The following is a 72089-nucleotide window of genomic DNA, read 5'->3' on the forward strand; positions in this document are numbered from 1 at the left end:
CGTCTGGTAGTACACTTTTTAGAAGTGGCGAGACTACTAATTGCCCAGCGATGGAAAACTGACTTACCCCCAGCTATCTCAGAGTTAGTAAATTTCTTAGATCTCACTGAAAGGTTTGAATTTTTTGACGCCAGAAATAGAAATTCTTTGGGCAACCACCATAAAAAGTGGTCCCCTTGGAAACACTTCAACGAAGGGTAGACAAAGTAATAATTATATCATGCTCAACGTACTGTTCAGTCTAACTATAATTTAAGAATGTCTGCTTCCCTGCTCTTTTCCCCCTTTTTTCCCTTTTCCTTCTCTCTTTCCCCCTCTTAGTCTTACTTTTCTCTTTCCTTTCCTTTTTTTTTTTTTCTTTTCTTTCATTTATCTTTTTAAGATTTTGTTAAGTGTCCCTTATGTGTCCCTTATGTGACACAGGGAACAACTAATGTAAAATTCATGGCCTAAGCTGAAAGTTATGAAACTAATAACATGTATTAAGGCCAATTTGTGTGTTATATGCTGTTTCGATAATATTTTATTATGAAAATAAAAATTTGTTAATAATAAAAAAAAAGACTGAGGGAGGATTCTCTCCGGAGGAAATCAGGGAGGGCATTCCCAATGTAAGGGGCAGCAGGGCAAAAAGGGTTAAGGAGGGAAACAGCAGTAGTAGTGGGAGGTGCGACCAAACGATTGCTCTGCGAGGAACGAAGGAGTCGGCCAGGAACATACGGAGACACAGGGGAAGAGATGTAGTAAGGAGCAGAGGAATGGAGGGCTTTGAAGGTTAGGAGAAGAAGTTTGTAAGATATTCTGTGTTTAATAGGGAGCCATGATAAGGACTTTAACAGGGGAAGGGCCTGAACTCTCCTGGATGAGAGGAGGAGAATTGTGGCAGCAGTGTTTAATATAGACTGTAGGGGGGAAAGATGGGAGTTAGGGAGGCCAGTAGGTTACAGTAGCCCAGTCGGGATAGGATGAGAGCATGCATGAGCAGCCTAGTTATTGCAGTAGAGAGAAAGGGACGGATTTTGGCAATATTGCGTAAGAAAAAGTGACGGGTTTTGGCGGTGGAGTTAATGTGGTTAGAAAAGGAGAGACTGGAGTCAAAGATCCCCCCCAAACAATGCGCTGAATTGACAGGGTTGATGAGGGGGCCATCAATAGAGATAGAAAAGGGGGGGTAGGACCAGGCTTAGGCGGAAAGATCATTAGTTCAGTTTTCGTTAGGTTCAGTTTGAGGTGGCGTTGGTTCATCCAATTGGAGATAGCCAGGAGGCAGTTGATACCAAAGCTTGAATGAATTCCAAAATGATCGTAGTGTTTGCGAAAAATACAACTTTTTCACGAAAACCACAAAAAAGTCATGGAATTTTAACAAAAATATTGTGAACATAACAAAAAGTTCTATAAATTAGAAAAATTATTATTTTTTTTCTGAAATTTTTTTTTTTGTGATTTTATGAATGGACCCCTAAGTATATAACCAAGTGGTCTGTTTGTTCATTGCATGTTTGACCTACATAAACCATTCTTCAAAAACCCTATAAAGAACTGTATTATAATTTTAATTGAAAAACAGGTTCTTTTTTCAATTGTTGCAAGTTATAAAAAGTTTCTAAATCATCGTAGGGTATTTCAATAATGAACTTTTTTAAATGTCCTAAAAAATAATTATAGAAATTGAAATGAGTAAATATAAACTCTTAAATGACTCTACGGGCCAATTATTTTCAATGACACTGGAGGCACCAGAGATGTCTCTGAAGATTTGCCACTTATGTATATCCCTATCTCTGGGTGATAAAAAGAGATCCGTTTGGCACTTGTACTGGATACAGCATTCTGGGGGCCATCTGCAAAGAGCAGTATAATATAACAAGACGATCTCTCCAAATTGCCCATGTTACTAGGTCGGTACTATGTTAATGAACATTGGTGGTAGGACTTGGTTACTTGTAGGACTTTTTTTTATTTTTTTTTTTTATAATTCTTTATTTAACATTTTGCATTTATGGGGAGAGGGTACAGAAAGGAAAAAGGGAGGGGAACAAAGCAAATGTACATCTTATCAGCATTTAACTGTATAATTGTCAAACAGCTGCTGTCAACAAGTTATTGCTAGTGATGGGCATGGAAAAATTCACTGTGCGTCCAAAAATTTTGCGGGTGACAAAATAATAGCTGCGGGCGAAAATAATAGCCGTGCGACAAAATAATAGCCGTGTGACAAGATAATAGCCGCGGGCGACAAAATAATAGCTGTGCAATGAAATAATAGCTGCGGACGACAATTTTTTTTGACGCGCGACATTTTTGCCATTTCGCGAATTGCTAGTTATTGCTAGTGGTGAGCGAATCTGTCCAGTTTCGCTTCGCCGAAAAATTTGCGAATCTTTCAAAAGATTCACGAAACGGCGAAAATGTTGTGCGTCAAAAAAAATTGTCGCCCGCGGCTATTATTTTGTCACACAGCTATTATTTCGTCACCAGCGGCTATTATTTTGTCGCCCGCGGCTATTATTTTGTCGCACAGCTATTATTTCGTCACCAGCGGTTATTATTTCGTCGTCCGCGGCTATTATTTTGTTGCCCGCGGCTATTATTTTGTTGCACAGCTATTATTTTGTCGCCCCGCAGCGATTATTTTGTCGCGCGGCTATTATTTCGTCGCCCCGCGGTTATTATTTCGTCGCCCCGCGGCTATTATTTTGTCGCTCGCGACAATTTTTCCGCGGCCAATTTTTTCATCCATTTTGCGAAACAATACGCCAATGGTGAAACACAGAAATTCGCCGCAAATCCATGCCTGGCAAAACACTTCGCCCATCACTAGTTATTGCTAGTTTGCCACTTATGTAGTGGATAACTTATAACCCATGGACATTATTTCAGTGTGCTAACATGAATGGCAGGATCTAGCATGGGAGTTATAAAGAATTTGTATAATTTAGCCATGGTGTCCAGACGTTCCAATAATGCGAACATTTATTGTGAATCATACAAGTTATTTCTTCCATTTGTGTTTGTGTTAGTTAACCATTCTGTGAAGGTGGGGGACATCTGTAGATTTCCACTTTCTGGGTATCAGCGACTTTGCTGATTGTAATAGATGGAGAGTGAGGGGGTCTGATACTGTAACGTTTTTACCTGGGTATACATTAAGTAATATCGGGGCAGGGTTATCGATAGAAAAGTTAAATTCTGTAATTTGGTTTATTGCCCTTAACACATCAGACCAGAATTTCTGTAAACCTGGGCACTTGAGCCAAATATGTGAGTTGGGTACCTGTATGGCTATTGCATCTCCAGCAGGACTTGGTTGTTTTTTTTGCAGTTATGGCAATATATGTGAATATATGTTCATAATTTTCTCTGTAAACTGTTATTTTTCATTATAGAACCTCATTAGATAAAATCCAAGAACAATGAATCTAAATGATCTGAATGCCATGCCAATGTGTACACAGATTTGCTTTGGGTCTGATTTGACATTGAGCAGCTAATAGAACCTTCCTAATGGGCTCACTTTCCTCCCTCTCCTATATATTAAGTCTTTTTGTTGCACCTTATAAGCCAGTTTTGCTGAGCTGCTTTGAAGGCAATTCCCACATTATGGATGATCAATAGGAGATATGAAAATATTATTGTCAAGCAAAATAGAGACAAAGACTTAAACTGAGCTAATACACACGTTTGATGGACTTGTTTTTCTCCCGGGAAACAAATATGCAGAACCACTCAATGGTCACTGAAATTTTCCTCTTGGGTTTTCAGCATCTTCACAATTTCAAGAACCTGATTATTTCTTTGATTCTTTTGATTTACTTACCGATCATATTTGAAAATGCCTTTGTAATAACATTGATAAGAATCAACCAAGATCTTCAGTCTCCCATGTTCTTCTTTTTCCAACAACTCTCCTTCTCCGATCTCCTGCTGTCTGTGGTTATTGTGCCCACCCTGCTCAGAACTGTAATGGATGAAGGAACCAAAATACCCCTTATTGGCTGTATTGTACAACTTTATTTCTTTTGTGCCACTGAAACTTTACAGAGTTTGCTTCTAACTGTGATGTCCTATGACAGATATCTGGCCATCTGCAATCCCCTGCGTTATTCTTCACTAATGAGCCACAGAGTCTGTGTTAAACTAATTGCCATATCATGGCTGCTTGCCCTTAGTGTTACATCAGTTGTTGTCTTTTCTGTAGCTACACAAGAGTTCTGCAACCAAAATACCATCAACCATTTCTTCTGTGATTTATTTCCTCTCCTGGAACTTTCCTGCTCAGACACCTCCTTGGCATGGATATTGGCTATCACATTATCTTTCCTTTTGACTGTTTTCCCTTTTATATTTATCATTGGATCCTATATCTGTATTGCCCATGAAATCCTAAAGATAGTGTCCAATACTGGGAGACAAAAAGCCTTCTCCACCTGCAGCTCCCACTTGGCCGTGGTCTCCATATTTTATGGGACTCTCATTGTTACTTATGTGGTTCCCACAAGAAACCAGTCACAGAACATTAGCAAACATCTTTCCCTTTCATACACTGTAGTGACTCCTTTTATTAACCCACTGATTTATAGCTTGAAAAGTACAGACATAAAAAATGCCCTTAAAAATATTATGCAATGAAACCATTTACAAAGTTCAAACCATAGTTTACATTTGTTCTTTGCATAAATTGTCAAAAAAACATGATGTTGTAGGGCAGTGATCCCCAACCAGTGGCTCAGGGGCAACATGTTGCTCCCCAACCCCTTGGATGTTGCTCTCAGTGCCCCCAAACCAGGGAGTTATTTTTGAATTCCTGACTTGGGGGCAAGTTTTGGTTGAATAAAAACAAGATTTACTACCAAGTAAAGCCCCTGTAAGCTGATAGTGTGCATAGAGGCTGCCTAATAGCCAACCTTAGCCCTTATTTGGCTCCTCCATGAACTTTTATGATGCTTGTGTTGATCTCCAAATCTTTTTACATTTGACTGTGGCTCATGAAGTAAGAAAGGTTCGGGACCACTGTTGTAGGAGATATGAGAACCCTTCCCCCTGTTCTGCTTGTGACATCATTTAGCCCGGTTACAGGCAGAGGAATAATCAGATTGGCTGGGAGCCCCAGTGCACTTCTGAAAAAGAGAAAAGGTGGATTCAGGTCTTTGGAGCCAAAACCAAGGGTGGGGCCAGCAGGTTATAAGAGGGCTCCAGATCCAGCCAGAACCAATGTGATAGAGATTGTACAGGAGATCAGACAGGCTGCATATTCAACCTGTGTGGAGCTCTGCCAGTAGGAAAGGCCTAGAGCCCCAGCTGTACAGAGGGACCCCATCCTGTTCCCTGCCCAGCTGCTAGATATCCAGGAGGTGCCGGCACCACTGTGGACAGTGTCTGCTCTAAAGATCTTCCTGTGAACCCCAGTGTGTCTGCCTCTGAGATCCCCGGTGAGTAACCCACCAAAGGGAGGATATTGGCAAGGCTACAAGTGTGGTTTATGCTACTGTGCTAGGGCAGGTAGTGCTACCTGGGTTATAAGAGCTCTTGGGAAGGGACATTCTGCATTTAACTGATCAATTCGCAAAATTCTGTAAATTTTTGTTGTGGCAAATATTTGCGTCAGTTCCCGCGAAAAAATTTGTTGCGAATCCATACCTGACGAAAAATTTCACTTGTCACTAATGGCAAAGTTTAGCATTAGTGTTTTTCGTTGTCTTCAAGCTTAAGAAATTTTTTAAAAATTGTGGTTTAGAGAAAAGAGTAAAATCGACAATTTTTTGTGTTAAAAAAATGTGAATTATGAATAGTGATGGGCAGAATGTTTCGCCAGGCATGGATTCGCGATGAATTTCCACGTTTCGCCTTTGGTGGATTGTTTCGCGAAACGGATGAAAAAATTCGCCGCAGAAAAATTCACTGCACGTCCAAAAATTGTCGCCGGCGTCAAAAAAGAATAGTCGCGGGAGTCAAAAGAATAGTTGCGCGACTAAATAATAGCCGTGGGCGACAAAAGAATAGCCGTGCGACTAAATAATAGCAGCGCGACAAAATAATAGCCGGGTGATTAAATAAAAGCCGCGGGTGATGAAATAAAAGCCGCGGGCGAAAAAATAATAACCGTGTGACAAAATAATAGCTGCGGGCGACAAAATAATAGCCGCGGGCGACAAAACAATAGTCGCGGGCGACAAAACAATAGTCGCGGGCGACAAAATAATAGCCGCACAACAAAATAATAGCCGCACGACAAAATAATAGCTGCGGACAACAAAAGAATAGTCGCGGGCGACGAAATAATAGCCGCACGACAAAATAATAGCTGCAGGCAACAAAAGAATAGTCGCGGGCGACGAAATAATAGCCGCACGACAAAATAATAGCTGCGGGCAACAAAAGAATAGTCGCGGGCGACGAAATAATAGCCGCACGACAAAATAATAGCCGCACGACAAAATAATAGCCGCGGGCGACAAAACAATAGTCGCAGGCGACGAAATAATAGCCGCACAACAAAATAATAGCTGCGGGCAACAAAAGAATAGTCGCGGGCGACAAATTTTTTTGTCGCAAGACATTTTCGCCGTTTCGCGAATTTTTTGCCATTTTGCGGATCTTTTGAATGATTCGCAAATTTTTCGGCGAAACGGAACTGATTCCTTTAGTTAATGGGCCCCTGTATGTATTTATACGTATGCACCTTGCGTGTATATCTTTTATTATATATCTTTCACTAGTATAAGCAGTTCTGTACATTTTATATAGTACATGAATAATACAGACAAGGGAAACAAATAAAATAAAAGTACACAAGAACATCATTAATTACGTACCAAGAATAAAGAAGTCCCTTGTCCATAGAGATTACAATCTAAAACTGGCAGAAACAATATCATATCTACAGTATAAATGTACCAGTATATTTTATTTCTGGGTTTTTAGCTGAGAACATGAAAATAAATATTGACCATCTGGCACTATTCAACCTCATTGTTTCCCACCCTTAATCCAACCCCAGCTGTTTTTATTGTCCATGTATTATCAGTTGAGGCAAGTTCCATTTCCGTGCAATTGGATTTCACGCATTCTTTAGAATTCCAAGGCAAGCCGCTGTTAAGAATTTCTATATATTATAACGGCCGTTAGCTGTACAGGTTTCCATGTATTCCCCAAGGAGGTGTAAACCGATATCTGCCCCGCCCACTGAATACCGACTGGAATTACATAGCACTTTGTCTCTGTATGTGATGCTTATTGTATATTTATATTTCTTTATTCATTTATATCCATTTTATCATTTAACTGTTTGCATGACCAGTGCATTGTAATATGTCATTCCAGTTACAATTAGTAGCATGTGAATAATAGGCTGTATAGCACTTTACCCAAGTCAAGCAATGGTTAATTGACTGAAAAACAAAAAAAAAGACAGGTTTAAGTGTTCTCTTATAAAGTTATCTTGCCACATCAGACTTAATGTTTTCTTTCATTACTCAAAGACAAAACCATTTCCGAAATTCTATGCTCGTGCTTCATGTTCGAAAAAAAGGCCTTCACATTTGACCTTAAAGTGAAGCCCATTATCTATCTAGTGGATATTGTTATTTACATCAAATCACATTGAAACATTAAACAAAAATATCAAACAGTAAATGGGATAAATAGCGTACATGTAGGAAAATATACAGTACAACTTCTATAACAGTCATAGCCAGTCCATGGCATAGGTAATGATGGAGAAGGTCCTTCTTTGTGAGGGTCCTGATGAAGGGTTGGCTAGAGGGTGGTGCTTGAGAGAAGCATAAGCTACATGAGTTAGTCAGCAGTAAATGTGAGAGTTTGGGGGGGGTATGGAGATGGAGAGCTGGTGCTAGGGTCAAAGACTTAGCACTGAGGACTTGGGGCTTAGCAGATCCTCAACCTTGACAGTTCTTTTTCATAGTTCCATTCCTTTTCCCAGTTTGGTTACATGTTTCTGCACTCTCTTCAGCTCATTATGGACTGGGGCCCAAAACTGCCCCCCATACTCAAGGTCAGGCTAATGCTTTCTGCATAAGGGATATGTTGAGAGTTACATATCAGCAGCATCCAGCCTTTTCATCTACATATAGTGATGGCCTATCACAGATAAAGCTTCTCAGTGTAAGTGTTCTACTGGTTACGGCTGTAGTAAAATAATGGAATAATAGAACCATCCCTTCTGCATAGTACATACTATGTACAGCCAAGGATATACCCTACATGCAGGAGAGCCCATGTGGTTGTCGGTATATAAGTAAGAGTATTGGGGTCTGATTCTACAACAATAGCCACCAGCTGTCTGTTAGACCCATTAACCAAACAAACCACATCTTCTTCAGCTTATTAACAATACACCTTGATGTTATGGAGGATTCTGATGCTTATAAAGGGCGTTCAAAAAAAGGGATACCCCAAGAATTCTATGATCATTCTTTGAAACAAAAAACCATCTTATTAGTATTAAGATTTAATGCTGCATCAAAATCAAAAATCGGTTGGCCAGCCTACCTTCATTGATATAATTCTAAATCACAATTCATAAAATTCTATATAACCACAATTTGATATTGTGTGCAAATTCCACTTTTTTGATGCTCACTAGGTGGAATGAGCATCACAGTAGTCTTCAGGCTCTGGACTGTGTCTTCAATCGTACCTGCATTAATGCATTAAGCCACTAGGGGCTTTTTGAGCTGATGCTGGTTAGTTTCCTTAAACGGCTTCCAAAATCTTAAGGTGCCCATACACCACAATGTCGCCAAGCAAGCGGATCTTCTCCAGATATCCCCCACCAACGGGTGGGGGATATTGGGAGAATCCAGGGTAATTCTGTCGCTTGGCCCTGGGGCCAAACAATCGAATTATCACGACGGGTATAGGCAAAGTCGGTTCGGGGACCGACTCAACAAGCCGATGCGGTCCCTGACCCGACTAGATTTTTTAACTTGCCCAATCAATATCTGGCCGATTTCAGGCCAGATGTCGGTCGGGCAGGCCCTTCAGTAGTGCTGATACACTGGCCAATTAGCTGCCGAAACGGTCTAAGGGACCGATATCGGCAGCTAAAATCTGCCCGTGTATGGGGACCTTTACTCATCTGCAAACGTTACTACCTCTATCTCATGTGCTACATGTCACCTCAATTGATCAATTGAGGGACTATTTAATCTTGCCTCATCTTTGAAGCTCCTCAGCCTGATCCAGCTGACTTGAGTGCCTTTGAGCAGCTTTTTCTAAACATATCTTTTCATCTGCTGGCTGGGTATCTGAGGAGCACCAACCCTTGGCTTTGGGCCATCAGCCTCTGACTTTAAGCCCCATGCTGCTTTTTTTGCGGGGGGGGCTCTTCAAAGGAACCCAGACCAGTAATTTACTATCTGGAAGCCTGAGCCATTTTGGTGAAGGCCACAAACACATCCCGCCTGGCTTTTGTGCGGGTAAATAATTCTGTGATAATGGATTTTGAGAAAGAGAAAAGAAAGAGGAATGGAATATATTGTGAAAAGGCTTTTATTTGGATTATTCCAGCTGAGATTTCGTTAGATTTCGTTAGATTAAAAATTCTGATCGCCACCATGAACTTTTAAAAGTTGTCAAACAATGACTATGAAGACATTAAATCACTGGTGGTGAAAATATATAACCCCAGTGTAACCCAAAGTGATATTACCAGGTGGCTCTCATGAGCAAGAACCTGGTTACTTTAAAAATAAGGCATTTTACCACCATCTTATTTTAACACTGGAAAAGTATAATGGAGACTTGTCCTTTGATGGTAGTGGAAGTCAGGTGAAAGTCAGGTAAAGACTCATTTTGATTGGCTTTGGTATAGGTTGTCACACAACGTATGACGTATGAGCCGCTAGCACAATCAGGGAAATACCACACGTGCCACAGGGGTTGTTTCACAGGGGTTTATTACAACCAAACGTAGATAAACAGGGAAAGGGCAATACGCATGGAAGATCCACAAGTCCCAATCACATCAAATCCTCCTTCAGGAAGTCTTCAGGGCAACCCCCCTCTGCACAGTCTCCAGGGAACAAAGGCAGAGTCTCCCAGCCCAACCCCCAATACACAAAGGTGTCCCACCCAGACAGCCACAATTACCTGTGTAGCCTCCCCAGGCAGTTCCAATGGGAATAAACAAAGTTCCTTTTTGGGTAGTTGCACAGAAAATGCACTACCTTGGTTCCAGGGCAAACAGTCCTTCCACAGGGGTTAGGGTAATCCAGTTGGAGGGAATCTTCCTGCCTCAGATAGGGTGGATCCCAAGGAACCGCAGGGGAGGGTGTCCTGCCGTAGTGAGGTTACACCCAGATGAACAAAAAGCGCCTTCTCCACCCACAACCTCTGGTTTTTCTACCCTGCTGCTGGTACCTCCCCTCTTTTCCACACCCCCTAGGATTGATTGGTTAGGAGGCTGACCCTGCTTCTGCTTAACCCAACCCTAGCATCTCCAATTGGCAGGGTCCCCTGCTGCATCATTAGGGGAGGGGTTTAACCTAGGAGGCTCTTGCCCAGCTCCTCTGGAGGGGACTTCTGGGAGCTTCTTTGTTTAAAACCCTTTTGGCGGGAAAACAGAACAATGGGCTGCCACCATCTTGGCTAGAACATGCACTGGCTAAACATGGGGCCAGTATAAGGGTTTTTGGTCACATAGGTCCTACCTCCTGGTTGGGAGGGCCAATACTGCCTATGCATACTGACATGGAAGGGAGTAGGCTTTGAACTGCATTGATTGGCACTTATTCTAAACAGTTCCAAGTGGATTTGATTAAAAAACAAAATAAATGGGGCAAATATAAAAGTCTTATATATCTGAAAAAAACTAGGGCAGCCCACGCTACAAAGTCATCTTTAGCTGACTACTCAAGGAAACTTCAGATCAACTATGTTACATACAAGGAAGACCAAATAGTTTAGTACTAACCAACAATTAGGGGGCCATTCATTAAACCACAATTTATTTATTTTTTTAACTTATAGAACTTTTCGTAATGTCCGCGATAATTTTGTTGAAATTCCACAACTGTTTCTTGGTTTTCGTTAACTTCCACAAAAAAAGTCGTATTTTTCGCAAAGACTACTACCATTTTGGATCTTTTGGCCAGGTTGGATCTGTAGAGTGGCATTGAGTCCTATGGGAGGCTTCCAAAATCCTACAGGTTTCAAAGCCAGAAAGGTTTTCGCACAGTTTTCAAATGTTCGGATCTAAAAATTTTGTGACTTTTGGAACGCAACAACAATATTTCTGGTTATTATGTTTAAAATGCATATACAGGTATGGGATCTGTTATCTGGAAATCAATTTTCCACAAAGGTCTAAATTACAGGAAGGCCATCTCCCATAGGCTCCATTTTAATGAAATAATTTAGATTTTTTTTTAAATAATTTCCTTTTTCCTCTGTAATAATAAAACAGTACCTGTACTTGATCCCAACTAAGATATAATTACCCCTTATTGGGGGCAGAACAGCCCTATTGGGTTTATTTAATGGTTAAATGATTCCCTTTTCTCTGTAATAATAAAACAGTACCTGTACTTGATCCCAACTAAGATATAATTACCCCTTATTGGGGGCAGAACAGCCCTATTGGGTTTATTTAATGGTTAAATGATTCCCTTTTCTCTGTAATAATAAAACAGTACCTGTACTTGATCCCAACTAAGATATAATTACCCCTTATTGGGGGCAGAACAGCCCTATTGGGTTTATTTCATGGTTAAATGATTCCCTTTTCTCTGTAATAATAAAACAGTACCTGTACTTGATCCCAACTAAGATATAATTACCCCTTATTGGGGGCAGAACAGCCCTATTGGGTTTATTTAATGGTTAAATGATTCCCTTTTCTCTGTAATAATAAAACAGTACCTGTACTTGATCCCAACTAAGATATAATTACCCCTTATTGGGGGCAGAACAGCCCTATTGAGTTTATTTAATGGTTAAATGATTCCCTTTTCTCTGTAATAATAAAACAGTACCTGTACTTGATCCCAACTAAGATATAATTACCCCTTATTGGGGGCAGAACAGCCCTATTGGGTTTATTTAATGGTTAAATGATTCCCTTTTCTCTGTAATAATAAAACAGTACCTGTACTTGATCCCAACTAAGATATAATTACCCCTTATTGGGGCAGAACAGCCCTATTGGGTTTATTTCATGGTTAAATGATTCCCTTTTCTCTGTAATAATAAAACAGTACCTGTACTTGATCCCAACTAAGATATAATTACCCCTTATTGGGGCAGAACAGCCCTATTCGGTTTATTTAATGGTTAAATGATTCCCTTTTCTCTGTAATAATAAAACAGTACCTGTACTTGATCCCAACTAAGATATAATTACCCCTTATTGGGGCAGAACAGCCCTATTCGGTTTATTTAATGGTTAAATGATTCCCTTTTCTCTGTAATAATAAAACAGTACCTGTACTTGATCCCAACTAAGATATAATTACCCCTTATTGGGGCAGAACAGCCCTATTGGGTTTATTTCATGGTTAAATGATTCCCTTTTCTCTGTAATAATAAAACAGTACCTGTACTTGATCCCAACTAAGATATAATTACCCCTTATTGGGGCAGAACAGCCCTATTGGGTTTATTTAATGGTTAAATGATTCCCTTTTCTCTGTAATAATAAAACAGTACCTGTACTTGATCCCAACTCAGATATAATTACCCCTTATTGGGGCAGAACAGTCCTATTGGGTTTATTTCATGGTTAAATGATTCCCTTTTCTCTGTAATAATAAAACAGTACCTGTACTTGATCCCAACTAAGATATAATTACCCCTTATTGGGGGCAGAACAGCCCTATTGGGTTTCTTTCATGGTTAAATGATTCCCTTTTCTCTGTAATAATAAAACAGTACCCGTACTTGATCCCAACTAACATATAATTACCCTTCAACTCACAATAATGATGGGTGCCAGTGAACTTAAACAGGAACTTATTTATTTACAATTCCACATAGACAATGGTGCAAGTATCTTGTATATTACAGGTCAGAACCAGTGAAACAGACTGAACACAAGGTCAGGGAGAAGCCGAGTCCTACACAGAAGTTTACAGAAGCAACAAGGGGATATTCAGACTCTTAGTTAAAGAGGCAGGCCAAAGTCATACACAGAAAACTTGATAAGATTAACACCAACTTCTACACAGAATTCTCACACGAACACCAAGAAAACCTGTTTGCTCAGGCAACTAGACTGAGGGGGGCAGGGTCAATAAAATGCTTCTGCCTTCCTGTGATTGGCAGATTGGATTACAAGAGTGAACCGCAATCAGTGCTGAAAAAAAGCATATAATGTAGGGACCCATATGTCCTATAAGTTAAATGGCCCCTATGGCTTTAAATCCCTACAGGGGAGATCTGGTGAAAGATCTTTTTGCACCAGTCTATGAAAACAGTTATTTCTAGTAGTTCCTTCGCTGGAGTCAGTCGATTCGTGAGAACTAAGCATGAACAAAAGGCTTTCTCAGATCCAAGAAAGCCTAAGGAGCTTGGCCTCTTTGTGCCACTCTTACGGCTAGTAGACTTGCTTGCTTTGGCCATTTTATGCGACTTTGAGACTGCTTGAGCACTCTTTCAGCGGCAAGGGCACAGGCTGAACAAATACATGGAGTTATAATGTTAGCGACGAGGATGGGATTCGAACCCACGCGTGCAGAGCACAATGGATTAGCAGTCCATCGCCTTAACCACTCGGCCACCTCGTCTTGGTTTGAGAAACTGGAGAGAAAGCTCTCTCTGCTCAGGGGATAGACAGGGTGCCAGCCGTTGCATTTGTTATGTTGCCCACCCTATTTCTTCTTCATTAATGGGTACATCCAATGGTCTATGTTGACATACAGTGCCCAGAAATAGCGGACCTTGCTTTCATACTTATACTTCCTATGACTAGTTTATTAAACTACTTGAACCAGGAGGGGGAAGGGTTTGATGTATGTTTGCCTTTTGTATGGGAGGGACCTGCTTTTCCGGCCTGAGGATGAAATTTGCATGGGAAGGGCACTGGGGTTTTTAGGGGGCTGTCTCATACCTGGTGGAGGATGTAGGGCCAGTCACTTAAAAAAAGGCACTACTGAGATTTGAACTCAGGATATCCTGTTTACAAGAGAGGCGCTTTAACCAGCTAAGCCACAGCGCCCCTGCGGTGCGTGTTTTGGACGGTTGGGGAAAATTGGTGCTCGTAATATGATATATTATGTTCGGTGGACGCCGGCACAGGCCTGTGCCGCGAATAACTGTGATAGCCGAGTGGTTAAGACATTGAACTTGAAGTCCAATGGAATTATCCTACACAGAATCAAATCCTGTTCACAGTGTGGAGCTTTACAAAGCCCGACTGTTTAGATAACGAGACAACTGTACATGCCTGCTACTAAGGCAGTGGTTCTAAACCTGTGGGTTGGGACCCCTTTCACAGGGGTTGCCTAAGACCATCGGAAAACCCATATTTCCCATGGCCTAAGGAATAATTTTATGGTTGGGGGTCACCACAACATGAGGAACTGTATTAAAGGGGCGCGGCATTAGGAAGGTTGAGAACCACTGTACTAAGGTGTCCCAGCTGGTTTTGGCATGCAAGGCATGAGGGGGAGGTGCTAGCCATTTCTGCCATGGATGTTTGTTTAATTGATGTGCAAAGCTTTGCAAAATAAAATATTTAGATATGATAAGCAAGGTTATTTATTAGGTGGCTGACAAAATCCCACCCATAATGCCATTACCCAAACACCTGTCACGAGCGAGCTGGGTCCCAACAACTTTCTTTGGAAAATGCCGTGGGGCCCTTACTAATTTCCTGCCGGTATGGAGACCTTTCCCCCCTCTATGAAATAAATCTGAGCTCTTCTCCTTCAGGCTGTGTTTTTTCCCCCAGTGGGGAGGAGTGCTTCAGGTGGGTGGGAGCATTTTTGGGCCACTTGCGGACAAACAGCAAGTAAGCCGGTAAGTAGCAAATGGAAGATTATTTGTTTACAAAATGTTGTCATTGTCACCTTGAGCTCAAAAAAAGCAGCAACTCGTCCCAAGACCCCTTCTAATTTCTATGCTACGTAACCACGTACATGCCTACAATAAACCCACGCTGTATCCCCGGGGTGCTGGATATGATTTTTCCCAGATTGGGTTGTGCAATTTCAACCATATTGGGGGTATTGCCCGACCACTTGGGAACATATGGGATAGCGGGGGTGCATTTTGACAGACCCTCGAGCGCTCCTTTTGGATGGTGGTGGGTCAGTCCAAAGTGCCAACGTAATCTGCCAGTGCAGGCATTGCCATTTTAATCAACTGTTCTTTGAATTCCAGCACCTTCTGTTGTTAGGAGTCATGGGAGAGTTTTTGCATGAATCCTTGTGGAACTTCAGTGTGATGTTGTGGAAACCTTAAAACGCCTCGGGCTCATCTGGGATTTGAACACAGAACCTCTCGAACCCAAAGCGAGAATCATACCACTAGACCAACAAGCCAGATGTTGCACTTTTGGGGATGAACCAGCCCTGAGATGCACGGCCCAGCAACATGATTGAAATCGCTAGCCTGCACCATGTACACCTCACTGAATATTCCTGTTGGAAACCCGAGTCTTGTCTTCTTTCCATTGTGTCTTTTATCCCTTTCCCCCACCGGAATGGTACTTCTGCATGTTACCCTGGTGATGGATGCATCTGCTCCTTGTGGGAAAAACTTTTTAGAACCTTCCTTTTGCAGGAATACATTTTTTTTGTAAACTTTTGTTTTTATTGATTTTTTACACATTGTCAGGCTTAATGGTCTTGTAACCTTTCAGAAATAAAGTAAATGAAAAAGAAAAACAGTAAAGAAAATCAAATATAACAATTTGCACTCTAGGTCTCTATATACAGTAGATAGAGATCATTCTATGCTAACAACTTCAGCTTCTCCTTCTCTTGTCTATTGCTTTCTGATAGTTTAGATAAGGGGGGGTCCTACCCATAGCCTTATGATCAAGAGAGATATAGTTCTGTTTCATTTTCCAGTTGGTATTTGAGGACCTCGTTGGTGTGTATATATTCGATTTTATCTAGGACTTTCTCGCTAGAAAACATAAAGACCTTTTTATCTGTGAAATGACTTATTTGTAGTAGTCGTTTAGTAGGAGTAAGTCCTCTTGTGAGAACTCGCAATGGCCAAAGAGCTTCTTTGGGTGCACAGACCGTGCCCTCTTTGTGCCAGCCTTGCTGATGGAAGACTGGTATGCATCGTCCCCTAGATTTTCCATGCTATGTCATTGAATGTGGCTTTGAGAAAGCTTGCTTACGTATCATTCACTGTTTTAGCAATAAGAGCACAGGCTGCTCAAATACATGGGGTTATAATGTTAGCGACGAGGATGGGATTCGAACCCACGCGTGCAGAGCACAATGGATTAGCAGTCCATCGCCTTAACCACTCGGCCACCTCGTCACCTGCTGAGGACCTGAGATGCCAGGGTCAGCAAAATGATAGAAATCACCTGCACTGTGTACCAGCCTCTGAATATGCCCATTTCAAACCTGAGTCTTGTCTTCTATCCATTGGATAGAATAAATCACAAACTGACAAAAAAATTATTAAATCGGATTAAAAAAAAAATCAGAACATAGAAGTCAATGGGGGCTGTCCTGGGCAAATTGTAACATTCTTTCTTTGCTCCGTGGTTTTAGAGTTTTGTTTCTTTTTTCATTCGTAAGCCCAAGAACCATCTTGGGGAAATGATTCTTTTGTGGAAATTGTGGGTTAAGAGGATTCATATTGTGGGTTTCTCCTTCGTACTTTTTTTGATAAATTACTTTGATTTCATGGTTTTAGAGAAAATGATTTTATTTGTGGTTCCAAAAAATGTTTTAATTCCACTAAAATGAGACTGCTGTTAGTAGAGCGTCAGTACAGCTTTGTTGCCCTAAAGGCTATTTCTACATTGTGGATCTAGATTTCCAAGTTGTGTTTAAGAAGTCAGAATGTAGAAATAGATCAAAACTTCAATACATACTGGCTCTCTCAGGATAAAAAGAAATGAGTAACCACTCAACGGTCAATGAGATTTTCCTTTTGGGATTTCAGCACCGGACAATTTCAAGATCCCAACTTTTTCTTTGATTCTTTTGATTCACATACTGACCGTATCTGAGAATGCCCTTGTCATAGCATTGGTAACAGTCAGCCGAGGTCTTCAGTCTCCCATGTTCTTCTTTCTCCGACAACTCTCCTTCTCTGATCTCCTGCTGTCTGTAACTATTGTGCCCACCCTGCTCAGTACTGTAATGAATGGAGGAGCTAAAATACCCCTTATTGGCTGTTTTGTACAACTTTATATATTTGGGATTTCTGAAGTTTTACAGTGTTTCCTTCTAACTGTGATGTCCTATGACCGATATCTGGCCATCTGCAATCCCCTGCGTTATTCTTAAATAATGAACCACAAACTTTGTTTTAAATTAATTGCCATGTCATGGCTGCTTTCCCCTAGCTTTATACCATTTACTCTGATTACTCTAGCTACACAATAGTTCTGCAACCAAAATACCATCAACCATTTCTTCTGTGATTTCTTTCCTCTTCTAGAACTTTCCTGCTCAGACACCTCCTTGGCACGGATATTGACAATAACAGTATATGTTCCTGCAGTTCTTTTCCCCTTCATGTTTGTCATAGGATCCTATATCTGTATTGCCCATGAAATCCTAAAGATAGTGTCCAGTATTGGGAGACAAAAAGCCTTCTCCACCTGCAGCTCCCACTTGGCCGTGGTCTCCATATTTTATGGGACTCTCATTGGTATTTATGTGGTTCCCACAAGAAACCAGTCACAGACCATTAGCAAACTCCTTTCCCTTTTATACACTGTAGTGACTCCTTTTATTAACCCAATGATTTACAGCTTAAAGAGTACAGATATGAAAAATGCTCTTAAAAATATTATACATTGAAAAACTTCTACTCATTGTTACTATGTATTTATTGATTAATAAATGTTTGATAAAACAAAATGGCATTAGTAATTAGAATTGTTGTTTCATCAATATATATTAATGCATATATCCATGTTTCAGAGTCCATACTATTCTTTCAGACTAGCCATAAACATCTTATCAGTCTCCAGGGTTCTGACCTTCTCTGTTTTATTATTACAGAGAAAAGGGAATCATTTAACCATTAAATAAACCCAATAGGGCTGTTCTGCCCCCAATAAGGGGTAATTATATCTTAGTTGGGATCAAGTACAGGTACTGTTTTATTATTACAGAGAAAAGGGAATCATTTAACCATTAAATAAACCCAATAGGGCTGTTCTGCCCCAATAAGGGGTAATTATATCTTAGTTGGGATCAAGTACAGGTACTGTTTTATTATTACAGAGAAAAGGGAATCATTTAACCATTAAATAAACCCAATAGGGCTGTTCTGCCCCCAATAAGGGGTAATTATATCTTAGTTGGGATCAAGTACAGGTACTGTTTTATTATTACAGAGAAAAGGGAATCATTTAACCATGAAATAAACCCAATAGGGCTGTTCTGCCCCCAATAAGGGGTAATTATATCTTAGTTGGGATCAAGTACAGGTACTGTTTTATTATTACAGAGAAAAGGGAATCATTTAACCATGAAATAAACCCAATAGGGCTGTTCTGCCCCAATAAGGGGTAATTATATCTTAGTTGGGATCAAGTACAGGTACTGTTTTATTATTACAGAGAAAAGGGAATCATTTAACCATGAAATAAACCCAATAGGGCTGTTCTGCCCCCAATAAGGGGTAATTATATCTTAGTTGGGATCAAGTACAGGTACTGTTTTATTATTACAGAGAAAAGGGTAATCATTTTTAAAAATTAGAATAATTTGCTTTTATGGAGTCTATGGGAGATGGCCTTCCTGTAATTCAGAACTTTTTGGACAAAAAGGCTTTTCAATTAAGGGATCCCATACCTGTAATAATTAAACAGTACCTGTACTTGATCCCAACTAAGATATCTTTTTACATTTATTAAATGTTTGAATTATTTTTTTGTGGAATTATGGGGATCCAAATTGCAAAAAACCTGGAAAACCTGGAAAACTCCAGTTCCTGGCCATTCTGGGGGGATTTTGTGTGCCCAGTCTTAGGGAGAAGTTATCCAATGGCAGAGAAGATATATATTAGTAAGGTTGGGCACTGATGTTAGGGATCATGCCTTGCTCATAGTCAGCATTTCATTTCATCCCACAGGGTTTCAGTTGGTTTGAGCTTAGGGCTCTGTACTGCATTGCCATGCTGGAAGAGGAAAGGGCCTTCCCTAAACTTTTTTTTTAAAAATTAAAAAAACGGACACCTACTTTGAATGCAGAATTATCAAGGGGTCACTGGTTGGGGTTCACTGCTCTCACATCTTCACTAGCTTCTGTCCTAATTCAACTTCATTTGTAACACACTTACCATTGCCCTAATGAGCTTTCTCCGGCCAGTTTATGGCACTAAAGAGTTCAACACTTATTATTTATATATTATTGAGCACTTTAAAAAGAAATAAGAAATGAAATTGCTCAGCATTGCCCTCCTAGCCATCCACCATTTCCTCTGTGACTCAAGAGGACATTTCAGAACTTCCACATCTTACTACATGATCTCTTAATCGTATTCCTTACAAGCTTTTTTTTTTCAAGCCCAACCCATCTAGTCCATCGTCCCTCTCTAAACCTGAATCATTCCCTCAAAATTAAGACCTGCCCTAACTACCTCTGTACTGAGAAAAGCCTTCTTGATCCCCCCAGGCTCAGTAATCTCCATTCCCTATTTTTTGATTCCCATGCACTCTAATCTACTCTAGTACTAAGTATATAACCAACTGGACAATCTGTTTGTTTACTGAGCATTCCTCAGAAAAATTTTTCTCCAAGCATGGATTTGCTGCAAAATTTCACCTTTTGCCATTGGCAAATTTTGTTGTGGGGTATTTCAATGGTGAACTCACTTAATCGCTATACAACAATAATAGTTAGAAATTGAAATTTGTTAATACAAACTCTTAATTACTCTATGGACTGTTTATTTTTAGTGACACAGGAGGCTCTGGAGATGTCTCAGAAGGTTTGCCACGTGTGTATATTAGACTGCTGCTTGATAAAAAGAGAACTCTTTGACACTTGCACTGGATACACCATTCTGGGGGCCAGAGATCCGCTCAGTGTAATATTGAAAGACTGTGTCTCAAGGATGCTCAATGTATTAAGCTGGTACTACGGTTGGTACTATATTACTGGGGATTCAAGGTAAAACTGGGTCACATTCAACACTAAAATATGTTCATTTACACATCACTGCATAATGTTTTTTGTTCTAAAACCGTGTTTCTAAATGGTTTAAATGCCACGTCAGTTTATTCTGCCATAGTAACAACGATTTATTTTGTGTACTTTTTGTCTGTTTTGTCATTTAGCAGCTAAAAACCCTTCTTTATAGGCTCATATTCCTCCATTTCTTATATACTAAGCCCCTTTGTTGCACCCTTGGAGTCAGTATTGCTGAGCTGCTTTGAAGGCTATTATAGATCTATAGTGGACGTGTACTCTACAGCATCTGAAAGAAAATAGAGATTCACAAGTAGTCATAAAGAAGTCGGAAAAGCAAAGGATTTCCATTACAATTAAATGGACTTGTGCTCTGGAAAAAAATGAAGAACCACACAATGGTCACTGAGATTTTTCTTTTGGGATTTCAGCATCTCAACAATTTCCGGATCTTGACTTTTTCTTTGATTCTCCTGATTCACATATTGACCACAACTGAGAATGCCCTTGTCATAGCATTGGTAACAGTCAGCCGAGGTCTTCAGTCTCCCATGTTCTTTTTTCTCCGACAACTCTCCTTCTCTGATCTCCTGCAGTCTATGGTTATTGTTCCCATCATGCTCAGAACTGTAATGAATGAAGGAATAAAAATACCCCTTATTGGCTGTTTTGTACAACTTTATTTATTTAGTATCACTGAAACTTTACAGTGTTTCCTTCTAACTGTGATGTCCTATGACAGATATCTGGCCATCTGCAATCCCCTGCGTTATTCTTCACTAATGAGCCACAGAGTCTGTGTTAAACTAATTGCCATATCATGGCTGCTTGCCCTTAGCTTTACACCAGTTGCTCAGATCCCTGCAGCTACACAAGAGTTCTGCAACCAAAATACCATCAACCATTTCTTTTGTGATTACTTTCCTCTCCTGGAACTTTCCTGCTCAGACACCTCCTTGGCACAGATATTAACAATTGCATTGTCTTTTCCTTCACTTCTTTTCCCCTTCATGCTCATCATTGGATCCTATATCTGTATTGCCCATGAAATCCTAAAGATAGTGTCCAGTATTGGGAGACAAAAAGCCTTCTCCACCTGCAGCTCCCACTTGGCCGTGGTCTCCATATTTTATGGGACTCTCATTGTTACTTATGTGGTTCCCAGGAGAAACCAGTCACAGACCATTGGCAAACTCCTTTCCCTTTTATACACTGTAGTGACTCCTTTTATTAACCCAATGATTTACAGCTTGAAAAGTGCAGATATGAAAAATGCACTTGAAAATATTATACAATAAAAAACATTTACAAAGCTTAAACCTTGGTTTACAATAGTTTTTTTCTACAAATTGTTAATAAAACATAATGGCATTGCATATTAAGTGTATTTAATCTGCCTATATTCATGTTTCAGAGTGAGAGCAGCCACATGATTTCTCACAAGACTAACCATTTACAGCTCAAAAGTCTCCTACTGGTTTTTCTATCAAGAAAGCTGAAGATCTCCTACAACAGGGATCCCCAACCAGTGGCTCTGGGGCAACATGTTGCTCCCCAACCCTTGGATGTTGCTCTCAGTGCCCCCAAACCAGGGAGTTATTTTGGAATTCCTGACTTGGGGGCAAGTTTTGGTTGAATAAAAACAAGATTTACTGCCTAATAAAGCCCCTGTAAGCTGATAGGGTGCATAGAGGCCCCTAATAGCCAATCCTAGACCTTATTTGGCTCCTCCATGAACTTTGATGGTGCTTGTGTTGCTCCCCAAGTCTTTTTACATTTTATTGAGGCTCACGAGTAAGAAAGGTTGGGGACCCCTGCCCTACAATATTTAATTCCTACTGTGATCAAATAATTTATACTTGGTAGAAGGAACCCAAAATCCTTAGCAATATTTGCTGAATAAAAGTCATTGAGGTCATATTCTGGTATCACTTATAAAAGGGGATATATATTCTTCAGTCGGTCAGATTCTTTGCTAACGAGCAAGGCAACCATCAAGGTGAAGGTAAGAACGATCTCAGTGCAATTAATGTTACATTTATCTCGTTATTTATCTTTAGAAGGAAACAAAAGGGGGAAAAAAGGGAGGTAGCAAACTTAAAAAGACACAAAAAGCCGACAGATGAAATATTCAGTTACTCTGATATTGGATACGATATCTAATAAAATATACTGTTCAAGATTTACTGATACATTTTTATAACTTAAGCTTCCAGTTGTCATATGCAGAGGTTCATAGTATAATACTACCTTTGCTTATAGTTATCAAAAATGCCAATTTTTGTCAAACACAATTCTTAAACCTTTAGCCAAGTAGTTGTGTATTAGAGATACTTATTTTTTATTGATGCTGTAAAGTCTTCCATTAACCTTTTAACTGCCAGCCATTTTGGTCAAAGTGGAAATTGTATTGCCAGGCAGTTTTTGAAAATTTTGCACTGTTTTACTTTAGGGGCCTTTCCTCGGGGGGGACTTTTAGTTTACCCAGGAAAACAGTATATAGTACGCTCACCCCAGAAAGTCCTATATTTTTGGAAAGTACGCATTCCCCCGAATCTAAAATGGGTACCTGTGTCTTTCTACTCCGAAGTACCAAGCTGCAAACCTTTTCTAAATTTATCAATTTTGATTACATTTTCAAAAATCCCCTCAAAGCTTCCACTTTGCAGCATCTTTTCTCCCACATAGAATTAGGTACCAAGATAAAACACCCTTAATTTGAACACAAAGTGTCCACTGAACAGTTTGATGCCTAATATGTATAGGTTTACCTAAGTATGTGGCATGTAGGGGCCCCAATGTGAACATACCCTCATATGATCTATCATTTCTGTCATTTCAGCTCCAGCAAAATCAACACATTCACATCATTATATGTGGGATAAAGCTAGTAAAACATACGCTCACCCCAGAAAGTCATATAATTTTGGAAAGTACGCATTCCCCCGAATCTAAAATGGGTACCTGTGTCTTTCTACTCTGAAGTACCAAGCTGCAAACCTTTTCTAAATTTATCAATTTTGATTACATTTTCAAAAATCCCCTCAAAGCTTCCACTTTGCAGCATCTTTTCTCCCACATAGCATTAGGTACCAAGATAAAACACCCTTAATTTGAACACAAGGGGTCCACTGAACAGTTTGATGCCTAATATGTATAGGTTTACCTAAGTATGTGGCATGTAGGGGCCCCAATAGGAACATACCCTCATATGATCTATCATTTCTGTCATTTTAGCTCCAGCAAAATCAACACATTCACATCATTATATGTGGGATAAAGCTAGTAGAAAGTATGCTCATACCAGAACGTCATATATTTTTGGAAAGTACACATTCCCCCGAATCTAAAATGGGTACCCATGTCTTTCTACTCCAAAGTACCACGCTGTAAAGCTTTCCTAAATTTTGGCAATATTGCAGCATCTTATCTCCCACGTATCATTAGGTACCAAGTTAAAACACCCTGATTTTGAAAACCAGGGGTCCACTGAACAGTTTGATACCAAATATGTATAGGTTTACTTAAATATGTGGCATGTAGGGGCCCCAATGCGAACATACCCCCATATGATCTATCATTTCTGTCATTTTAGCTCCAGCAAAATCAACACATTCACATCATTATATGTGGGATAAAGCTAGTAGAAAGTATGCTCACCCCAGAACGTCAGATATTTTTGGAAATTACACATTCCCCCGAATCTAAAATGGGTACCCATGTCTTTCTACTCCAAAGTACCAAGCCACAAAGCTTTTCTAAATTTGTCAATTTTGATGACATTTCCAAAAATCCCCTCAAAGCTTTCAATTTGCAGCATCTTATCTCCCACATAGTGTTAGGTACCAAGATAAAACACCATAAATTTGTACGCCAGGGGTCCACTGAATAGTTTGATACCCAATATGTATAGGTTTACCTAAATGTGTGGCATGTAGGGGCCCCAATGGGAACATATCCCCATAGGATCTATCATTTCAGCTCCTGCAAAATCAACACATTTACATCCTTTATGTGGAAAAAAAAAGTACACTCACCCCTGAAAGTCATATATTTTTGGAAAGTACACATTCCCTCGAATCTATAATGGGTACCCATGTCTTTCTACTCCAAAGTACCAAGCCGTAAAGCTTTCCTAAGTTAGCAGATTTTTATAATATTTCAGAAAATCACATAAAAATGTTGCAATTTGCTGTATTTATCTCTTACAATTTCTTGATAAAGATCAGATAAAGGCAAATCACCCCAAATAGGAACACCTAAGGTCTACTGAACAATTTGATGCCCAATATGCATAGATATACCAAAGTCTGTGGTGTGTACTGACCCCAAAATGAACATAGCGCATATGGATTTCTCGCCTGCCAACTCAGCTTTTGCACACAGAGCCCCCTGTCAGCGTATTATGTGCCGTAACCCCCCCTAACTATACAGAGACCCCCAGAAAACCATATAGTTTTGGAACGTACACATTCTGATGAATTCAAAATAGGCAAAGTTATTTTTGTACACCAAAGTTACACCTGGCAAAGTTATGCTAAAAACAGATCAGGAACACTAATACAAGGATATTGCCCAGGGGGCTGTCATCGCTAAAAACTCTTGTGCCGCTTCTGCAGAAGGCACCTTGTTCGCAGTTAAAGGGTTAAACATATTTCATTTGCTATCTGGTACCACTTATCTGTGGTAGGCGGAGTCTCTTTTCTCCAATTTTTGGAAAAAGTGCATTAGCTAATACCAGCTATTGGAGTAAATGATCTCTATTACTGGTGTCAGTAGGCTCGTATCTATGAGACAGCACTATGAATAACGCTTCCAGTTTAACTTGGCAACCTATTATCTCAGAGCAGATGGCAGATATCTGGGACCAGTAGGTTTGTAGTTTTGGGCGATGAACTATATGTGGGCCATATCGCCTTTTCCTATATTTTATATCTCCAGCATAAGTTGGAGTTCTATAATGCTAGATGTAAAGTTTGGTCGAGAAGAATGAATGGTTTGCTGCTGTTTCCATGGTTTGGACTGGGCTTTGTGTCCCATAAAAGCAAACCTTAAGGCTCCATCATACAATGACATTCCTGACATGCTCCTTCTTGCCTACTCCCCTGTAATGGACACCCGTCCTGTTTTCTGCCTGATGTAACAGTGAAGGGGGTTCGTCTCTTGTGCCAAACATGTGTTGGAAAACAGTATACACTTTATCCCCAAGTGATTCCTACCTGTCAAACATCTCATTTTATAATTATAACATTGGACCTCACTTTACTGCCATAACAGCCTTCTGTGCAGGGGTTCCTCTAGTTCATTGTGGAATGTGATTCCATGCTGCCCCAAATGCATTAGTAAGGTTGGGCACTGATGTTAGGGATCTTGCCTTGCTCATAGTCAGCATTTCATTTCATCCCACAGGGTTTCAGTTGGTTTGAGCTTAGGGCTCTGTACTGCATTGTCATGCTGGGAGAGGAAAGGACCTTCCCTAAACTATTGTGACAAGGTAGGAAGAATGGAATTGCCAAGTACAGTGTAGAGTTAACATTTGTTTGAAATCAGGGAACGTGAGCAAACCATGAAAAACAGGCCCAGGACATTATTCCTCCTCCACCAAAGCTTACCATTAGCTTCATGCATTCAGTCAGTTAGCGTTCTCTTGATATTCCAACCTCAGATTTGTCCATTAGAGTTTTGGATGAGGAATCATTGCTCCATTGAAAAGGGTTCCATGGCAATAAACTTTACACTAGTGATGAGCGAATCTGTCCCGTTTCGTTTCGCCCAAAAATTTGCGAATCTTTCAAAAGATTCGCCAAACTGAGGAAAACCAGCGAAATGGAGAAAATGTTGCTCGTCAACAAAAATTTGTCGCCAGCCAATATTCTTTTGTCGCCAGCGGCTATTATTTTCTCGCACAGCTATTATTTCATTGCGTGGCTATTCTTTCGTCGCCTGCAGCTATTCTTTTGATGTGGGCGACAATTTCTGGACGCGCAGAGAATTTTTCCGCAGCAAATTTTTCCATCCGTTTCGCGAAACTATCCGCCAATGGTGAAACGAGGAAATTCGCCGCGAATCCATGGCTGGCAAAACATTTCGCCCATCACTACTTTACATGACTCTCGATGTTGAGAATGTGCATAATGACAGCTGAAAAACTTGTGAGCTACTGCCCAGCGATAAAAATGCATGGTCTAGACATGTTCCATTTCTCCTTTTCCTTTCTTCAAAGGGACCCCAAATGTTTTTTTACTCATGAGCCACAATCTTATGTAAAAAGTATTGGTGAGCCACACAAGCATGAAAAAATTCTTTGCGGGTGCCAAATAAGGGCTGTGATTGGCCCATGTGGACTTCTAGCCTGCAGGAGGCTCTGTGTTTCCAAAACTTGCCTCTAAGGCAAAAATTAAAAAATGGACACCTACTTTGAGTGCAGCATTATCAAAGGGGCGGTTAGCAACATGTTTCATGAGTCACTGGTTGGGGTTCACTGCTCTCACATCTTCACTAGCTTCTGTCCTAATTCAACTTCCTTTGTAACACACTTACCATTGCCGTGAATGAGCTTTCTCCTGCCAGGTTATGGCACTAAAGAGTCCAACACTAGTGTACAGAACCTCTCTCTACTCAAGATATTATTGAGCACTTTAAAAAGAAATAAGAAATGAAATTGCTCAGCATTGTATCCTAGCCATCCACCATTTTACTACATTCTCTCTTAATCCTATTCCTTACAAGCTTTTTTTTCAAGCCCAACCCATCTAGTCCATTGTCCCTCTCTAAACTTGAATCATTCCCTCAAAATTAAGGACTGCCCTAACTACCTCTGTACTGAGAAAAGCCTTCTTGATCCCTCCAGGCTCAGTAATCTCAATTCCCAACTTTTTGCTTCCCATGCACTCTAATCTACTTTAGTGCTAAGTATATAACCAACTGGACAATCTGCTTGTTTACTGAGCATTCCTCAAAAATAGTGATGAGAAAATTTTTTCTCCAAGCATGGATTTGCTGCAAAATTTCACCTTTTGCCATTGGCAAATTTTGTTGTGGGGTATTTCAATGGTGAACTCACTTAATCGATATACAACAATAATAGTTAGAAATTGAAATTTGTTAATACAAACTTAATTACTCTATGGACTGTTTATTTTTAGTGACACAGGAGGCTCTGGAGATGTCTCAGAAGGTTTGCCATGTGTGTATATTAGACTGCTGCTTGATAAAAAGAGAACTCTTTGACACTTGCACTGGATACACCATTCTGGGGGCCAGAGATCCGCTCAGTGTAATATTGAATGACTGTGTCTCCAGGATGCTCAGTTTATTAAGCTGGTACTACGGTTGGTACTATGTTACTGGGGATTCAAGGTAAAACTGGGTCACATTAAACACTAAAATATGTTCATTTACACCTCACTGCATAATGTTTTTTGTTCTAAAACTGTGTTTCTAAATGGTTTGAATGCCACGTCAATTTGTTCTGCCATAGTAACGATTTATTTTGTCTACTTTTTGTCTGTTTTGTCATTTAGCAGCTAAAAACCCTTCTTTATAGGCTCATATTCCTCCATTTCTTATATACTAAGCCCCTTTGTTGCACCCTTGGAGTCAGTATTGCTGAGCTGCTCTGAAGGCCATTATAGATCTATAGTGGACGTGTACTCTACAGCATCTGAAAGAAAATATAGATTCACAAGTAGTCATAAGGAAGTCGGAAAAGCAAAGGATTTCTGTTACAATTAAATGGAATTTTGCTCTTTAAAAAAATGCAGAACCACTCAATGGTCACTGAGATTTGCCTTTTGGGATTTCAGCATCTCAACAATTTCAGGATCCTGACTTTTTCTTTGATTCTTTTGATTCACATACTGACCACAGCTGAAAATGCCCTTGTCATAGCATTGGTAACAGTCAGCCGAGGTCTTCAGTCTCCCATGTTCTTCTTTCTCCAACAACTCTCCTTCTCTGATCTCCTGCTGTCAGTGGTTATTGTGCCCACCCTGCTCAGAACTGTAATGAATGAAGGAGCTAAAATATCCCTTATTGGCTGTTTTGTACAACTTTATTTATTTGGTATCACTGAAGCTTTACAGTGTTTCCTTCTAACTGTGATGTCCTATGACAGATATCTGGCCATCTGCAATCCCCTGCGTTATTCTTCACTAATGAGCCACAGAGTCTGTGTTAAACTAATTGCCATATCGTGGCTGCTTGCCCTTAGCATTACACTAGTTGCTCAGATCCCTGTAGCTACACAAGAGTTCTGCAACCAAAATACCATCAACCATTTCTTCTGTGATTACTTTCCTCTCCTGGAACTTTCCTGCTCAGACACCTCCTTGGCACAGATATTGGCAATCACAGTATCTGTCCCTGTAGTTCTTTTCCCCTTCATGCTCATCATTGGATCCTATATCTGTATTGCCCATGAAATCCTAAAGATAGTGTCCAGTATTGGGAGACAAAAAGCCTTCTCCACCTGCAGCTCCCACTTGGCCGTGGTCTCCATATTTTATGGGACTCTCATTGTTACCTATGTGGTTCCCCCAAGAAACCAGTCACAGACCATTAGCAAACTCCTTTCCCTTTTATACACTGTAGTGACTCCTTTTATTAACCCAATGATTTACAGCTTGAAAAGTGCAGATATGAAAAATGCACTTGAAAATATTTTACAATAAAATAATTTGGTTCATAGCATAATACTACCTTTGCTTATAGTTATCAAAAATGACAATTTTTGTCAAACACAATTCTTTAACTTTTAGCCAAGTAGTTGTGTATTTGAGATTTTTTTTATTGATGCTGTAAAGTCTTCCATTAAACATATTTCATTTGCTATCTGGTACCACTTATCTATTGTAGGTGGAGTCTCTTTCCTCCAATGTATTGGAATAAGTGCATTAGCTAATACCAGCTATTGGAGTAAAAGATCTCTATTACTGGTGTCAGTAGGCTCGTATCTATGAGACAGCACTATGAATAAAGCTTCCAGTTTCACTTGGCAACCTATTATCTCAGATGGCAGATGGCAGATATCTGGGATCAGTAGGTCTGTACTTTTGGACAATGAAACCATATGTGGGCCAGATCGCCTTTTCCTATATTGTATTTCCAGCATAAGTTGGAGTTCTATAATGCTAGATATAAAGTTTGGTGGAGAAGAATGAATGATTTGCTGCAGTTTCCATGGTTTGGACTGGGCTTTTGGTCCCATAAAAGCAAACCTTAAGGCTCCATCATACAATGACTATGAAGATTTTCATTCATCCAGGTCATGGTATATCTAATATAAATACATCTAAAGCAACTGGACTTGCTGAGTAATCAATGAAGATGTTTTACTCCTCATCCGAGAAGCTTCTTCAATTCAACTGACTGGTATGGGAAGTCCTCAGCATATAAACCCTTCCACTAATCCATCTGTACCCCGGCAGTTTCTGAACTTTTCACTCATCCATTTATGCAACTCTAACAAGTAACAGCTGTTTCGATGAGTTGCATGATACTTTGGTAATCCTTTCAAAGTAACTCCACAGCATTCACACCTCTGTGAGTTTCAGGTGTCACCTCTCTGAAGAGTTACAACGTGCCATTGTGATTGGATTAATGGAAGAGTATATATGCTGAGGACTTCCCATACCAGTCAGTTGAACTGAAGAAGCTGCTCGGATGAGTAATGAAACGTCTTCAATGATTACTTAACAAGTCCAGTTGCTTTAGATTTAGTTATACTAGATATCATACAATGACATTCCTGACAACGATGTGCTTTCTACATTGTGGAACAGTTTGGTGAAGGCCCTTTCCTGTTTCAGTACAATAAGGCCCCCATGCTCAAAGCCAGGTCCATATAGAAAGGGTTTGTTTGGATAAAAAAACATTTAACTGTACAAAGCCCTGACATCAACCCAAACAACCATCTAGTGGGAACCATGCTAAGAGAGGCAGTTTCATATCCCTTTGGTTTGGGAATGAGATGTTGGACATTCAGATGTGTGACCAGACCCTATTGTGTAACCAGACTCTATAGTGTGACCAGGTACAGCACAGGGGTCCCCAAACTTTTTTTTTTTACCCATGAGCCACTATCAAATGTAAAAAGATTTGGGGGAGCAACACAAGAATGAAAAAAGTCCCCAGGGGTGCCAAATAAAGGCTTTAATTGGCTATTTGGTACCCCTATGTGGACTGGCAGCCTACAGGATTCTTTGTTTACCAGTATACCTGGATTTTATGCAACCAAAAAAAATAAATCAAACCGCCAGGAATTCAAAAATAATCTTCTGCTTGGAGTCACTGGGAGCAACATCCAAGGGGTCAGTGAGCATGTTGCTCATGAGTTGGGGATCACTGGTATAGCTGCTAAGGTAGCAGGTAGGTACCAATAACCCATGGATATTGCTAGCATCTCAAAAGTCCTGTCCATAGACCTGTAAAATGGTTATACATTAATAATATAAGACTAATCTGTATTTCTATAAACTGAGCAGCTATAAATAATATCAGACTGTAGTGCATTCTAAAACACCACTATTGACTACTCTTCAGTATGGCTAAGGTTCATAATCTGTACTTTTGGCCCTTTTTAGTTTAGCCTACCCTAAACAGAACATGGGTTTACTGGGGCTCATTTATGAACACTGGGCCAATTGGCAGATGGGTAGTAACCCATAGCAACCAATCACTGACTGACTTTTCTCAGCCAGCTGCAAGTTGACTTTGTCACCAAAAGCCTTGTGTGCATGGATGTTTCAGCTTCCCCACAGTTCAATGGTGTGTAACCCCTTATTTGGCTGTAAAAACAGGCAGTGCCAGCCAGAATGGGTTTAGATTATGGGGTACATGGGACTCAATCCCTCAGACGAGCTTTTGCTAAGTGGAAATATCCCGGGGCGCAGTGCAACTACAACTCGCTGATGTTGTGTGTAAAATAAATGGAAAATAATGGACTCCAAAAGGTTTTTGCTGATGAACAAATGATAATTAGGTTTATTGTCCCAGACAATTAGCTCACAGGGTTAGATCATACTCACAATTGCAGACATAGCAGTAGCCCCCTCTGAGGACAACAAGAGAGGATGCCCACCAGTTTATCTCATGTTTATGTGGTAACATTTTGTTTGCTGTGCGCTAAAAGATGCACCAGTTTTTAAAGTACCCCTTGTACATGGTCTACTCATGCCCCTTCTTGCCTACACCCTCAACTTGCCTCCAAGACAAAATTAAAAAAACGGACACCTACTTTGAGTGCAGCATTATCAAGGGGTCACTGGTTGGGGTTCACTGCTCTCACATCTTCACTAGCTTCTGTCCTAATTCAAGTTCCTTTGTTACACACTTACCATTGCCCTGAATGAGCTTTCTCCTGCCAGGTTATGACACTAAAGAGTCCAACACTAGTGTACAGAACCTCTCTCTACTCAGTATATTACTGAGCACTTTAAAAAGAAATAAGAAATGAAATTGCTCAGCATTGTCCTCCTAGCCATCCACCAGTCCCTCTGTGAATCAAGACATTTCAGAACCTCCTCACTCATCTTACTACATTTTCTCTTAATCCTATTCCTTACAAGCTTTTTTTTCAAGCCCAACGCATCTAGTCCATCATCCCTTTCTAAACTTGAATCATTCCCTCATAATTAAGACCTGCCCTAACTACCTCTGTACTGAGAAAAGCCTTCTTGATCCCTCCAGGCTCAGTAATCTCAATTCCCAACTTTTTGCTTCCCATGCACTCTAATCTACTTTAGTGCTAAGTATATAACCAACTGGACAATCTGTTTGTTTACTGAGCATTCCTCAAAAATAGTGATGAGAAAAATTTTTCTCCAAGCATGGATTTGCTGCAAAATTTCACCTTTTGCCATTGGCAAATTTTGTTGTGGGGTATTTCAATGGTGAACTCACTTAATCGCTATACAACAATAATAGTTAGAAATTGAAATTTGTTAATACAAACTCTTAATTACTCTATGGACTGTTTATTTTTAGTGACACAGGAGGCTCTGGAGATGTCTCAGAAGGTTTGCCACGTGTGTATATTAGACTGCTGGTTGATAAAAAGAGAACTCTTTGACACTTGCACTGGATACACCATTCTGGGGGCCAGAGATCCGCTCAGTGTAATATTGAAAGACTGTGTCTCCAGGATGCTCAATGTATTAAGCTGGTACTACGGTTGGTACTATGTTACTGGGGATTCAAGGTAAAACTGGGTCACATTAAACACTAAAATATGTTCATTTACACGTCACTGCATAATGTTTTTTGTTCTAAAACTGTGTTTCTAAATGGTTTGAATGCCACGTCAGTTTATTCTGCCATAGTAACAACGATTTATTTTGTCTACTTTTTGTCTGTTTTGCCATTTAGCAGCGGAAAACCCTACTTTATAGGCCCATATTCCTCCATTTCTTATATACTAAGCCCCTTTGTTGCACCGTTAGAGTCAGTATTGCTGAGCTGCTCTGAAGGCTATTGTAGATCTATAGTGGACGTGTACTCTACAGCATCTGGAAGAATATATAAAATCACAAGTAGTCATAAGGAAGTCAGAAAAGCAAAGGATTTCCTTTACAATTAAATGGACTTGTGCTCTTTAAAAAAATGAAGAACCACTCAATGGTCACTGAGATTTTCCTTTTGGGATTTCAGCATCTCAACAATTTCAGGATCCTGACTTTTTCTTTGATTCTTTTGATTCACATACTGACCACAACTGAAAATGCCCTTGTCATAGCATTGGTAACAGTCAGCCGAGGTCTTCAGTCTCCCATGTTCTTCTTTCTCCAACAACTCTCCTTATCTGATCTCCTGCAGTCTATGGTTATTGTTCCCATCATGCTCAGAACTGTAATGAATGAAGGAATAAAAATACCCCTTATTGGCTGTTTTGTACAACTTTATTTATTTGGTATCACTGAAACTTTACAGTGTTTCCTTCTAACTGTGATGTCCTATGACAGATATCTGGCCATCTGCAATCCCCTGCGTTATTCTTCACTAATGAGCCACAGAGTCTGTGTTAAACTAATTGCCATGTCATGGCTGCTTGCCCTTAGCTTTACACCAGTTGCTGTGATTTCTGCAGCTACACAAGAGTTCTGCAACCAAAATACCATCAACCATTTCTTCTGTGATTACTTTCCTCTCCTGGAACTTTCCTGCTCAGACACCTCCTTGGCACGGATATTGACAATTGCATTGTGTTTTCCTTCACTTCTTTTCCCCTTCATGCTCATCGTTGGATCCTATATCTGTATTGCCCATGAAATCCTAAAGATAGTGTCCAGTATCGGGAGACAAAAAGCCTTCTCCACCTGCAGCTCCCACTTGGCCGTGGTCTCCATATTTTATGGGACTCTCATTGTTACTTATGTGGTTCCCACAAGAAACCAGTCACAGACCATTAGCAAACTTCTTTCCCTTTTATACACTGTAGTGACTCCTTTTATTAACCCAATGATTTACAGCTTGAAAAGTGCAGATATGAAAAATGCACTTGAAAATATTATACAATAAAAAACATTTACAAAGCTTAAACCTTGGTTTACAATTGTTTTTTTCTACAAATTGTTAATAAAACATAATGGCATTGGTATATATAATAAGCGTATTCATGTTTTAGAGTGAGAGCAGCCACATGATTTCCCACAAGACCATTTATAGTTCAAAAGTCTCCTACTGGTCTCCTACTGTTTTTTTTTGTCAAGAAAGCTGAAGATCCCCTACAACAGTGATCCCCAACCAGTGGCTAAGGGGCAACATGTTGCTCCCCAATGCCTTGAATGTTGCTCTCAGTTCCCCCAAACCAGGGAGTTATCTTTGAATTCCTGACTTGGGGGCAAGCTTTGGTTGAATAAAAACAAGATTTACTATCTGTAAGCTGATAGGGTGCATAGAGGCTGCCTAAAGCCAATCCTAGACCTTATTTGGCTCCTCCATGAACTTTGATGGTGCTTGTGTTGCTCTCCAAGTCTTTTTACATTTGATTGTGGCTCACAAGTAAGAAAGGTTGGGGACCCCTGCCCTACAATATTTAATTCCTACTGTGATCAAATAATTTATACTTGGTAGATGGAACCCAAAATCCTTAGCAATATTTGCTGGATAAAAGTCATTGAGGTCATATTCTGGTATCACTTATAAAAGGGGATATATATTCTTCAGTCAGTCAAATTCTTTGCTAACGAGCAAGGCAACCATCAAGGTGAAGGTAAGAACGATCTCAGTGCAATAAATGTTACATTTATCTCGTTATTTATCTTTAGAAGGAAACAAAAGGGGGAAAAAAGGGAGGTAGCAAACTTAAAAAGACACAAAAAGCCGACAGATGAAATATTCAGTTACTCTGATATTGGATACGATATCTAATAAAATATACTGTTCAAGATTTACTGATACATTTTTATAACTTAAGCTTCCAGTTGTCATATGCAGAGGTTCATAGTATAATACTACCTTTTGCTATAGTTATCAAAAATGCCAATTTTTGTCAAACACAATTCTTAAACCTTTAGCCAAGTAGTTGTGTATTAGAGATACTTATTTTTTATTGATGCTGTAAAGTCTTCCATTAACCTTTTAACTGCCAGCCATTTTGGTCAAAGTGGAACTTGTATTGCCAGGCAGTTTTTGAACATTTTGCACTGTTTTACTTTAGGGGCCTTTCCTCGGGGGGGACTTTTAGTTTACCCAGGAAAACAGTATATAGTACGCTCACCCCAGAAAGTCCTATATTTTTGGAAAGTACGCATTCCCCCGAATCTAAAATGGGTACCTGTGTCTTTCTACTCCGAAGTACCAAGCTGCAAACCTTTTCTAAATTTATCAATTTTGATTACATTTTCAAAAATCCCCTCAAAGCTTCCACTTTGCAGCATCTTTTCTCCCACATAGAATTAGGTACCAAGATAAAACACCCTTAATTTTAACACAAAGTGTCCACTGAACAGTTTGATGCCTAATATGTATAGGTTTACCTAAGTATGTGGCATGTAGGGGCCCCAATGTGAACATACCCTCATATGATCTATCATTTCTGTCATTTCAGCTCCAGCAAAATCAACACATTCACATCATTATATGTGGGATAAAGCTAGTAAAACATACGCTCACCCCAGAAAGTGATATATTTTTGGAAAGTATGCATTCCCCCGAATCTAAAATGGGTACCCATGTCTTTCTACTCCAAAGTACCAAGCTGTAAAGCATTCCTAAATTTGGCAATTTTGATGACATTTCCAAAAATCCCCTCAAAGCTTCAATTTTGCAGCATCTTATCTCCCCCGTATCATTAGGTACCAAGATAAAACACCCTGATTTTTAATGCCAGGGGTCCACTGAACAGTTTGATGCCCAATATGTATAGGTTTACCTAGGTATGTGGCATGTAGGGGCCCCAATGTGAACATACCCCGATATGATCTATCATTTCTGTCATTTCAGCTCCAGCAAAATCAACACATTTCCATCATTTATGTGGTATAAAGCTAGTAAAAAGTACGCTCACCCCAGAAAGTCATATAATTTTGGAAAGTACACATTCCCCCAAATCTAAAATGGGTACCTGTGTCTTTCTACTCTGAAGTACCAAGCTGCAAACCTTTTCTAAATTTATCAATTTTGATTACATTTTCAAAAATCCCCTCAAAGCTTCCACTTTGCAGCATCTTTTCTCCCACATAGCATTAGGTACCAAGATAAAACACCCTTAATTTGAACACAAGGGGTCCACTGAACAGTTTGATGCCTAATATGTATAGGTTTACCTAAGTATGTGGCATGTAGGGGCCCCAATAGGAACATACCCTCATATGATCTATCATTTCTGTCATTTTAGCTCCAGCAAAATCAACACATTCACATCATTATATGTGGGATAAAGCTAGTAGAAAGTATGCTCACCCCAGAACGTCATATATTTTTGGAAAGTACACATTCCCCCGAATCTAAAATGGGTACCCATGTCTTTCTACTCCAAAGTACCACGCTGTAAAGCTTTCCTAAATTTTGGCAATATTGCAGCATCTTATCTCCCACGTATCATTAGGTACCAAGTTAAAACACCCTGATTTTGAAAACCAGGGGTCCACTGAACAGTTTGATACCAAATATGTATAGGTTTACTTAAATATGTGGCATGTAGGGGCCCCAATAGGAACATACCCCCATATGATCTATCATTTCTGTCATTTTAGCTCCAGCAAAATCAACACATTCACATCATTATATGTGGGATAAAGCTAGTAGAAAGTATGCTCACCCCAGAACGTCAGATATTTTTGGAAATTACACATTCCCCCGAATCTAAAATGGGTACCCATGTCTTTCTACTCCAAAGTACCAAGCCACAAAGCTTTTCTAAATTTGTCAATTTTGATGACATTTCCAAAAATCCCCTCAAAGCTTTCAATTTGCAGCATCTTATCTCCCACATAGTGTTAGGTACCAAGATAAAACACCATAAATTTGTACGCCAGGGGTCCACTGAATAGTTTGATACCCAATATGTATAGGTTTACCTAAATGTGTGGCATGTAGGGGCCCCAATGGGAACATATCCCCATAGGATCTATCATTTCAGCTCCTGCAAAATCAACACATTTACATCCTTTATGTGGAAAAAAAAAGTACACTCACCCCTGAAAGTCATATATTTTTGGAAAGTACACATTCCCTCGAATCTATAATGGGTACCCATGTCTTTCTACTCCAAAGTACCAATCCGTAAAGCTTTCCTAAGTTTGCAGATTTTTATAATATTTCAGAAAATCACATAAAAATGTTGCAATTTGCTGTATTTATCTCTTACAATTTCTTGATAAAGATCAGATAAAGGCAAATCACCCCAAATAGGAACACCAGAGGTCTACTGAACAATTTGATGCCCAATATGCATAGATATACCAAAGTCTGTGGTGTGTACTGACCCCAAAATGAAAATAGTGCATATGGATTTCTCGCCTGCCAACTCAGCTTTTGCACACAGAGCCCCCTGTCAGCGTATTATGTGCCGTAACCCCCCTAACTATACAGAAACCCCCAGAAAACTATATATTTTTGGAAAGTACACATTCTGACAAATCCAACAAGGGTAAAGAGTCCTTTCTACACCAAAGTACCAGATATTTCAGAAAATTGTTGCAATTTGCCGCATTTATCTCACACAATTTATTGCGTACAAAGGCAAATCACCCCAAATAGGAACACCTAAGGGCTACTGAACAGTTTGATGCCCAATATGCATAGATATACCAAAGTCTGTGGTATGTACTTAACCCAAAATGAAAATATCACATTTGGATTTCTCACCTGCCAACTCAGCTTTTGCACACAGAGCCCCCTGTCAGTGTATTATGTGCAGTAACCCCCCCTAACTATACAGAGACCCCCAGAAAACCATATAGTTTTGGAACGTACACATTCTGATGAATTCAAAATAGGCAAAGTTATTTTTGTACACCAAAGTTACACCTGGCAAAGTTATGCTAAAAACAGATCAGGAACACTAATACAAGGATATTGCCCAGGGGGCTGTCATCGCTAAAAACTCTTGTGCCGCTTCTGCAGAAGGCACCTTGTTCGCAGTTAAAGGGTTAAACATATTTCATTTGCTATCTGGTACCACTTATCTGTGGTAGGCGGAGTCTCTTTTCTCCAATTTTTGGAAAAAGTGCATTAGCTAATACCAGCTATTGGAGTAAATGATCTCTATTACTGGTGTCAGTAGGCTCGTATCTGTGAGACAGCACTATGAATAACGCTTCCAGTTTAACTTGGCAACCTATTATCTCAGAGCAGATGGCAGATATCTGGGACCAGTAGGTTTGTAGTTTTGGGCGATGAACTATATGTGGGCCATATCGCCTCTTCCTATATTTTATATCTCCAGCATAAGTTGGAGTTCTATAATGGTAGATGTAAAGTTTGGTCGAGAAGAATGAATGGTTTGCTGCTGTTTCCATGGTTTGGACTGGGCTTTGTGTCCCATAAAAGCAAACCTTAAGGCTCCATCATACAATGACATTCCTGACATGCTCCTTCTTGCCTACTCCCCTGTAATGGACACCCGTCCTGTTTTCTGCCTGATGTAACAGTGAAGGGGGTTCGTCTCGTGTGCCAAAAGTGTGTTGCAAAACAGTATACACTTTATCCCCAAGTGATTCCTACCTGTCAAACATCTCATTTTATTGGACCCCACTTTACTGCCATAACAGCCATCTGTGCAGGGGTTCCTCTAGTTTGTTGTGGAATATGATTCCATGCTGCCCCAAATGCATTAGTAAGGTTGGGCACTGATGTTAGGGATCTTGCCTTGCTCATAGTCAGCATTTCATTTCATCCCACAGGGTTTCAGTTGGTTTGAGCTTAGGGCTCTGTACTGCATTGTCATGCTGGGAGAGGAAAGGACCTTCCCTAAACTATTGTGACAAGGTAGGAAGAATGGAATTGCCAAGTAGAGTTAACATTTGTTTGAAATCAGGGAACGTGAGCAAACCATGAAAAACAGGCCCAGGACATTATTCCTCCTCCACCAAAGCTTACCATTAGCTTCATGCATTCAGTCAGTTAGCGTTCTCTTGATATTCCAACCTCAGATTTGTCCATTAGAGTTTTGGATGAGGAATCATTGCTCCATTGAAAAGGGTTCCATGGCAATAAACTTTACACTAGTGATGAGCGAATCTGTCCCGTTTCGTTTCGCCCAAAAATTTGCGAATCTTTCAAAAGATTCGCCAAACTGAGGAAAATCAGTGAAATGGGGAAAATGTTGCTCGTCAACAAAAATTTGTCGCCAGCCAATATTCTTTTGTCGCCAGCGGCTATTATTTTCTCGCACAGCTATTATTTCATTGCGTGGCTATTCTTTTGTCGCCCGCAGCTATTCTTTTGATGTGGGCGACAATTTTTGGACGCGCAGAGAATTTTTCCGCAGCAAATTTTTCCATCCGTTTCGCGAAACTATCCGCCAATGGTGAAACGAGGAAATTCGCCGCGAATCCATGGCTGGCAAAACATTTCGCCCATCACTACTTTACATGACTCTCGATGTTGAGAATGTGCATAATAACAGCTGAAAAACTTGTGAGCTACTGCCCAGCGATAAAAATGCATGGTCTAGACATGTTCCATTTCTCCTTTTCCTTTCTTCAAAGGGACCCCCAACGTTTTTTTTACTCATGAGCCACACTCTGATGTAAAAAGTATTGGTTAGCCACAGAAACATGGAAAAAGTTCTTTGGGGTGCCAAATAAGGGCTGTGATTGGCCCATTTGGACTTCTAGCCTGCAGGAGGCTCTGTGTTTCCAAAGCTTGCCTCCAAGGCAAACATTTAAAAATGGACGCCTACTTTGAGTGCAGCAATATCAAAGGGGTGGTTAGCAACATGTTTCATGAGTCACTGGTTGGGGTTCACTTCTCTCTTATCTTCTTAAGCTTCTGTCTTAATTCAACGTCCTTTGAAACACACTTACCATTGCCCTGAATGAGCTTTCTCCTGCCAGGTTATGGCACTAAAGAGTCCAACACTAGTGCACAGAACCTCTCTCTACTCAGGATATTACTGAGCACTTTAAAAAGAAATAAGAAATGAAATTTCTCAGCGTTGTCCTCCTAGCCATCCACCATTTCCTCTGTGACTCAAGAGAACATTTCAGAACTTCCACGCTCCTCACATCTTACTACATGCTCTCTTAATCGTATTCCTTACAAGCTTTATTTGCAAGCCCAATGCATCTAGTCCATCGTCCCTCTCTAAACCTGAATCATTCCCTCAAAATTAAGACCTGCCCTAACTCCCTCTGTACTGAAAAAAGCCTTCTTGATCCTTCCAGGCTCAGTAATCTTTTGCTTCCCAACCAACTAAGTGCTAAGTATATAACCAACCTGGACAATCTGTTTGTTTACTGAGCATTGAGCAAAATGTTTCTCCAGTCATGGATTCGATGCGAAATTTCACATTTTGCCATTGGAAAATTATTTTTCAAAATGTTGTGGGGTATTTGAATGGTGGACTCACTTAATCAACTAGGCTATACAATAATAATAATTAGTAATTGAAATTTTTAACTACAAACTCTTAAATTACTCTATGGACTGTTTATTTTTAGTGACACAGGAGGCTCTGGAGATGTCTCAGAAGGTTTGCCACGTGTGTATATTAGACTGCTGCTTGATAAAAAGAGAACTCTTTGACACTTGCACTGGATACACCATTCTGGGGGCCAGAGATCCGCTCAGTGTAATATTAAAAGACTCTCCAAGATGCTCAATTTATTAAGCTGGTACTACGGTTGGTACTATGTTATTGGGGATTCAAGGTAAAACTGGGTCACATTAAACACTAAAATATGTTCATTTACACCTCACTGCATAATGTTTTTTGTTCTAAAACCGTGTTTCTAAATGGTTTAAATGCCACGTCAATTTGTTCTGCCATAGTAACAACGATTTATTTTGTGTACTTTTTGTCTGTTTTGTCATTTAACAGCTAAAAACCCTTCTTTATAGGCTCATATTCCTCCATTTCTTATATACTAAGCCCCTTTGTTGCACCCTTGGAGTCAGTATTGCTGAGCTGCTCTGAAGGCTACTATAGATCTATAGTGGACGTGTACTATACAGCATCTGGAAGAAAATAGAGATTCACAAGTAGTCCTGAGGAAGTCAGAAAAGCAAAGGATTTCCATTACAATTCAATGGACTTGTAATAAAAATGCAGAACCGCTCAATGGTCACTGAGATTTTTCTTTTGGGATTTCAACATCTCAACAATTTTAAGACACTGACTTTTGCACTGATTCTCTTTGTTCACATACTGACCGTATCTGAGAATGCCCTTGTCATAGCATTGGTAACAGTCAGCCGAGGTCTTCAGTCTCCCATGTTCTTCTTTCTCCAACAACTCTCCTTCTCTGATCTCCTGCTGTCTGTTCTTATTGTGCCCACCCTGCTCAGAACTGTAATGAATGAAGGAGCTAAAATACCCCTTATTGGCTGTATTGTACAACTTTATTTCTTTAGTATCACTGAAGCTTTACAGTGTTTCCTTCTAAATGTGATGTCCTATGACAGATATCTGGCCATCTGCAATCCTCTGCGTTATTCTTCACTAATGAACCACACATTTTGCTTTAGACTAATTGCCATATCATGGCTGCTTCCCCTTAGTGTGACACCAGTTGCTCAGATCCCTGCAGCTACACAAGAGTTCTGCAACCAAAATACCATCAACCATTTCTTCTGTGATTTCTTTCCTCTCCTGGAACTTTCCTGCTCAGACACCTCCTTGGTACGAATATTGACAATCACACTATCTGTTCCTGCAATTGTTTTCCCCTTTTTGCTTGTCGTTATATCCTATATATGTATTGCCCATGAAATCCTAAAGATAGTGTCCAGTATTGGGAGACAAAAAGCCTTCTCCACCTGCAGCTCCCACTTGGCCGTGGTCTCCATATTTTATGGGACTCTCATTGGTATTTATGTGATTCCCACAAGAAACCAGTCACAGACCATTAGCAAACTTCTTTCCCTTTTATACACTGTAGTGACTCCTTTTATTAACCCAATGATTTACAGTTTGAAAAGTGCAGATATAAAAAATGCACTTGAAAATATTTTACAATAAAATAATTTGGTTCATAGCATAATACTACCTTTGCTTATAGTTATCAAAAATGCCAATTTTTGTCCAACACAATTCTTTAACTTTTAGCCAAGTAGTTGTGTATTTGAGATTTTTTTTATTGATGCTGTAAAGTCTTCCATTAAACATATTTCATTTGCTATCTGGTACCACTTATCTATTGTAGGTGGAGTCTCTTTCCTCCAATGTATTGGAATAAGTGCATTAGCTAATACCAGCTATTGGAGTAAAAGATCTCTATTACTGGTGTCAGTAGGCTCGTATCTATGAGACAGCACTATGAATAAAGCTTCCAGTTTAACTTGGCAACCTATTATCTCAGATGGCAGATGGCAGATATCTGGGACCAGTAGGTTTGTACTTTTGGACAATGAAACCATATGTGGGCCAGATCGCCTTTTCCTATATTGTATTTCCAGCATAAGTTGGAGTTCTATTATGCTAGATATAAAGTTTGGTGGAGAAGAATGAATGATTTGCTGCAGTTTCCATGGTTTGGACTGGGCTTTTGGTCCCATAAAAGCAAACCTTAAGGCTCCATCATACAATGACTATGAAGATTTTCATTCATCCAGGTCATGGTATATCTAATATAAATACATCTAAAGCAACTGGACTTGCTGAGTAATCAATGAAGATGTTTTACTCCTCATCCGAGAAGCTTCTTCAATTCAACTGACTGGTATGGGAAGTCCTCAGCATATAAACCCTTCCACTAATCCATCTGTACCCCGGCAGTTTCTGAACTTTTCACTCATCCATTTATGCAACTCTAACAAGTAACAGCTGTTTCGATGAGTTGCATGATACTTTGGTAATCCTTTCAAAGTAACTCCACAGCATTCACACCTCTGTGAGTTTCAGGTGTCACCTCTCTGAAGAGTTACAACGTGCCATTGTGATTGGATTAATGGAAGAGTATATATGCTGAGGACTTCCCATACCAGTCAGTTGAACTGAAGAAGCTGCTCGGATGAGTAATGAAACGTCTTCAATGATTACTTAACAAGTCCAGTTGCTTTAGATTTATTTATACTAGATATCATACAATGACATTCCTGACAACGATGTGCTTTCTACATTGTGGAACAGTTTGGTGAAGGCCCTTTCCTGTTTCAGTACAATAAGGCCCCCATGCACAAAGCCAGGTCCATATAGAAAGGGTTTGTTTGGATAAAAAAACATTTAACTGTACAAAGCCCTGACATCAACCCAAACAACCTTCTAGTGGGAACCATGCTAAGAGAGGCAGTTTCATATCCCTTTGGTTTGGGAATGATATGTTGGACATTCAGATGTGTGACCAGACCCTATTGTGTAACCAGACTCTATAGTGTGACCAGGTACAGCACAGGGGTCCCCAAACTTTTTTTTTTTACCCATGAGCCACTATCAAATGTAAAAAGATTTGGGGGAGCAACACAAGAATGAAAAAAGTCCCCAGGGGTGCCAAATAAAGGCTTTAATTGGCTATTTGGTACCCCTATGTGGACTGGCAGCCTACAGGATTCTTTGTTTACCAGTATACCTGGATTTTATGCAATCAAAAAAAAATAAATCAAACCGCCAGGAATTCAAAAATAATCTTCTGCTTGGAGTCACTGGGAGCAACATCCAAGGGGTCAGTGAGCATGTTGCTCATGAGTTGGGGATCACTGGTATAGCTGCTAAGGTAGCAGGTAGGTACCAATAACCCATGGATATTGCTAGCATCTCAAAAGTCCTGTCCATAGACCTGTAAAATGGTTATACAATAATAATATAAGACTAATCTGTATTTCTATAAACTGAGCAGCTATAAATAATATCAGACTGTAGTGCATTCTAAAACACCACTATTGACTACTCTTCAGTATGGCTAAGGTTCATAATCTGTACTTTTGGCCCTTTTTAGTTTAGCCTACCCTAAACAGAACATGGGTTTACTGGGGCTCATTTATGAACACTGGGCCAATTGGCAGATGGGTAGTAACCCATAGCAACCAATCACTGACTGACTTTTCTCAGCCAGCTGCAAGTTGAATTTGCCACCAAAAGCCTTGTGTGCATGGATGTTTCAGCTTCCCCACAGTTCAATGGTGTGTAACCCCTTATTTGGCTGTAAAAACAGGCAGTGCCAGCCAGAATGTGTTTAGATTATGGGGTACATGGGACTCAATCCCTCAGACGAGCTTTTGCTAAGTGGAAATATCCCGGGGCGCAGTGCAACTACAACTCGCTGATGCTGTGTGTAAAATAAATGGAAAATAATGGACTCCAAAAGGTTTTTGCTGATGAACAAATGATAATTAGTTTATTGTCCCAGACAATTAGCTCACAGGGTTAGATCATACTCACAATTGCAGACATAGCAGTAGCCCCCTCTGAGGACAACAAGAGAGGATGCCCACCAGTTTATCTCATGTTTATGTGGTAACATTTTGTTTGCTGTGCGCTAAAAGATGCACCAGTTTTTAAAGTACCCCTTGTACATGGTCTACTCATGCCCCTTCTTGCCTACACCCTCAACTTGCCTCCAAGACAAAATTAAAAAAACGGACACCTACTTTGAGTGCAGCATTATCAAGGGGTCACTGGTTGGGGTTCACTGCTCTCACATCTTCACTAGCTTCTGTCCTAATTCAAGTTCCTTTGTTACACACTTACCATTGCCCTGAATGAGCTTTCTCCTGCCAGGTTATGACACTAAAGAGTCCAACACTAGTGTACAGAACCTCTCTCTACTCAGTATATTACTGAGCACTTTAAAAAGAAATAAGAAATGAAATTGCTCAGCATTGTCCTCCTAGCCATCCACCAGTCCCTCTGTGAATCAAGACATTTCAGAACCTCCTCACTCATCTTACTACATTCTCTCTTAATCCTATTCCTTACAAGCTTTTTTTTCAAGCCCAACGTATCTAGTCCATCATCCCTTTCTAAACTTGAATCATTCCCTCATAATTAAGACCTGCCCTAACTACCTCTGTACTGAGAAAAGCCTTCTTGATCCCTCCAGGCTCAGTAATCTCAATTCCCAACTTTTTGCTTCCCATGCACTCTAATCTACTTTAGTGCTAAGTATATAACCAACTGGACAATCTGTTTGTTTACTGAGCATTCCTCAAAAATAGTGATGAGAAAAATTTTTCTCCAAGCATGGATTTGCTGCAAAATTTCACCTTTTGCCATTGGCAAATTTTGTTGTGGGGTATTTCAATGGTGAACTCACTTAATCGCTATACAACAATAATAGTTAGAAATTGAAATTTCTTAATACAAACTCTTAATTACTCTATGGACTGTTTATTTTTAGTGACACAGGAGGCTCTGGAGATGTCTCAGAAGGTTTGCCATGTGTGTATATTAGACTGCTGGTTGATAAAAAGAGAACTCTTTGACACTTGCACTGGATACACCATTCTGGGGGCCAGAGATCCGCTCAGTGTAATATTGAAAGACTGTGTCTCCAGGATGCTCAGTTTATTAAGCTGGTACTACGGTTGGTACTATGTTACTGGGGATTCAAGGTAAAACTGGGTCACATTAAACACTAAAATATGTTCATTTACACGTCACTGCATAATGTTTTTTGTTCTAAAACTGTGTTTCTAAATGGTTTGAATGCCACGTCAATTTGTTCTGCCATAGTAACAACGATTTATTTTGTCTACTTTTTGTCTGTTTTGTCATTTAGCAGCAAAAAACCCTACTTTATAGGCTCATATTCCTCCATTTCTTATATACTAAGCCCCTTTGTTGCACCGTTAGAGTCAGTATTGCTGAGCTGCTCTGAAGGCTATTGTAGATCTATAGTGGACGTGTACTCTACAGCATCTGGAAGAATATATAAAATCACAAGTAGTCATAAGGAAGTCAGAAAAGCAAAGGATTTCCTTTACAATTAAATGGACTTGTGCTCTTTAAAAAAATGAAGAACCACTCAATGGTCACTGAGATTTTCCTTTTGGGATTTCAGCATCTCAACAATTTCAGGATCCTGACTTTTTCTTTGATTCTTTTGATTCACATACTGACCACAACTGAAAATGCCCTTGTCATAGCATTGGTAACAGTCAGCCGAGGTCTTCAGTCTCCCATGTTCTTCTTTCTCCAACAACTCTCCTTATCTGATCTCCTGCAGTCTATGGTTATTGTTCCCATCATGCTCAGAACTGTAATGAATGAAGGAATAAAAATACCCCTTATTGGCTGTTTTGTACAACTTTATTTATTTGGTATCACTGAAACTTTACAGTGTTTCCTTCTAACTGTGATGTCCTATGACAGATATCTGGCCATCTGCAATCCCCTGCGTTATTCTTCACTAATGAGCCACAGAGTCTGTGTTAAACTAATTGCCATGTCATGGCTGCTTGCCCTTAGCTTTACACCAGTTGCTGTGATTTCTGCAGCTACACAAGAGTTCTGCAACCAAAATACCATCAACCATTTCTTCTGTGATTACTTTCCTCTCCTGGAACTTTCCTGCTCAGACACCTCCTTGGCACGGATATTGACAATTGCATTGTGTTTTCCTTCACTTCTTTTCCCCTTCATGCTCATCGTTGGATCCTATATCTGTATTGCCCATGAAATCCTAAAGATAGTGTCCAGTATTGGGAGACAAAAAGCCTTCTCCACCTGCAGCTCCCACTTGGCCGTGGTCTCCATATTTTATGGGACTCTCATTGTTACTTATGTGGTTCCCACAAGAAACCAGTCACAGACCATTAGCAAACTTCTTTCCCTTTTATACACTGTAGTGACTCCTTTTATTAACCCAATGATTTACAGCTTGAAAAGTGCAGATATGAAAAATGCACTTGAAAATATTATACAATAAAAAACATTTACAAAGCTTAAACCTTGGTTTACAATTGTTTTTTTCTACAAATTGTTAATAAAACATAATGGCATTGGTATATATAATAAGCGTATTCATGTTTTAGAGTGAGAGCAGCCACATGATTTCCCACAAGACCATTTATAGCTCAAAAGTCTCCTACTGGTCTCCTACTGGTTTTTTTTGTCAAGAAAGCTGAAGATCCCCTACAACAGTGATCCCCAACCAGTGGCTCAGGGGCAACATGTTGCTCCCCAACGCCTTGAATGTTGCTCTCAGTTCCCCCAAACCAGGGAGTTATCTTTGAATTCCTGACTTGGGGGCAAGCTTTGGTTGAATAAAAACAAGATTTACTATCTGTAATGTCAGGAACCGTCGCCGCTCCCGCTCCCTACCTGCTCCTGGTGTGCGGCGGCGTCTTCCTTCTCAGCGCGGCGAATCCAAGATGGCGGCGCCCAGGACTCCACGTGGGCGCAAGGACGCCGGCGCGATGACGTCACGCGCTATGGCGCCAAATTCAAACTCAAAAAGACGCCAGTGACCCAGGTTCAATGCCCGAGTATAGCTCAACATACCTATTGTGTTCCTGGGTCTCTAATATTCTTATCTGCTTCCTGTTGCTGGTTATTTGCCTGTTTCTGACCTTGAACCTTGCTGCCTGCCTTTAGTGACCTTTGCCTGAACCTGACCTCTCTATTGGATTATCCTGCATCTGTACTTCGCTCGGACTCGCTGGAAGCGGCCTTCCTCCTTGATCCTGACTTCACCTCTCCCGTGGGTGCCGGAGGCCCCCGCTGACATTATACTCGGGCCATGGATCCCGAGGAAGCGGTACCGGACGTCGGAAGAGCCCTTCGCGGGCTGGCGTCCCGTATGGAGGCGTATGAATCCCAGCAAGTCAGAATTGGGCAAGTACTTGATTCCATTTTGTCCCGTTTGCCCGTTACTCCCGCTGTCGCGGAAATTCCTCCTGCTGTGGTGGTTCCTCTGCCAGCGATGCCGCCAGCTCGTGAGCCACGAATACCTCCTCCTCCGCGCTACAGTGGCAATCCGCAGTCCTGCAGGGGATTCGTGACTCAATGCCAGATTCAGTTTGAGTTCCAACCTTCCCAATTCTCCTGTGAACGAGCGAAGGTGGGCTACGTTATGTCTCGTCTGGAGGGCAAACCACTGGAATGGGCAACTTCTCTCTGGGAGAGTCAGTCACCCCTGACATTTGATGTGAAGGAATTTCTACAGATGTTCAGAACCATCTTCGATGCCCCTGGTCGGGTCGCTACTGCCTCTTCACGCCTGCTGCAAATCCGCCAGGGCAGTCTCGGTGCCAGTGAGTATGCCATAGACTTTAGAACCCTCATGGCGGAAACTTCCTGGAATGAGGAGGCTTATAAGGCAGTCTTCTATCAAGGCCTATCGTCCCGTCTGAAGGATGACCTGGTATCCAGAGATCTACCTGACTCCCTTGAAGATTTGATTGCTCTCGCTATTAAGGTAGACACTCGCCTTAAGGAACATCAGGCTGACAAAGAGCGGAGTAAAAAGTCTCATCCAGTCCTGGCTCCGCGCTTCCAGAACCCTATGATACCACCGTCTTCCCCGCAGTTTACCTCTTCCCCTTCGGAGGAACCCATGCAACTTGGGAAGGCTCGACTATCTGCACAAGAGAAGCTTCGGAGACGCCTTTCCGGCCTATGTCTATACTGCGGCGGACAATCCCACTTAGCGGTTTCCTGCCCTGTCAAGCTGGGGAATTCTCCTGCTTCAAGTAAGACTATTGTTTCTTTTGCTGGTAGTATTGTTCCTAAGTCAGCGGAACAATCTCACCAATTTCATGTTCCTGTGCAGATCCGGTTGCCCTCCCAGGCAATTCCAGTCTCAGCTTTCCTTGATTCCGGAGCTGCAGGAAACTTTATGGACTTGGCATTCGCAAGAAAGGTTGGCATTTCCCTCTTTCCAGTGACTCCTCCTATTCGGGTCCTCGCCATCGATGACAGACCTCTCTCCACGGACACCATCACTTTAACCACCGGTGAACTATCTGTGCAGATTGGAGCACTACATCTGGAAAAGATGTCATTCCTGATCATCCCATGTCCTTCGTCTCCTGTTGTGCTGGGGTTGCCATGGCTACGACTCCATAACCCCTCCATTGACTGGTCATCGGGTCAAATCTCCCGTTGGAGTCAGTACTGCCAAAGACATTGTTTAATTCCTCAGCCACTCCAGCGGGTTACAGTCTCCTCTACGAGTCTTTCAGCTCTGCCCTCCGTCTACAGGGATTTCTCTGATGTTTTTTGTAAAAAGTCAGCAGAGTTTCTTCCCCCGCATCGACGGTATGACTGCCCTATTGATCTCCTTCCTGGAATCATGCCACCCCGTGGGCGGACCTATCCCTTATCCCCTGCGGAGACGGCTGCCATGAAGGAGTATGTCTCTGAGAATCTCCAGCGTGGATTTATCCGTCCTTCTACCTCTCCAGCAGGAGCTGGCTTCTTTTTTGTCGAAAAGAAGGACGGTGGACTCCGCCCCTGTATTGACTACCGGGGTCTCAATAAAATAACTGTTAAGAACAGATACCCTTTACCCCTTATTTCAGAACTTTTTGACCAACTAAAAGGGGCCAAGATTTTCTCTAAGTTAGATCTCCGTGGGGCCTATAATCTCATCAGGATCCGAGAGGGCGATGAGTGGAAGACGGCTTTCAATACCCGTGATGGGCATTACGAGTACCTCGTGATGCCCTTCGGCCTCTGCAACGCTCCAGCCGTCTTCCAAGAGTTCGTAAACGATATTTTTCGGGACCTCCTGGGGAGGTCTGTTGTCGTGTACCTGGATGACATCCTTATCTTCTCTCAAGATTTGGAGACCCATCGCTCCCAAGTCAAAGAGGCCCTTTCTCGCCTTAGAGAAAATTCTCTTTTCGCCAAGTTGGAGAAATGCACTTTTGAAGTACCAAAGATCTCCTTCCTGGGCTACATTATCTCGTCTAGGGGCTTCGAAATGGATCCTGCCAAGGTATCTGCTATCCAGAAGTGGCCACTCCCCCAGAGTACTAAAGCAATCCAGAGGTTTATAGGATTTGCGAACTATTACCGCCAGTTCATTGAAGGCTTTTCTTCACGCATTGCTCCTATCCTTTCCCTCATCCGCAAAGGAGGGAGACCCAATTGTTGGCCCCCTGTGGCCCTTGAAGCCTTCCAGTCCCTGAAGGATGCCTTCATTTCTGCCTCTGTTCTTCGACACCCGGAGCCCCATCTACCCTTCTTTATTGAAGTCGACGCCTCTGATGTAGGAGCAGGTGCTATTCTTTCCCAGAGACATTCTGCAGATGGTAAGCTCCATCCATGTGCATACTTCTCCAAGAAGTTTTCCTCCGCCGAGCAGAATTACGACATTGGGAATCGTGAACTCCTGGCTGTCAAACTCGCCCTCGAGGAATGGCGACACCTCTTAGAGGGAGCATCTCATCCGGTCACGATCTATACCGATCATAAGAACCTAGAATTTCTACAGTCTCTAAAGAGACAGAATCCCCGTCAGGCGAGGTGGTCGCTTTTCTTCTCCCGTTTCAATTTTGTCCTGACGTATCGTCCTGGGACCAAGAATCGGAAGGCAGACGCCCTGTCCCGGAGTTTCTCTCCAGAGGATCGTCTACCTATAGAGCAAGAGCCTATCATTCCTCCATCCAGGATCATTGCCTCTGTATTGCCCCAATTCGCTGAACAAATACTGCTAAGCCAGTCTGCCGCTCCTCCAGATACTCCCATAGGGATGGCATTTGTACCTCCTGAGTTACGCCTTCCCATTCTCCAGCAGACTCATAGCTCCAAACAAGCCGGCCACCCTGGTTCTGAAAAAACTCTTGAACTTCTTCGACGCCTAGTTTGGTGGCCGACCATCCGCAAGGATGTCCGAGACTTTGTCGCAGCTTGTACTGTATGTGCCACCACTAAAGCCAGCCACTCTCGACCCTGCGGTCTTCTGCATCCTTTACCAGTACCCTCTCGCCCATGGACGCATTTGGGTATGGACTTTATTGTGGAGTTACCGCCCTCCTCTGGTAACACTGTCATTTGGGTAGTGATTGACCGCTTCAGCAAGATGGCACACTTCGTACCCTTGAGGAAACTCCCCTCGGCTGTAGAACTGGCTCAACTCTTCATACAGCATATCTTTCGTTTGCATGGTTTCCCTGTGGAAATTGTCTCCGATAGGGGGTCTCAGTTTGTGTCCAGATTTTGGCGCTCCTTGTGCAAGTCTCTGGGAGTATCTCTTCAGTTCTCCTCGGCCTATCACCCTCAGACCAATGGGGCAGCAGAGCGTGTCAACCAAGCTCTTGAACAATTTCTGCGAAACCATGTTTCCCTTTGCCAAGACGACTGGTCAGATTTACTCCCGTGGGCAGAATTCGCTCACAACAATGCCAGTCATTCCTCCACTGGAAGATCTCCTTTCTTGTCAGTGCATGGTCAACATCCTTTGGCCTTCCCTCAAGATTTTCTCCTCTCCGAAGTTCCCGCTGCAGATGACCTGGCGGCTCACATGTCTGTTATCTGGGCTGCCACCAAGTCTAATTTGGAGAAAAGTTCCCTGGTACACAAAACCTTCGCTGATCGTCGGAGAAAGCCTTCCCCTCCATACAAGGTTGGTGAAAAAGTCTGGCTTTCTTCCAAGAACATCCGCTTGAAGGTACCATCTCCGAAACTGGGTCCCAAGTTCCTGGGTCCCTTCTCCATCTCTGAGGTGATCAATCCAGTGGCTGTCCGTCTACAACTTCCCCCAGAGATGCGGATTCCTAACGTGTTCCACGTTTCCTTATTGAAGCCAGTAGTGTTCAATCACTTCTCCTCTGCTCAGTCCCCTCCTTCTGCCGTCCTCGTGGATGATCAGCAAGAGTACGAGGTTGAGAAAATTCTAGATTCTAGGCTCTCCAGGGGATCACTCCAATACCTCGTCCAATGGAAGGGATTCGGCCCTGAGGAATGCTCCTGGGAGAAAGATTCTGATGTACATGCTCCTCGTCTTGTGAAGGCGTTCCATGGTCAATTTCCTCAGAAGCCTCGGCCTGGTGGTCCAGTGGCCCCCCGTGGGGGGGGGGGTACTGTCAGGAACCGTCGCCGCTCCCGCTCCCTACCTGCTCCTGGTGTGCGGCGGCGTCTTCCTTCTCAGCGCGGCGAATCCAAGATGGCGGCGCCCAGGACTCCACGTGGGCGCAAGGACGCCGGCGCGATGACGTCACGCGCTATGGCGCCAAATTCAAACTCAAAAAGACGCCAGTGACCCAGGTTCAATGCCCGAGTATAGCTCAACATACCTATTGTGTTCCTGGGTCTCTAATATTCTTATCTGCTTCCTGTTGCTGGTTATTTGCCTGTTTCTGACCTTGAACCTTGCTGCCTGCCTTTAGTGACCTTTGCCTGAACCTGACCTCTCTATTGGATTATCCTGCATCTGTACTTCGCTCGGACTCGCTGGAAGCGGCCTTCCTCCTTGATCCTGACTTCACCTCTCCCGTGGGTGCCGGAGGCCCCCGCTGACATGTAAGCTGATAGGGTGCATAGAGGCTGCCTAAAGCCAATCCTAGACCTTATTTGGCTCCTCCATGAACTTTGATGGTGCTTGTGTTGCTCTCCAAGTCTTTTTACATTTGATTGTGGCTCACAAGTAAGAAAGGTTGGGGACCCCTGCCCTACAATATTTAATTCCTACTGTGATCAAATAATTTATACTTGGTAGATGGAACCCAAAATCCTTAGCAATATTTGCTGGATAAAAGTCATTGAGGTCATATTCTGGTATCACTTATAAAAGGGGATATATATTCTTCAGTCAGTCAAATTCTTTGCTAACGAGCAAGGCAACCATCAAGGTGAAGGTAAGAACGATCTCAGTGCAATAAATGTTACATTTATCTCGTTATTTATCTTTAGAAGGAAACAAAAGGGGGAAAAAAGGGAGGTAGCAAACTTAAAAAGACACAAAAAGCCGACAGATGAAATATTCAGTTACTCTGATATTGGATACGATATCTAATAAAATATACTGTTCAAGATTTACTGATACATTTTTATAACTTAAGCTTCCAGTTGTCATATGCAGAGGTTCATAGTATAATACTACCTTTTGCTATAGTTATCAAAAATGCCAATTTTTGGCAAACACAATTCTTAAACCTTTAGCCAAGTAGTTGTGTATTAGAGATACTTATTTTTTATTGATGCTGTAAAGTCTTCCATTAACCTTTTAACTGCCAGCCATTTTGGTCAAAGTGGAACTTGTATTGCCAGGCAGTTTTTGAACATTTTGCACTGTTTTACTTTAGGGGCCTTTCCTCGGGGGGGACTTTTAGTTTACCCAGGAAAACAGTATATAGTACGCTCACCCCAGAAAGTCCTATATTTTTGGAAAGTACGCATTCCCCCGAATCTAAAATGGGTACCTGTGTCTTTCTACTCCGAAGTACCAAGCTGCAAACCTTTTCTAAATTTATCAATTTTGATTACATTTTCAAAAATCCCCTCAAAGCTTCCACTTTGCAGCATCTTTTCTCCCACATAGCATTAGGTACCAAGATAAAACACCCTTAATTTGAACACAAAGGGTCCACTGAACAGTTTGATGCCCAATATGTATAGGTTTACCTAAGTATGTGGCATGTAGGGGCCCCAATGTGAACATACCCTCATATGATCTATCATTTCTGTCATTTCAGCTCCAGCAAAATCAACACATTCACATCATTATATGTGGGATAAAGCTAGTAAAACATACGCTCACCCCAGAAAGTGATATATTTTTGGAAAGTATGCATTCCCCTGAATCTAAAATGGGTACCCATGTCTTTCTACTCCAAAGTACCAAGCTGTAAAGCATTCCTAAATTTGGCAATTTTGATGACATTTCCAAAAATCCCCTCAAAGCTTCAATTTTGCAGCATCTTATCTCCCCCGTATCATTAGGTACCAGGATAAAACACCCTGATTTTTAATGCCAGGGGTCCACTGAACAGTTTGATGCCCAATATGTATAGGTTTACCTAGGTATGTGGCATGTAGGGGCCCCAATGTGAACATACCCCGATATGATCTATCATTTCTGTCATTTCAGCTCCAGCAAAATCAACACATTTCCATCATTTATGTGGGATAAAGCTAGTAAAAAGTACGCTCACCCCAGAAAGTCATATAATTTTGGAAAGTACGCATTCCCCCGAATCTAAAATGGGTACCTGTGTCTTTCTACTCTGAAGTACCAAGCTGCAAACCTTTTCTAAATTTATCAATTTTGATTACATTTTCAAAAATCCCCTCAAAGCTTCCACTTTGCAGCATCTTTTCTCCCACATAGCATTAGGTACCAAGATAAAACACCCTTAATTTGAACACAAGGGGTCCACTGAACAGTGTGATGCCTAATATGTATAGGTTTACCTAAGTATGTGGCATGTAGGGGCCCCAATAGGAACATACCCTCATATGATCTATCATTTCTGTCATTTTAGCTCCAGCAAAATCAACACATTTACATCATTATATGTGGGATAAAGCTAGTAGAAAGTATGCTCACCCCAGAACGTCATATATTTTTGGAAAGTACACATTCCCCCGAATCTAAAATGGGTACCCATGTCTTTCTACTCCAAAGTACCACGCTGTAAAGCTTTCCTAAATTTTGGCAATATTGCAGCATCTTATCTCCCACGTATCATTAGGTACCAAGTTAAAACACCCTGATTTTGAAAACCAGGGGTCCACTGAACAGTTTGATACCAAATATGTATAGGTTTACTTAAATATGTGGCATGTAGGGGCCCCAATAGGAACATACCCCCATATGATCTATCATTTCTGTCATTTTAGCTCCAGCAAAATCAACACATTCACATCATTATATGTGGGATAAATCTAGTAGAAAGTATGCTCACCCCAGAACGTCAGATATTTTTGGAAATTACACATTCCCCCGAATCTAAAATGGGTACCCATGTCTTTCTACTCCAAAGTACCAAGCCACAAAGCTTTTCTAAATTTGTCAATTTTGATGACATTTCCAAAAATCCCCTCAAAGCTTTCAATTTGCAGCATCTTATCTCCCACATAGTGTTAGGTACCAAGATAAAACACCATAAATTTGTACGCCAGGGGTCCACTGAATAGTTTGATACCCAATATGTATAGGTTTACCTAAATGTGTGGCATGTAGGGGCCCCAATGGGAACATATCCCCATAGGATCTATCATTTCAGCTCCTGCAAAATCAACACATTTACATCCTTTATGTGGAAAAAAAAAGTACACTCACCCCTGAAAGTCATATATTTTTGGAAAGTACACATTCCCTCGAATCTATAATGGGTACCCATGTCTTTCTACTCCAAAGTACCAAGCCGTAAAGCTTTCCTAAGTTAGCAGATTTTTATAATATTTCAGAAAATCACATAAAAATGTTGCAATTTGCTGTATTTATCTCTTACAATTTCTTGATAAAGATCAGATAAAGGCAAATCACCCCAAATAGGAACACCTAAGGTCTACTGAACAATTTGATGCCCAATATGCATAGATATACCAAAGTCTGTGGTGTGTACTGACCCCAAAATGAAAATAGCGCATATGGATTTCTCGCCTGCCAACTCAGCTTTTGCACACAGAGCCCCCTGTCAGCGTATTATGTGCCGTAACCCCCCTAACTATACAGAGACCCCCAGAAAACCATATAGTTTTGGAACGTACACATTCTGATGAATTCAAAATAGGCAAAGTTATTTTTGTACACCAAAGTTACACCTGGCAAAGTTATGCTAAAAACAGATCAGGAACACTAATACAAGGATATTGCCCAGGGGGCTGTCATCGCTAAAAACTCTTGTGCCGCTTCTGCAGAAGGCACCTTGTTCGCAGTTAAAGGGTTAAACATATTTCATTTGCTATCTGGTACCACTTATCTGTGGTAGGCGGAGTCTCTTTTCTCCAATTTTTGGAAAAAGTGCATTAGCTAATACCAGCTATTGGAGTAAATGATCTCTATTACTGGTGTCAGTAGGCTCGTATCTATGAGACAGCACTATGAATAACGCTTCCAGTTTAACTTGGCAACCTATTATCTCAGAGCAGATGGCAGATATCTGGGACCAGTAGGTTTGTAGTTTTGGGCGATGAACTATATGTGGGCCATATCGCCTTTTCCTATATTTTATATCTCCAGCATAAGTTGGAGTTCTATAATGGTAGATGTAAAGTTTGGTGGAGAAGAATGAATGGTTTGCTGCTGTTTCCATGGTTTGGACTGGGCTTTGTGTCCCATAAAAGCAAACCTTAAGGCTCCATCATACAATGACATTCCTGACATGCTCCTTTTTGCCTACTCCCCTGTAATGGACACCCGTCCTGTTTTCTGCCTGATGTAACAGTGAAGGGGGTTCGTCTCTTGTGCCAAACATGTGTTGGAAAACAGTTTACACTTTATCCCCAAGTGATTCCTACCTGTCAAACATCTCATTTTATAATTATAACATTGGACCTCACTTTACTGCCATAACAGCCTTCTGTGCAGGGGTTCCTCTAGTTCATTGTGGAATGTGATTCCATGCTGCCCCAAATGCATTAGTAAGGTTGGGCACTGATGTTAGGGATCTTGCCTTGCTCATAGTCAGCATTTCATTTCATCCCACAGGGTTTCAGTTGGTTTGAGCTTAGGGCTCTGTACTGCATTGTCATGCTGGGAGAGGAAAGGACCTTCCCTAAACTATTGTGACAAGGTAGGAAGAATGGAATTGCCAAGTAGAGTTAACATTTGTTTGAAATCAGGGAACGTGAGCAAACCATGAAAAACAGGCCCAGGACATTATTCCTCCTCCACCAAAGCTTACCATTAGCTTCATGCATTCAGTCAGTTAGCGTTCTCTTGATATTCCAACCTCAGATTTGTCCATTAGAGTTTTGGATGAGGAATCATTGCTCCATTGAAAAGGGTTCCATGGCAATAAACTTTACACTAGTGATGAGCGAATCTGTCCCGTTTCGTTTCGCCCAAAAATTTGCGAATCTTTCAAAAGATTCGCCAAACTGAGGAAAACCAGCGAAATGGAGAAAATGTTGCTCGTCAACAAAAATTTGTCGCCAGCCAATATTCTTTTGTCGCCAGCGGCTATTATTTTCTCGCACAGCTATTATTTCATTGCGTGGCTATTCTTTCGTCGCCTGCAGCTATTCTTTTGATGTGGGCGACAATTTCTGGACGCGCAGAGAATTTTTCCGCAGCAAATTTTTCCATCCGTTTCGCGAAACTATCCGCCAATGGTGAAACGAGGAAATTCGCCGCTTGGCTGGCAAAACATTTCGCCCATCACTACTTTACATGACTCTCGATGTTGAGAATGTGCATAATAACAGCTGAAAAACTTGTGAGCTACTGCCCAGCGATAAAAATGCATGGTCTAGACATGTTCCATTTCTCCTTTTCCTTTCTTCAAAGGGACCCCAAACGTTTTTTTACTCATGAGCCACAATCTTATGTAAAAAGTATTGGTGAGCCACACAAGCATGAAAAAATTCTTTGCGGGTGCCAAATAAGGGCTGTGATTGGCCCATGTGGACTTCTAGCCTGCAGGAGGCTCTGTGTTTCCAAAACTTGCCTCTAAGGCAAAAATTAAAAAATGGACACCTACTTTGAGTGCAGCATTATCAAAGGGGCGGTTAGCAACATGTTTCATGAGTCACTGGTTGGGGTTCACTGCTCTCACATCTTCACTAGCTTCTGTCCTAATTCAACTTCCTTTGTAACACACTTACCATTGCCGTGAATGAGCTTTCTCCTGCCAGGTTATGGCACTAAAGAGTCCAACACTAGTGTACAGAACCTCTCTCTACTCAAGATATTATTGAGCACTTTAAAAAGAAATAAGAAATGAAATTGCTCAGCATTGTCCTCCTAGCCATCCACCATTTTACTACATTCTCTCTTAATCCTATTCCTTACAAGCTTTTTTTTCAAGCCCAACCCATCTAGTCCATTGTCCCTCTCTAAACTTGAATCATTCCCTCAAAATTAAGGACTGCCCTAACTACCTCTGTACTGAGAAAAGCCTTCTTGATCCCTCCAGGCTCAGTAATCTCAATTCCCAACTTTTTGCTTCCCATGCACTCTAATCTACTTTAGTGCTAAGTATATAACCAACTGGACAATCTGCTTGTTTACTGAGCATTCCTCAAAAATAGTGATGAGAAAATTTTTTCTCCAAGCATGGATTTGCTGCAAAATTTCACCTTTTGCCATTGGCAAATTTTGTTGTGGGGTATTTCAATGGTGAACTCACTTAATCGATATACAACAATAATAGTTAGAAATTGAAATTTGTTAATACAAACTTAATTACTCTATGGACTGTTTATTTTTAGTGACACAGGAGGCTCTGGAGATGTCTCAGAAGGTTTGCCATGTGTGTATATTAGACTGCTGCTTGATAAAAAGAGAACTCTTTGACACTTGCACTGGATACACCATTCTGGGGGCCAGAGATCCGCTCAGTGTAATATTGAAAGACTGTGTCTCCAGGATGCTCAGTTTATTAAGCTGGTACTACGGTTGGTACTATGTTACTGGGGATTCAAGGTAAAACTGGGTCACATTAAACACTAAAATATGTTCATTTACACGTCACTGCATAATGTTTTTTGTTCTAAAACTGTGTTTCTAAATGGTTTGAATGCCACGTCAATTTGTTCTGCCATAGTAACGATTTATTTTGTCTACTTTTTGTCTGTTTTGTCATTTAGCAGCTAAAAACCCTTCTTTATAGGCTCATATTCCTCCATTTCTTATATACTAAGCCCCTTTGTTGCACCCTTGGAGTCAGTATTGCTGAGCTGCTCTGAAGGCCATTATAGATCTATAGTGGACATGTACTCTACAGCATCTGAAAGAAAATATAGATTCACAAGTAGTCATAAGGAAGTCGGAAAAGCAAAGGATTTCTGTTACAATTAAATGGAATTTTGCTCTTTAAAAAAATGCAGAACCACTCAATGGTCACTGAGATTTGCCTTTTGGGATTTCAGCATCTCAACAATTTCAGGATCCTGACTTTTTCTTTGATTCTTTTGATTCACATACTGACCACAGCTGAAAATGCCCTTGTCATAGCATTGGTAACAGTCAGCCGAGGTCTTCAGTCTCCCATGTTCTTCTTTCTCCAACAACTCTCCTTCTCTGATCTCCTGCTGTCTGTGCTTATTGTGCCCACCCTGCTCAGAACTGTAATGAATGAAGGAGCTAAAATATCCCTTATTGGCTGTTTTGTACAACTTTATTTATTTGGTATCACTGAAACTTTACAGTGTTTCCTTCTAACTGTGATGTCCTATGACAGATATCTGGCCATCTGCAATCCCCTGCGTTATTCTTCACTAATGAGCCACAGAGTCTGTGTTAAACTAATTGCCATGTCATGGCTGCTTGCCCTTAGCATTACACCAGTTGCTCAGATCCCTGTCGCTACACAAGAGTTCTGCAACCAAAATACCATCAACCATTTCTTCTGTGATTACTTTCCTCTCCTGGAACTTTCCTGCTCAGACACCTCCTTGGCACAGATATTGGCAATCACAGTATCTGTCCCTGTAGTTCTTTTCCCCTTCATGCTCATCATTGGATCCTATATCTGTATTGCCCATGAAATCCTAAAGATAGTGTCCGGTATTGGGAGACAAAAAGCCTTCTCCACCTGCAGCTCCCACTTGGCCGTGGTCTCCATATTTTATGGGACTCTCATTGTTACCTATGTGGTTCCCCCAAGAAACCAGTCACAGACCATTAGCAAACTCCTTTCCCTTTTATACACTGTAGTGACTCCTTTTATTAACCCAATGATTTACAGCTTGAAAAGTGCAGATATGAAAAATGCACTTGAAAATATTTTACAATAAAATAATTTGGTTCATAGCATAATACTACCTTTGCTTATAGTTATCAAAAATGCCAATTTTTGTCAAACACAATTCTTTAACTTTTAGCCAAGTAGTTGTGTATTTGAGATTTTTTTTTATTGATGCTGTAAAGTCTTCCATTAAACATATTTCATTTGCTATCTGGTACCACTTATCTATTGTAGGTGGAGTCTCTTTCCTCCAATGTTTTGGAAAAAGTGCATTAGCTAATACCAGCTATTGGAGTAAAAGATCTCTATTACTGGTGTCAGTAGGCTCGTATCTATGAGACAGCACTATGAATAAAGCTTCCAGTTTAACTTGGCAACCTATTATCTCAGATGGCAGATGGCAGATATCTGGGATCAGTAGGTTTGTACTTTTGGACAATGAAACCATATGTGGGCCAGATCGCCTTTTCCTATATTGTATTTCCAGCATAAGTTGGAGTTCTATAATGCTAGATATAAAGTTTGGTGGAGAAGAATGAATGATTTGCTGCAGTTTCCATGGTTTGGACTGGGCTTTTGGTCCCATAAAAGCAAACCTTAAGGCTCCATCATACAATGACTATGAAGATTTTCATTCATCCAGGTCATGGTATATCTAGAATAAATACATCTAAAGCAACTGGACTTGCTGAGTAATCATTGAAGACGTTTCCCTACTCATCCGAGAAGCTTCTTCAATTCAACTGACTGGTATGGGAAGTCCTCAGCATATAAACCCTTCCACTAATCCATCTGTACCCCGGCAGTTTCTGAACTTTTCACTCATCCATTTATGCAACTCTAACAAGTAACAGCTGTTTCGATGAGTTGCATGATACTTTGGTAATCCTTTCAAAGTAACTCCACAGCATTCACACCTCTGTGAGTTTCAGGTGTCACCTCTCTGAAGAGTTACAACGTGCCATTGTGATTGGATTAATGGAAGAGTATATATGCTGAGGACTTCCCATACCAGTCAGTTGAACTGAAGAAGCTGCTCGGGTGAGTAATGAAACGTCTTCAATGATTACTTAACAAGTCCAGTTGCTTTAGATTTATTTATACTAGATATCATACAATGACATTCCTGACAACGATGTGCTTTCTACATTGTGGAACAGTTTGGTGAAGGCCCTTTCCTGTTTCAGTACAATAAGGCCCCCATGCACAAAGCCAGGTCCATATAGAAAGGGTTTGTTTGGATAAAAAAACATTTAACTGTACAAAGCCCTGACATCAACCCAAACAACCATCTAGTGGGAACCATGCTAAGAGAGGCAGTTTCATATCCCTTTGGTTTGGGAATGAGATGTTGGACATTCAGATGTGTGACCAGACCCTATTGTGTAACCAGACTCTATAGTGTGACCAGGTACAGCACAGGGGTACCCAAACTTTTTTTTTTTACCCATGAGCCACTATCAAATGTAAAAAGATTTGGGGGAGCAACACAAGAATGAAAAAAGTCCCCAGGGGTGCCAAATAAAGGCTTTAATTGGCTATTTGGTACCCCTATGTGGACTGGCAGCCTACAGGATTCTTTGTTTACCAGTATACCTGGATTTTATGCAATCAAAAAAAATAAATCAAACCGCCAGGAATTCAAAAATAATCTTCTGCTTGGAGTCACTGGGAGCAACATCCAAGGGGTCAGTGAGCATGTTGCTCATGAGTTGGGGATCACTGGTATAGCTGCTAAGGTAGCAGGTAGGTACCAATAACCCATGGATATTGCTAGCATCTCAAAAGTCCTGTCCATAGACCTGTAAAATGGTTATACATTAATAATATAAGACTAATCTGTATTTCTATAAACTGAGCAGCTATAAATAATATCAGACTGTAGTGCATTCTAAAACACCACTATTGACTACTCTTCAGTATGGCTAAGGTTCATAATCTGTACTTTTGGCCCTTTTTAGTTTAGCCTACCCTAAACAGAACATGGGTTTACTGGGGCTCATTTATGAACACTGGGCCAATTGGCAGATGGGTAGTAACCCATAGCAACCAATCACTGACTGACTTTTTTCAGCCAGCTGCAAGTTGACTTTGTCACCAAAAGCCTTGTGTGCATGGATGTTTCAGCTTCCCCACAGTTCAATGGTGTGTAACCCCTTATTTGGCTGTAAAAACAGGCAGTGCCAGCCAGAATGGGTTTAGATTATGGGGTACATGGGACTCAATCCCTCAGACGAGCTTTTGCTAAGTGGAAATATCCCGGGGCGCAGTGCAACTACAACTCGCTGATGCTGTGTGTAAAATAAATGGAAAATAATGGACTCCAAAAGGTTTTTGCTGATGAACAAATGATAATTAGGTTTATTGTCCCAGACAATTAGCTCACAGGGTTAGATCATACTCACAATTGCAGACATAGCAGTAGCCCCCTCTGAGGACAACAAGAGAGGATGCCCACCAGTTTATCTCATGTTTATGTGGTAACATTTTGTTTGCTGTGCGCTAAAAGATGCACCAGTTTTTAAAGTACCCCTTGTACATGGTCTACTAATGCTCCTTCTTGCCTACACCCTCAACTTGCCTCCAAGACAAAAAAACGGACACCTACTTTGAGTGCAGCATTATCAAGGGGTCACTGGTTGGGGTTCACTGCTCTCACATCTTCACTAGCTTCTGTCCTAATTCAATTTCCTTTGTTACACACTTACCATTGCCCTGAATGAGCTTTCTCCTGCCAGGTTATGACACTAAAGAGTCCAACACTAGTGTACAGAACCTCTCTCTACTCAGGATATTATTGAGCACTTTAAAAAGAAATAAGAAATGAAATTTCTCCACATTGTCCTCCTAGCCATCCACCAGTCCCTCTGTGACTCAATAGGACATTTCAGGAGTTCCACGCTCCTCACATCTTCCTACATGGTCTTTTAATCCTATTCCTTACAAGCTTCTTATTGCAAGCCCAACCCATCTAGTCCATAGTCCCTCTCTAAACCTGAATCATTCCCTCATAATTAAGACCTGCCCTAACTCCCTCTGTATTGAGAAAAGCCTTCTTGATCCCTCCAGGCTCAGTAATCTCAATTCCCTATTATTTGCTTCCCATGCACTCTAATCTGCTTTAGTGCCAAGTATGTAACTAACTGGACAATCTGTTTGTTTACTGAGCATTCCTCAAAAATAGTGATGAGCAAAATGTTTATCCAGTCATGGATTCAGTGCGAAATGTCACATTTTGCCATTGGCAAATTTGTTTTTTTTTTGCAAAATATTGTGGGGTATGTCAATGGTAAACTCACTTAATCAACTAGGCTATACAACAATAATAGTTAGAAGTTGAAATTTGCAAATACAAACTCTTAATTACTCTATGGACTGTTTATTTTTAGTGACACAGGAGGCTCTGGAGATGTCTCAGAAGGTTTGCCATGTGTGTATATTAGACTGCTGCTTGATAAAAAGAGAACTCTTTGACACTTGCACTGGATACACCATTCTGGGGGCCAGAGATCCGCTCAGTGTAATATTGAAAGACTGTGTCTCCAGGATGCTCAATTTATTAAGCTTGGAAAACGGTTGGTACAATGTTATAGATATAGATTTAGATTCACAAGTAGTCATAAAGAAGTTAGAAAAGCAAAGGATTTCCATTACAATTAAATGAACTTCTGTTCTGTAAAAAAAAATGCAGAACCACTCAATGGTCACTGAGATTTTTCTTTTTGGATTCCAACATCTCAACAATTTTAAGACACTGACTTTTGCACTGATTCTCTTTGTTCACATACTGACCGTATATGAAAATGCCCTTGTCATAGCATTGGTAACAGTCAGCCGAGGTCTTCAGTCTCCCATGTTCTTCTTTCTCCAACAACTCTCCTTCTCTGATCTCCTGCTGTCTGTGGTTATTGTGCCCACCCTGCTCAGTACTGTAATGAATGAAGGAATAAATATATCCCTTATTGGCTGTATTGTACAACTTTATTTCTTTAGTATCACTGAAGCTTTACAGTGTTTCCTTCTAACTGTGATGTCCTATGACAGATATCTGGCCATCTGCAATCCCCTGCGTTATTCTTCTATTATGAACCACACATTTTCCTTTAGACTAATTGCCATGTCATGGCTGCTTTGCCTTAGTTGTACACTAGTTACTGTGATTTCTGCAGCTACACAAGAGTTCTGCAACCAAAATACCATCAACCATTTCTTCTGTGATTACTTTCCTCTCCTGGAACTTTCCTGCTCAGATACCTCCTTGGCACAGATATTGGCAATGGCAACAGCTATACCTGTGATTCTTATCCCATTCATGCTCATCATTGGATCCTATATCTGTATTGCCCATGAAATCCTAAAGATAGTGTCCAGTATTGGGAGACAAAAAGCCTTCTCCACCTGCAGCTCCCACTTGGCCGTGGTCTCCATATTTTATGGGACTCTCATTGTTACTTATGTGGTTCCCACAAGAAACCAGTCACAGACCATTAGCAAACTCCTTTCCCTTTTATACACTGTAGTGACTCCTTTTATTAACCCAATGATTTACAGCTTGAAAAGTGCAGATATGAAAAATGCACTTGAAAATATTATACAATAAAAAACATTTACAAAGCTTAAACCTTGGTTTACAATTGTATTTTTCCCCTTAGTTGTTAATAAAACATAATGGCATTGGTATGTATAATAAGCGTATTTAACCCTTTCACTTCCAGCCCTTTTGGTCAAAGCGGAACTTGTATTGCCAGACAGTTTTTGAACATTTTGCAATGTTTCACTTTAGGGGCCTTTCCTCGGGGGGACTTCTAGTTTACCCAGAAAAACAAAATATCGTTCTTTTCAGGACAACCTAAGCTTTCAAAATATGGTAGAATTTTTGTGTAATTCCAATTCTGTAACAAGATATAAGCATCTAAATGTGTAAAAAAATTTAAAAAATCATATTTTCCATAAAATAAACACACATACCAGAAACAGAAGGTTTATCCCAGAAAATTATACATTTTTTGGAAAGAACAGATTCTGGGGAATCCAGAATAGGCACAACTGTCTGTCTGCTCCAAACTACCAAGTTACAATGCTTTCCTAAAGTTATTGTTTTTTATCAAAATTTGGTACATTTTTAAAAAGTATCTTATCTCCTACAGGTCATAAAGTAACCAAATAAAACACCCTAAATTTGAATGCCAGGGGTCCACTGAACAGTTTGATGACCAATATGTACTTAAGTATGTGGCATGTAGGGGCCCCAATGTGAACATATCTCCATATGATCTATCATTTCTTTCATTTCAGCTCCTGCAAAATCAACACATTTACATCATTTTATGGGGGACAACACCACAAAAAAGTATGTTCATCTCAGAAAGCAATATATTTTTGGAAAGTACACATTCCCCCAAATTTAAAATGGGTACCCATGTCTTTCTACTCCAAAGTACCAAGCCGCAAAGCTTTTCTAAAATTGGCAATTTTGATGACAGTTCCAAAAAGGTTCCATTTTGCAGCATCTTCTCTCCCACGTAGCATTAGGTACCAAGTTAAAGCACCCTAAATATGAACCCCAGGGGTCCACTGAACAGTTTGATGCCCAATATGTATAGGTTTACCTAAGTATGTGGCATGTAGGGGCCCCAATGTGAACATACCCCCATATGAGCTATCATTTCACCTCCTACAAAATCAACACATTTACATCATTTTATGTGGGATAACACTACAAAAAAGTATGTTCACCCCAGAAATCCATATATTTTTAAAAATTACACATTGCCCTGAATTCAAAATGGGTGCCCATGTCTTTCTACTCCAAAGTACAAAGCCACAAAACTTTCCTAAGTTTGCAGATTTTTATGACATTTCCAAAAATCACCTCAAAACTTCCACTATGCAGCATCTTATTTTCTACAGGTCATTAGGTACCAAGATAAAACACCCTAAATATGAACACCAGAGGTCTACTGAACAGTTTGATGCCCACTGTACATAGGTTTATCAAAGCACATGGCACCTAGAGACCCCCAAATATACCTTGTGCCACTAATTACATGGCTTACCTTTACCTAATTCATAAACACATGGCAGTTTTATGAGGGGTAAAAGCTGCAGAAATGTAGTGTGACTCCTAAAAACTATATATTTTTGGAAAGTACGCATTCTGAAAAATTCATGGGTAAAGAAGACTTTCTGCACCAAAGTACCAATCTGGAAAGCTTTCCTAAATTTAATGGTTTCTATGACTTTTCTGAAAAAGGCCTAAAATTGTTGAAATTTGCCAAATTTATCTTAAATATAATGACACATCTCCCTAAATATGAATGCCAGTGGTCTACTAAACAGTTTGATGCCCAATATGCAAAAATTTACCAAAGTATGTGGTGTACAGAGGCACACAAATTAAAATAGTGCATAGGAATTATACCAGCTGCCAACTCAATTTCTGCAAAAAAAGCCCTATGTGCCGTAAGACCCCCAAACTGTACAGAAAACCTCAGAAAACCATATATTTTTGAAAAGTACACATTCTGACAAATCCAACAAGGGTAAAGAGTCCTTTCTACACCAAACTACCAATCTGCAAAGCTTTCCTAAATTTAGTGGTTTTTATTACATTTCAGAAAATTGCATAAAAATGTTGCAATTTGCCGCATTTATCTCACACAATTTCTTGCGTACAATGGCAAATCACCCCAAATAGGAACACCTAAGGTCTACTGAACGGTTTGATGCCCAATATGCATAGATATACCAAAGTCTGTGGTATGTACTGACCCCAAAATGAAAATAGCACATATGGATTTCTCGCCAACTCAGCTTTTGCATACAGAGTCCCCTGTCAGCGTATTATGTGCTGTAAGCCCCCCTAACTATGCAGAGACCCCCAGAAAACCATATAGTTTTGGAACGTACACATTCTGATTAATTCAAAATAGTTAAAGTTATTTTTATACACCAAAGTTACACATGACAAAGCTATCAGGAACACTGATACAGGGATAAAAAATGCAAAAAAAATTGTGCAAATTAGTGAAACAACAAAATAAGTCACACAACAGTGTAATTAGTAGTCAGAAAAAAAAATTTAAAAAGTTTTTGTGAGTGTGTATACATATGTGTACACATGGAAAATTGTGTGACTGTGTAAGTGCGTATATGAGTGTATATACTGTAAGTGTATATAAGTGTGCTAAATGAAAAAAAACAAAAAACCTGTGGTAAATTGTGTGCTGTATGTGTGTGTAAATGTGTGTAAATGTATGTAAGTGTGTGTAAAAGTGTGTGTAAATTAAAAAAAAAATTGCACTTACCTGTCCTGAAGCACAGATCGCTTGCCTGGTCCTTCTGGCTGCAGTCCTCGGGAGGAAGTAAGTGGGAGGCGGCTGGGGGGGAAGGAGGAAGCAGTAAGTTTAACTTGGCAACCTATTATCTCAGATGACAGATATCTGGGACCAGTAGGTTTGTATTTTTAGACAATGAAACCATATGTGGGCCAGATCACCAGATCCTATATTGTATTTCCAGCATAAGTTGGAGTTCTATAATGCTAGATATAAAGTTTGGTGGAGAAGAATAAATGATTTGCTGCAGTTTCCATGGTTTGGACTGGGCTTTGTGTCCCATAAAAGCAAACCTTAAGGCTCCATCATACAATGACTATGAAGATTTTCATTCATCCAGGTCATGGTATATCTAGTATAAATAAATCTAAAGCAACTGGACTTGCTGAGTAATCATTGAAGACGTTTCCCTACTCATCCGAGCAGCTTCTTCAGTTCAACTGACTGGTATGGGAAGTCTTCAGCATATGTACTCTTCCACTAATCCATCTGTACCCCGGCAGTTTCAGAACTCTTTACACATCCATTAATGTAACACCTCTTTTGATGAGTTGCATGATACTTTGGTAATCCTATCAAAGTTACTCCACAGCATTCCCACCTCTGTGAGTTTCAGATGTCACCTTTCTGAAGAGTTACAATGTGCCATTGTGATTGGATGAGTGGAAGAGTACGTATGGTGAGGACTTCCCATACCATTTGAACTGAAGAAGCTGCTCGGATGAGTAGTGAAACATCTTCAATGATTACTTAACAAGTCCAGTTGCTTTGGATTTCTTTATACTAGATATCATACAATGACATTGCTGACAACGCTATGCTTCCTACTTTGTGGAACAGTTTGGGGAAGCCTCTTTCCTGTTTCAGTACAATAATGCCCCCATGCGCAAAGCCAGGTCCATATAGAAAGAGTTTGTTTGGATAAAAACTGTACAAAGCCCTGACATCAACCCAAACGACCATGGAAATCCATCTAGTGGGAACCATGCTAAGAGAGGCAATTTCATATCCCTTTGGTTTGGGAATGAGATGTTGGACATGCAGATGTGTGATCCCTATTGTGTAATCAGACTGTATTGTGTGACCAGTATATATTCTGTTTCAGAGTGGGAGCTCCCATACTTCAGGCTAGCCATATACATAATATCAGGCTCCATGTGAATTGACTTTAGCATTCTGACCTTCTCTTTAGAGTCCATGGTCTGATATATTGGGATAGCTGGTAAGTTTCTTACAAACTCCAATATTTCATCCTTGGTAGGAGAACTTAAAATCCTGAGAGATATTTGTTCCAACATAAAAGTTCCTGTGTGCATCTTCTGTCACCCGAGGGGTTGCGGATGCTTTAATCAGTCAAACAATACTTACTGTAGGATGAACCTAAGGCAAGCCACATAATGGCAGCCATGCTTGATGCTATCAAAGGAAGCTACAAGATGAGCAGAAGTGAAAAAGTAAATTCTTGCATTGAGCCAATTGATCAAATCACAACAGTGATACAAAGGCTGTCGGGCAAGAAAAGACCCCATTTGTCGCACAATTTTTTTGTGGCCTGCTTCTTTTTTGTCGCACATGTCTAATTTTTTGTCGCCTGCGTTTTTTTGTCGCGACCGCGCCTATTTTGAAGCAACCTCGCCTTTTTTTACGTAACCACGCCTTTTTTTACACGCCCGTGTCTTTTTTTGCCCAATTTGACATGCGACATAAAATTTCCCCGCAATTAATTTTTCTGTAGCGAATTTTTTAACGGAAATGCAGAAATTCGCTGCAAATCCATGCCTGGCGAAAAAATTCACTCATCACTAGACATATGGTCCTAAGTGGAGTGTCACAAGGTTCTGTATTGGGTTCACTTTTACAACTTGTATTTAATCTGTGATTCGATAAGAAGATTGCAAACAATAGTCACTCAACATCTTACTAATGACCTGTTATTGGCAAAGGCTAAATAGCACTTCTCTACCCACTCATACTCCTTGAGTGTTGTAGAACACTCTCTCCTCCTTCTCTTCTTAGTCCCTTCTTTCCCCCATCCAACATCCATAACATCTTAGAAGTATCTATTACCAATACAGATTCCTCTATTATCCCATCACCCCAGTAACTTATATTATTATTCTTGATTCTGCACTCCTTATATCCACTCACTAAATCATCTCACTTCCACGTAAGAAATATTTCTAAAATACAATCATTTATACCCAAGATGCCACGAAAATTCTGATTTACTCATCTCATCATCATATCTCATATTTACTGCTGTAACTGTATGGTTAAATTGTCTTCCATCCCATAATGAAGTCTCTGCCAGGCTCAAACACCTTAGCAACTAAGTGCATGTTTCACAGTTTTTTCTTCACACTTCAGTATTTGTTCCCAGAATTTCAGCCTCTTTGCCACCCCCAATAGTTTGTGCCTGCCACAATGCATTTTTTTTTAAATTGGGTGCACTATGTGGCTAAAAGAAAGATTGCTGCTATATACATCTATATGAACTGGCCAATTCCCACCTCCAGAAAACAATGTTCAATAGTTTTTGCTATCTTCTACCAAAAATGTATTTAGAACTTCTTTGATCTAATTCTCCCTACCCTGGACTTTATTCATTTTTAGCTAGAGATTAATTCCTTTCTTCAAAGGGATCCCCAACCTTTCTTTTTACTCATGAGCCTTACTCTGATGTAAAAAGTATTGGTGAGCCACACAAGCATGGAAAATGATTGGTCAATGTGGATTTCTAGCCTGGAGGAGGCTCTGCATTTCCAAAACTCCAAGCCAGAAATTTAAAAAAGGACACCGGAGTGCAACATTATTAAAGGGGGTGGTTACCAACATGTTTCATGAGTTCACCATGAGTTGGGGTTCACTACTCTAACATCTTCACCAGCTTCTGTCCTAATTCAACTTCAACTTTCTCCGGACAGGTTATGACACTAAAGAGTCCAACCCTAGTGTACAGAACCTCTCTCTACTCAAAATATTACTGAGCACTTTGAAAAGAAATAAGAAATTGCTCAGCATTGTCCTCCTAGCCATCCATCATTTCCTCCGTGACTCAAGAGGGCATTTCAGAACTTCCACGCTCCTCACATCTTACTACATGCTCTCTTCATCCTATTCCTTACAAACTTTATTTGCTAGCCAAACCCATCTACTCTCCTTCTCTAAACCTGAATCATTCCCTCAAAATTAACACATGCCCTAACTCCCTCTGTACTGAGAAAAGCCTTCTTGATCCCTCCAGGCTCAGTAATCTCAATTCCCTATTATTTGCTTCCCATGCACTCTTATCTACTTTAGTGCTAAGTATATAACCAACTGGACAATCTGTTTGTTTACTGAGCATTCCTCAAAAATAGTGATGAGCAAAATGTTTCTCCAGTCATGGATTCGCTGCCAAATTTCACATTTTGCCATTGACAAACGTTTTTTTGCAAAATGTTGTGGGGTATTTCTATGGTGAACTCACTTAATCAACTAGGCTACACAACAATAATTGTTAGAAATTGATATTTGCAAATACTAACTCTTAATTACTCTATGGACTGTTTATTTTTAGTGACACAGGAGGCTCTGGAGATGTCTCAGAAGGTTTGCCATGTGTGTATATTAGACTGCTGGTTGATAAAAAGAGACACTTGCACTGGATACACCATTCTGGGGGCCAGAGATCAGTGTAATATTAAAAGACTGTGTCTCCAGGATGCTTAATTTATTAAGCTGGTACTACGTTACTGGAGAGTCTGTATTTTTTGGAACACTAAAATATGTTCATTTACACATCACTTCATAATGTTTTTTGTTCTAAAACCGTGTTTCTAACTGGTTTAAATGCCACGTCAATTTGTTCTGCCATAGTAACAATGATTTATTTTGTGTACTTTTTCTCTGTTTTGTCATTTAGCTTTTTTTATTTGTTGCACCCTTGGAGTCAGTATTGCTGAGCTGCTTTGAAGGCTATTATAGATCTATAGTGGACATGTACTCTACAGCATCTGGAAGAAAATAGAGATTCACAAGTAGTCATAAAGAAGTCGGAAAAGCAAAGGATTTCCATTACAATTAAATGGACTTGTGCTCTGTAAAAAAAATGCAGAACCACTCAATGGTCACTGAGATTTTCCTTTTGGGATTCCAACATCTCAACAATTTCAGGATCCTGACGTTTTCTTTGATTCTTTTGATTCACATATTGACCACAACTGAAAATGCCCTTGTCAGAGCATTTGCTCTCTCTGAAGCTTTACAGTGTTTCCTTCTAACTGTGATGTCCTATGACAGATATCTGGCCATTTGCAATCCTCTGCGTTATTCTTCAATAATGAATCACACATTTTGTTTTAGACTAATTCTCATGTCATGGCTGCTTTGCCTTAGTTTTACACTAGTTACTTTGATAACTGCAGCTACACAAGAGTTCTGCAACCAAAATACCATCAACCATTTCTTCTGTGATTACTTTCCTCTCCTGGAACTTTCCTGCTCAGATACCTCCTTGGCACAGATATTGGCAATGGCAACAGCTATACCTGTGATTCTTATCCCATTCATGCTCATCATTGGATCCTATATCTGTATTGCCCATGAAATCCTAAAGATAGTGTCCAGTATTGGGAGACAAAAAGCCTTCTCCACCTGCAGCTCCCACTTGGCCGTGGTCTCCATATTTTATGGGACTCTCATTGTTACTTATGTGGTTCCAACAAGAAACCAGTCACAGACCATAAGCAAACTCCTTTCCCTTTTATACACTGTAGTGACTCCTTTTATTAACCCAATGATTTACAGCTTGAAAAGTGCAGATATGAAAAATGCACTTAAAAATATTATACAATAAAAAGCTTTACAAAGCTTAAACCTTGGTTTTCAATAATTTATTTCTATAAGTTGAAGAAGAAGAAACCAGCTCCAGCAGGAGAAGCAGACTTTCTATGGAACCCTTTAGTAAGATCCACTTCAGTGTATTCTTTTATAGCCTGGGTTTTGAAATCAATAACAGAATTATGTTGCCTTAACCATGAGAGCCCTAGGGTGACAGGAGTGGTAGGGCACTTGATTATTATGAAGGCAATTTCTTTAGAATGAAGCCAACCCACATGCACACTAC

At 40.5% G+C, this 72089-nt stretch overlaps 6 protein-coding genes and 3 non-coding genes across 9 annotated transcripts; 6 read left to right on the plus strand and 3 right to left on the minus strand.

Moving 5' to 3' along the window:
* The first annotated feature begins 3999 nt into the window (after nt 1-3999).
* On the plus strand, nt 4000-4632 carry LOC116409612 (olfactory receptor 11L1-like). Its single transcript, XM_031898341.1, has one exon. The coding sequence runs from the start codon at nt 4063-4065 to the stop codon at nt 4630-4632; it is 570 nt and encodes a 189-aa protein (XP_031754201.1). The 5' UTR covers nt 4000-4062.
* A 9031-nt stretch (nt 4633-13663) lies between these two features.
* trnas-gcu lies at nt 13664-13745 on the minus strand. The gene has a single exon. It is a non-coding gene; the product is annotated as a tRNA-Ser (tRNA).
* A 1686-nt stretch (nt 13746-15431) lies between these two features.
* trnap-ugg lies at nt 15432-15503 on the minus strand. The gene has a single exon. It is a non-coding gene; the product is annotated as a tRNA-Pro (tRNA).
* An 876-nt stretch (nt 15504-16379) lies between these two features.
* Nucleotides 16380-16461, minus strand: trnas-gcu. Its single transcript has one exon. It is a non-coding gene; the product is annotated as a tRNA-Ser (tRNA).
* Nucleotides 16462-28243: 11782 nt separating this feature from the next.
* Nucleotides 28244-28954, plus strand: LOC116409613 (olfactory receptor 11L1-like; the record flags this gene model as incomplete). Its single annotated transcript, XM_031898342.1, has 1 exon — nt 28244-28954. A coding segment is annotated over one exon (711 nt), but the record flags the coding sequence as incomplete, so codon positions are not given.
* A 3964-nt stretch (nt 28955-32918) lies between these two features.
* LOC116409614 (olfactory receptor 11L1-like) lies at nt 32919-33764 on the plus strand (the record flags this gene model as incomplete). The annotated part of the gene is made up of 1 exon (XM_031898343.1): nt 32919-33764. A coding segment is annotated over exon 1 (846 nt), but the record flags the coding sequence as incomplete, so codon positions are not given.
* A 12107-nt stretch (nt 33765-45871) lies between these two features.
* Nucleotides 45872-46717, plus strand: LOC116409615 (olfactory receptor 11L1-like; the record flags this gene model as incomplete). The annotated part of the gene is made up of 1 exon (XM_031898344.1): nt 45872-46717. A coding segment is annotated over exon 1 (846 nt), but the record flags the coding sequence as incomplete, so codon positions are not given.
* Nucleotides 46718-59052: 12335 nt separating this feature from the next.
* On the plus strand, nt 59053-59673 carry LOC116409527 (olfactory receptor 11L1-like; the record flags this gene model as incomplete). The annotated part of the gene is made up of 1 exon (XM_031898183.1): nt 59053-59673. A coding segment is annotated over exon 1 (549 nt), but the record flags the coding sequence as incomplete, so codon positions are not given.
* Nucleotides 59674-63513: 3840 nt separating this feature from the next.
* On the plus strand, nt 63514-64224 carry LOC116409616 (olfactory receptor 10A5-like; the record flags this gene model as incomplete). The annotated part of the gene is made up of 1 exon (XM_031898345.1): nt 63514-64224. A coding segment is annotated over one exon (711 nt), but the record flags the coding sequence as incomplete, so codon positions are not given.
* Between the last annotated feature and the right edge of the window lie 7865 nt (nt 64225-72089).

The sequence above is a fragment of the Xenopus tropicalis genome, chromosome 3 (assembly GCF_000004195.4).
Source record: "Xenopus tropicalis strain Nigerian chromosome 3, UCB_Xtro_10.0, whole genome shotgun sequence".
Lineage (NCBI taxonomy): Eukaryota > Metazoa > Chordata > Amphibia > Anura > Pipidae > Xenopus > Xenopus tropicalis.

Bases quoted from the DNA above. Each gene is read 5' to 3' on its own strand.
- LOC116409612 (XM_031898341.1), top strand. From the start codon at position 4,063: ATGTCCTATGACAGATATCTGGCCATCTGCAATCCCCTGCGTTATTCT.